Source organism: Calidris pugnax, unplaced genomic scaffold (genome assembly GCF_001431845.1).
Source record: "Calidris pugnax isolate Ruff unplaced genomic scaffold, ASM143184v1 scaffold225, whole genome shotgun sequence".
Taxonomy (NCBI): Eukaryota; Metazoa; Chordata; class Aves; order Charadriiformes; family Scolopacidae; genus Calidris; species Calidris pugnax.
The window spans coordinates 1708812-1780900 of NW_015091072.1; positions in this window are offsets into that span (position 1 = coordinate 1708812).

Sequence of the window (72089 nt, forward strand, 5' to 3'; positions counted from 1 at the left end):
AGCCCAGAAGGCCAAGTGCATCCTGGGCTGCATCAATAGAAGCATGGGCAGCAGGCTGAGGGTGGTGATTCTGCCCCTCTACTCTGCTCTCATGAGACCCCACTTGGAGTACTGTGTCCAGCTCTGGGGCCCCCAACATAAGAAGGACGTGGACCTGTTGGAGTGAGTCCAGAGGAGGGCCACAAAGACTATCAGAGGGCTGGAGAACCCTTCCTATAAAGACAGGCTGAGAGAGTTGGGGTTTTTCAGCCTGCAGAAAAGGCTCTAGGGAGACTTCCCTAGAGGGGAACTACAGATCCCAACAGGGGACTACAGGGATGATGGGGAGGGACTCTTTATCAGGGAGTGTAGTGATAGGATGAGGGGTAACAGTTTTAAACTGAAAGAGGGTAGATTTAGATTAGATATTAGGAAGAAATTCTTCACTCTGGTGGTGAGACACCAGCACAAGTTGCTCAGAGAAGCATCCCTGGAAGTGTTCAAGGCCAGGCTGGATGGGGCTTTGAGCAACCTGGTCTAGTGGAAGGTGCCCTTTCCCATGGCAGGGGGGTTGGAACTATATGATCTTCAAGGTCCCTTTCAATGCTAACCATTCTATCATTCTATGATTTTACATAAATCCACTTTGAACATACTAATTTTTGACTGCAGAAGCTCTGTCTCAGCCTCCACTATTTTTGCCTACCAGTTTTAGGCAGGCATCTGATTATTTCAATCACCCTACTTTCCCTTTATAAGCAGTGTTTACATTAAGCTTTTGCACAGATATGTACATATTTTACATTTTAAACACTGCTAGAGTTTACAGCCCTGTTCTCGAAGTCCAAAATTCTCCCTTTCATCTTTAAGGTTCTTTACTATTGTCCTTTGGCCAAGAAGGGCTTTTTGCATAATTTCCATCTTCCATGCAGAGCACAAAGCTTCAACAATTTGGAACATCTGTATTGGTGTTTAAGTGCCAGCTTAGAAAATAACCAAATTAGTAGAAATATGGGCAGACAGCAACCCACACAGTCTCCAACTGGCATCTTTAGCCATCCCCCTTTTCTCAGATGTGCAAGGACAAGGGAGACTCTACTGACAGCTCTGTGAAGGGAATGAAGATTTTTTTCAATTAAGTGATGTAACTGGTGTGTATTCTACCGTTAATACAGGACAGATAGACCTTGTTAGAGCTGCAGGCACTGCTTTTCTGCCATGTCTCTTATCTCCAACATACGAGCTTTGTCCTTAGGATACAAAAGAACAAATATCCATTGCAGCCAAGAGTTTGAAAAGAACTGGCTCAGGAGCTTTCCGAGTCACTGACACAGCTTTTAAATAAATCTTGGATTCTTGAGGATGTTCCACAGAACTGGAGAAAAAAAGCCAATCTTGTGCCAGTAATTATAAATGATCAACAGGAAGGCTCAGGAAGCTATAATCCCCTAGAAGCTTTTCTTAGAAGCCCAGGGTCTGGGGCAGGTGGAGAGGAAAGATTGGAAGAGATACATGTAGAGAGAGATAAGAGGATGTACATTTCCCAGTGGCACATCTAACATCTCCCTGTAGTATTTTCTCTTCTCTTCTCTTTGACTGAAAAGTGGAAAATATCCTTAGCTAATCATTTCTGGAAGAAATGGGAGACTCAGAGTTCAACATATGGAGAAACCCTTTGGTTCCAACAGTCTACTTTTCATGTGCATGTCTGAAGCTGCCAGACACATGCTTCCATCACATCTAAAATATTTCTTCTGACTGCTGGTCTTCCTTTTCTTTTTAGTCCCTTGAGACTGGGCTGTGGAGAGAATGCTTCATTACAGAGGGTGGATGTTTTGTTTGCCTCACACTTTTTATTTACCCCAATCTGTTGCATATAATAAGGTCTTTTATTCAATTTGCATTGGAGAGTATTTACCAGACATCAAATATCATAGTTAATTTGATGTGGGACTTTAATCTTGAATGACTTGCTTTGACCCTGTATTGACTAAACTGTAACAGACATTAATCTCAGGGCAGAAGTGGATATTTTTGGAAGCCACAAGAAAAATGTCAGTCTTCAAGTTACACGATGCATGGCATTTCTTAATTGTTTTTTATGTGCTTTTTCTAAAAAGATGCTATTTTTGTGCCTTCATAACCAAAGAACATCTGAACTTTGCCAGTTGAAACTTCTCAGGTGTTTACTTTCTTCTGTTCTCACATTGCAAGTAAACAAGTTAAAATAATGGAAGCATAATCCATTCAACACAAATCTGTGAACATTCATGTTTGAAAACCTCTGAGTTGAAAAGAGGATACTCTGGACTTGTAAGGGTATTAGGCACCTCCATGTTATTGATGACAATTTGTTCCAACTTTCAGACTTTGCACAGGGGAAATGAAAACATGGGGACATATGTTATGAAATCAGCATAGTTCAGGAGTTTTAGCTGATTTCAGGAGTTTTCAGGAGTTTTTAGCTCATTTCGTTGAGGCTGGCCCCACTGCTGTTCTAAGCAGACTGTGACACTTCTTGGCATGGAGTTTCAGACTGGTGAATGGAAAGCTGATAGCTAATAGGTCTCATGGATTTAATCATGAATCATATACTTGGTTTTGTTCAGTAATTTCTCTCTAGCATGACTGAATAGTGAGGAAATTTAAGCAGTAATAGTTCAAATTGTAATGGGTTTTGATTCCCCTTGTGTTTGCACGACAGTCTTCAATAAATATTTCAACTGTATCAAGCTTCACTCCAGTGATCCATGTGGTTCACTTTTTTATCTTTGGTAGTAAATATACAGGCTTATTAAGCAAAACTTGCTAAACAGATAAGCAACAGCCTAAGGGAAATTTTTTCCTATCTTTGTTTGGTTAGGAAATGAGCTTACATTTTAAAATAGCAATGTATGCACCCATTATCAGCTTCAATTTATTTGTATATTATTTTTGGCACATTGTACCTACGTCGCTTGGCATCATGGTTTTTAGGCACTGAGCAGTGCCCATGACAGAACTACCTGCACTGATATTCACATTTTTTGTTTACAGCTATAAGGATGTCAGCTGATTTCTTCTGTTATTCACAGCTTTTTTCCCTGTGTTGAATGCTTCTCCTTCACTGAGAACTCAATGGCTGTGGATGCAAGGAGTATTCAACACCCGTTCTTCAGAAGCTTCATTTTCCAACCTTTTCTTAGCAGAACTCCTGCCCATCCTTGGAAAGACCTGGGTTTCCATCCATGGTGGCCTCAGGGTGGTTGTTCTTGGGAGGAACAGCTGGATGTGATGCAGCAGATGATGCTGTAGGGAGACTGAGGCTGTAGCTTTCACTGGGGATGAGCTACCCCCAAGGCAGGCTAGAACAACCACTCATTCACAGGCAAAGCCTTTCGTCCCAGCAGAAGCTGAAAGTGCTGAAAATCCGCCAGGAATTACCCACGTGAAGATTATAAATAACTGAAAAAAGAGATGTGGAAATGGCGGGAGTGTAAAAATTTGGCGTCTCCCTTTGTGATTTGCAAAGCAACACCCGGAGCCCAGCTGATAACACAAAGAAGATCCTTAGCTTTGGCTTGCCAGAAACAGAGGCAGGAAGCAGCAACCTGAATTATGTGAAGTTCAGCAGGTGCTGGCATTGGTAAAAAGAAGAGAATTTTCAAATAAATTAGGTGAAGTGGGCAGGCTTCCTTAGAGAACAAGTAGAAAATTTCATTATTGTTAAATGAGGGAGCCAAGCACAGCTTTTCATTTTCAGCTCCCTGCAAGATTGATTTGACCTGTATTTAGTGAGGGACTTCAGTCTTTTGTAGCCACCTGGAGCAGGGGACAGGCAAAGGCCAAGGTATTTCTCTGTCCAGGTGGCCCTCATAAATATCTCGGTGGAATTTATTTTCTTTCATTTACTTTGGCATTGCTTGGGCACAGCTTGATTAAGGGGTGGTGTGTAGGAACTGACATGCCCAGAGATAGACAGCCACATCTGCTAACCATTTGGATTAATTATTACACCTGTACCATAAAACACATGTTAATAAAGGGCTGGTGAACAGGTTCAGGTTGCAGTTTTAAAAAGGCCCAAAGAAAGCAGAACGCTAGCCACATACAAGACTGAGCCAAGCCTTTTGCTGATAAGGTGCTGCAGGCTCCAACCATATACAAGGAAGAGGCAACGTCAGATACACACAAAAAATAAATCGCACACAGGAGGAAAGCGCCTATCCTGGCAAACTATGCCTTTGTAGTCTATTGGCTAGAAGGTGAACGACAGTACACGTTCTTTCTTTCCTTCTTTCTTTGCTGTTAGATGTAAAAGGAAAAAAATCATTAATCACTCTGCAGGATACAGCACTTAAATGGGTAAAGTTGCTGAAGGGGTCTGGTTAGCATCAGCCGATTTTTCATTTCCTTTCAGTGGGGACAGTGTGGTGCTCTGGAATCCCTGGAGCCCAGGAGCATGAATGCAGGTATTGAATTTTCAGGAGGAGACAATTAAGACCAAGCATGTGAGATACAATCGTATTTAAATTAATTCAGGTACCTCAGCTGAAGATCTAAACCCTCTGCCTTCCTCCTTCATTGGGAGGCATACTTGGGAGGGCTTTGCTGGGCTGGCATTAATCATTAATCATACAAAGCTTGTGTCAGTGTTGATGGAACACAATGGAGCTCTGTATTTATTATTTCTTTCGCTGAAAAGGTTTACCATTTTCTTTCTGCCTGTGGAAAATCATTTTGCTGAACAAGCTCTTCAAACTGCTTTTGCCAGGTTTTCACGGCCCTTTATTCTGAGATCCCCCGCAGTTGAAACGGAGTGAAATGGGCCCTGAGCCCTGTGCTAATTCTTTGTTATTTGTTAGATATCTCCTGACCAAAACCGGCTTCCGTTATGATCTGCAGATCGGCTGAAAAGGGAGAGAGAGCACAGGACCTTTGTGAGGACACCTGTAGTCCTCCTCATTTTGAGCTTCACCTGTGGTTGGGTAAACATTGAGGATTCCTTTGGAGTATTAATACTCATCACTGCAAATATCACCAAGGAAAAGGCACATCATGATGGTCTGATGCCCAGTGCCACTGGGCAGTAAAGCGTGGTTAAGGAAATCCTTCTGAAAGGAGGAAAACAGAGCAGGCACCTGTCTCTCAAACCTGCCGCCAACAACCCAACAGCTCAACATTTGGTCCTGACCTTTACAATTGCTCTGAGAAGCTGTGTGATCCAGATCAAAGCTGAGATCTGCACTGTGCCACCATACCCTGCAGAAGACACAGGATGCTTGGCAGATTGACCATGGGTTATGAATATTGCTGCCAGGTTTGAGGCTCTTCAGTCAACCAGTCTGTTTCAAGCTCAGGTCACCCCCAAGAGGATGAATTCACAAACAATATGGCTGTTGGGTTACTTGCAATCCTTTGCTTTTAGGTCTTGTTGTACAATGGAGATAGCAAAGGTTTCTGTGGCAGATATTCTAGTTGAGCACTTCCCAGGGTGAGTCTGATACCAAGAGACTGGCAAAGGACTGGCATGTCAGCCAGGCAGAAGAAACCTTTCTCCAGGGAAATTCAGCTTCACAAGGAAGCTGGTGGGGCTTTCATACAATCACAACCATAGGTCCGGATTCTGCTTGGGACTTTCATACCATCACAACCACAGATCCAGACCTGAAATGCCTGCAGTCAGAGGCAGTTTGTAAGATCCAATAAGCCTGGCTATGGGATGGACTGGCAAAGGCAATCTGGCCTGCTACAAAGTAAAGGATGCTCTTTCAAGGAGATTTTTCATGAATCAGGACAAAAAGATGAAGTTAGATATCTGGCTCACCTAATCACAAAGTTATTTTTATGGAAACATGAAAACCTGCAAGGGATGGGAATATACCAATATGAACTATACTGTGTTATAATTTTAAGACATAGCCCATGATAAGTCTGATAAGGTGATTTATTTTCATATGTGTGCTCTATTGTCTGAAGGTTACTTTCCCTTACAGCCTCAATTTAAGACTTTGTGCTCTTCACCTTATTTATTGCTCAGTCTGTTCTGTTCACAATACAAAAATACAAAGAATTTCCAGAAATGAGGTTATGGGTAATGTCATATATACTAAAACCCTTACAAAGGATAATATTGCTTTTGCTATATTATCTTTTTCCCTTGCTATGATCTTTCCTAATTAATATCAGTAAATACAGAGGTTTTAGCAGATGGAAAACCCCAAATGTTTCAATATATTTCTATTGTAGTCTAGAAAAAAACCAAACATGAAGATGAGTGATACTAAAGTAATGGTGCCTCTCTAATAGATCAAAGTTTCTGGGTCTGATTTTGGTTACTTCAATTGCTGGTTTGTTTGTGCTTTTGTTTTTTTTTGTTAATATCTCTTGCATGCAATGCAGGCTAAAGCTTCCTGAAGAGGACTAACTCAGGGTAACATGCACATACACAGGACAGAGTAATTCAGTTTACAAAACCAGACATGCATATAGACCCTTTGCAGGATTGGAGTTAAAATTAGTAGTTCATTTGCTTTATTTTCAAACCATACTTTTGCAGTCTTCTTTGTATTACCACTATATTATTCAAGAACATTTTTGTGGCTACTCTGATCATTAGGGTTCTGTCCAGGTAACAGATGCCAACTTTTAGCACTTGTAGCATCTGAATCGCAGCACAGAGAAACTACTGGTACATCAACCTCATTCATTCTTCTGCACTGGAATAATCCTTGGAATGTATTAATTGCAAGTTATTGTTTAGATTTACTATCCAGCTCCACCTTCTGGTAAACTTGTATTAAATCTAGCTTGTTACGTTTCTTCCTACTTGCAGACACTTAAAGCAAATTCTTTGCTTTGTAACTATACTACTGATCAACATTTAAGGGTAGATTTGCTGACCTGTGTTAATCCTGACAATCACTTGTCAGGGGAATTTGTACCCCATCATCTGTTTCAGGGATACAAAGAATAACAGCAGCACTTTCAGAATAAGCACTAAAGGAGATCATCTGCATTCTTAAGACCCTGAAATTTCTGATTCATAACATCTCTTAATTAATAGGTCCTGGGCTGCAAAATTATGAAATGGTTTTCTCAGACCCAAACTGCCACAGCCCTTTTAATTTTAGCTGTTTTTGAAAAAGAATGTGCACAGTATCCAATGAGGTATCCATTCCTTCTTGCACAGTTTCTCAAAATACATAAGCATGAATACATTTATACTCAAACCTGAGCATTTGGTTTACTTAAAAATTGTTCATTTATCCCTGCTTCTTTCCCCCCTTTTGAAGTATTTTATGCAATCAGAATATTTGCTGTGAAGTACAGCAAACATCCAGTACTACTGATTTATGAAGCACCCAGGAGAGATGCATTCCTATCGTGGACAGAGCATGGGGACACTATGAATTTCAAAATTAGCTACTTATTCAGGGTTTTATATACAGGGGTTTTTTATACATATGCCTTACCTGTGAACTTGAAGCTTTCTTTTGCACACTCATCTTTGTGTTAATGTGCTTCTGGTATGTATGGCTACATCTCTACTAATAAACTAAACAGAGTTGTAACACATGCTCAAGAACTAGTCAAGAATCATCTGTAATGTTCAATTCTAGCAAAATCCTTGACACAGTTTTCCCAAGCCAACTGGACCCCCATGGACAAAGCCAAGACATAGTCTAAGGGACGGTGCAGGCCAGAGAGTATGTCCTATAGTTATTTGGGCCAACGGTAAGTATGCCATTCTCCTTCACTGGTCATCTTATTTTTTAAGATTGACATAGTCTATAGCTCCCATTTTCTATTTCTGAGAACACAGAAATATGTTCTATTTCTGAGAACATATTTTTGAGAACACCAGTTTGGTGGACAAACTGGTCAACCATGGGCTGTGCAGGAGATGCACCAGGACATGCAGTCCTGGCATACATCTTACGTAAATATGGCCAAAAAGATGCAGTTTCTTTTCCACTTGCTCCCCATAAGCAGACGACCTTTGTGTCTGGCTGCTGCTTACAATGTGCTAAGAATGGGCTCTTTCTTCTGCCAGTGTGCAGATAGCACATTTTTCAATATGCAGAAAGCTGAGGACAGCTTACTTTTTTTTAATTTTATTTTCTCTTGAACCAAATACTTAGCTTCTTTCCATCTTTCTACTCAAGTAGCATTCAGCTGCACCATAGCTAATGGGAATTTGCCTAAGTAAGAATTCAGCATTTGTCTTCCTGCTGAAGGAAAACATCTTATTGTTTCTTGCTTATATTACCCTAGGGCATAAAATGCCTGTTTTTAAACCAAAGTCCCATAGGTCCCACGACAAAAGGAAAACATAGTTTCACCCCTCAAAGTGATCATAAGACAAAAGACAATGGTCAGCTACAAAAGATGAATGAGCACACAGACACAGAGAGACAACTGCTGGACAGTGTGATGGGCTGCAACCTAACCATTGTCACTGTAGGCATCACTGGAAAAAAAACAACAACAATTGGAAAGAGACCCAAGCTCAGAGAGGCATTTTATTTGCAGAGGAATTTGCATCTCAGCACTTGGTGGCAGTCCAGGCAGAACAAAAACCGGAATTGCTGTAACGTTGGGTAAGAGGGGCTGCGGAGCCCCCGCCGGGGACGCTCTCCTGGCAGGCTGGCCCCACACGGGACTTGCACAACCTTCCACTCACAGCAAACTGGCATATGCCAGCAACCACGAAAACACTTCCGTCACAGTTTTTCCAGCCAGCCAAGCCTGAAAGAGGCTGGCAGAGCAGCTTTTGACTATGATTACAGGGAGCTCCTCCAGGAATGAGGGGCAGAAAAGGAGAAAAAGCGGTCATTAGATCTGAAAACGTAACATGCGGGCACTATGGTATGGCACCGTAGGTTGGCTAAAGATCCAATGTCTTCCAAGAGAATGAGAGATGATAGATGGTATAAGAATTGACTGCAGAGAGCTAGGAAGGAAAGACTAGCTCTTTGCACTTAACGCAGGAGGTGCAGAAGCAGAGGAAGGTTGCAAACAGAAGATGACATGATCACAGTGGCAGGCTATGAACCCAAAACACAAATTAACAGAACTTGAACGAGAGTTTAGCTGTCTACATGGAACCCCCCCCACACTGTGAAATTTGTCTATAAGGTCTGGATGGAATTCATGTGTCACAGACTCTGCCCACATAGACTCTGAGTGACCAGCAGAATGGCGATGCTGTCCCCAAGAACTGAGAAATTAAGCTTTAGTCAACCTGAAATGAAACTGTTAATTAGCTATACATAAAGAAGTGCAGCTAACACAAGTGAGATTTTGACTTGGAAGAGAAAGGGATTCTTTTCTAGCTGTGACGTTAATCGCCTACTCGGAGTGGTCTGCGTGGAGACAGTCGATGGATCTGTGCCTGTGCCTGACGAGCAGTTTGAGGGATTTTACATTCAAAGAGGTGTCAGAAAGGATCAAGCTCATAAGGAAACTTGAGTCTGTCTAGACTCTGGCCAGAAGAAAGAAAAGTTACCTCCGAATTCAGCAATCTGCAGGATATCTTTGTCCTAGAGTGCTAAAAATAGCACAGAAGAATGGCTGGCCACTATCACCAGACTGAAAAGGCTAGGACACTTCCTCTTCTCTGAAAGCTCCTCTTTTCCTTGGGTGGAAAGAGACTCACCCAAACATTCCCTGAAAGACAAAGAAAAGGAGGCTGCTTGGCTAAAGTTTCTCCTGACCATTTTCTGTTGTCTGCACTCTCTTCCTCTGAGTTATCTGTCTCCTTTTTTTTAAATGTCAGTCATGGCAAGCAGTTCTAAGAAGCTCCATACCCTAACCTAGACAGGTGGGGATGTGTCAGAGGCACAAGTGCGTCAAAAAGTCAAGGTCGTGTCTCTTCAGGTTGCTGGCAGATGTCTACTTGAGAAATCTAGGAGGAGGCCACAGTTTTCTTTTTCCCTAATTCTGTTCTTTTCTCACCAACCAAATCAGATGTCATCTGCAAAACTTTTTCCTATTGGTCTCGTTTTAACCTATATGACTTTGGAGGTCAGTAGGAAAGCTGTTTTGCTGACCCACAATTTTATTCTTATAGGTAATTCAGTGACTCACTTAGGTTTTGGCCTATAATGACACTAGTTACCACTCTAAAAAGTACTTAATCTTCCTTTTTCTTGCCAGTTGAGTTCGAATATCTTACACGCTATGTGGAGACCCATTATATTTAATAATTTTTAACTCTTTTATTCAAGCTTAAATGGAAGTTTCCACGCCTCCAATGAGTAACGGGATACAAAAATTGTAACTGTGATTAAAAAAACACAACTTGTAGTCTGTCACAGTATTTTAAATTTCTTTGTGTTTAGATACTCAGTTCAAAATTGTACGTGCTAGACCTCTTAGTGGTTAGGGAAAACAGTGGGGAGTTACTAGTCTGGAGCCAGAGGGTGTCTGATTTTCGTTGGAAGCTGGAATATCCAAAGCAGGAGTTGGAGGAGCCAAAAGTCCTTCAGAATAATTTTTCTGTTTTGCAAAATAAACAAAGGAGAATTCAAATGAAAGCAATGCTGGGACAGATTCCCATAGGAACACACAGCATATTCTGGTGGAGTCCTGGGGCTCTTTTCTGCTTTAATTTATATCGGCAGCATAAATGCTCTTTATCATTTACTAGCTGCCAAGAACCAACAGAACCAACAGGAATAATACGATGCAGTAATCTACAATACAGCTATTTCTTGGTTACCTTGTAGTTGCCCCATCTCTGTGCTCTCGTTTAACTGTGCCCGTGCACATGATCTGGCTGATTTCCTCAGCAGGGATAATAAGATCCAGTACAACGTCCTGCCTCCTGCCACTCTTCTCTCCTTCAACAAACAGATTCTATAACAGCCAAGTTATGGTCCCTGTAGAGCAGACAGTTACACCAATGCCTCACACCACTGATCGTCGGTATGTGTTGTACAAGAACAAGCTGTACCAGTATGACATAGATGTTTTGGAATAACTGTATCCGCAGTCGGGGAGTGCTCTACCAACTTCACTGTGCTGAAATAATTAAATCAGTGCCAACTGCACATTCAAATGTGTTCTTAGAAATCCTAGCCACAAGCAGGGAGTTGCCTATTTCCTCAACCCCTGATCCAACTTTACAGGAAGGTATGAGCTCCAGTTCCACATCCACCTTGACATCCATCATAAATGGCCAGCTTAGATCTGCAGGAGAACTATTGGGAAATGCTGCTTCTCAGGATATTTTTCTGATTACAGAATGGGTCTGGGTCAGCAAAAAGTCCCACTCATGCTCCCCTGATTCTCCCTCACCCAGTCCCTCCAGTTGCATGCTCCAAACATGGCAAGCAACCAGGAACTAAGAGATGAACAGACTTTATCCATCTTGCATGACAGCAAGACTCTGTTCTGCACTGGATGATCTCCAGATAATCTCTTAGCAGCATGTAATGGTACTGTCCTTCCCACCTATTTAAGTATCTTGTGGCATACAGGGAAAGTACACTGTACAATGCAACAGTGTGTACTCTCGTGTGTGTCTTTAAAGGTAAAAATACATAAAGGAACATTTTTTTTAGAAAGGAGAACTGTTTTTTCCACTTATCTGCTACTGCAGCTCCTTTAATTATTCTTCAGGGTTTTTGACTGTTTAATACTTGAAGTAGAATGTTTGTTTAAACTTTTTCTGCCATAGGCTTTAGGTTAAACAATGCACCGGTGTCAGTAAGTCACTTCCCACAAATGAAAACTATTTGCAAGGTCACAGACACCAAGTTGTGTCAGTAAAACTATTTGCAAGGTCACAGACACCAAGTATCAGTGTAGACTCAAGGTATTTGGGCCACAAAGATGATTAAGGGCCTGGAGCATCTCTCCTATGAGGAGAGGCTGAGGGACTCGGGTCTTTTTAGTCTTGAGAAGAGAAGACTTAGGGGGGATCTAATCAATGCTTACAAATACTTAGAGGGAGGTCTTTTTTCAGTGGTGCCTGGTGACAGGACAAGAGGAAATGGGCACAAACTTGAGTATAAGAAGTTCCACCTAAATGTAAGAAGGAATTTCTTTACTGTGAGAGTGGTAGGGCACTGGAACAAGCTGCCCAGAGAGGTGGTGGAGTCTCCTTCTTTGGAGACATTCACAATCCACCTGGACAAGTTCCTGTGCAACCTGCTGTAGGTAGACCTGCTCTGGTGGGCGAGTTGGACTAGATGATCTCCAGAGGTCCCTTCCAACCCCATATGATTCTATGATTCTATGACTATCCTGTTCTCAGCTTATCATTTTACCCTGCACAAGCAGAGAATTCCAGAAAATGGTCCTGAAAAGGATCTCCAGATATCATCTTTGTTCCTCTGCCTCACAACACAGAAACTCCACCTAACATCCCCAGCAGCTGTTCTTCTCTCTGCACAGATACAGCAGTGAAAGGGAAGGCCACCTTCTTTTCTTCTGGAGCCAAGAGTGTTGGAGACAGACAACAGTAGAAGCTGATAGTATCAGTGAATGGAGAAATTGCTTACTCAAAACCAAGATTTTCCCTGCAAAACACAGGAGATCAGAGATTTAGGCAAAATCATGTTGTGACCAAGCTGGTCTGCCTAGCTGCTACTGAGAGGCATTCAGTTCTTGGGTCCTAGTTCCCTTTTCTGGCTGCACCAGTCCCAAAACCTTGTCACCTACTCATGTTCTGGTGCTTACCTGATCCTGTTGAAGGCTGATTCACACAACTAGCCCAGCAGTAAGGTCAGTATTAGGGTGTTTAAACTCCCTTTAGCAGTGTGGGATCAGAATAGCGCCAGGGAGATGTAAAAGAAAGAGCAGGAGCACAGGAGTGGGGAGGCGTTTGTTGTGGGGAGACCTTTGTCATGTGGAGAAAGAAGCAGGCCCCACAAACACCTTCTCCAGCAGCTATGTCTTTGGGCTTAGCTGCAACCTGGAATAGCGCTGCTGTGATGCTTTAGATGGGCATAAGCTGCTCCTGCTGCAAAAGCAGGAACCCCATCGCCAGCTGCCAAACCTTCCTGCGCCCTTCCTTGTGCTTCCCTCTGTATCCGTGCACCCACGTGGGCACCCAGGCAAAGAAACCAGAGCGAACAGTTGGCCGGGCAGAAGGAAAAGGACAAGGCAGGACCTGTGCTTAAGGGACTGGCTCGCTGCCTGCTTGTAAAGCCCGTGTGGAAACTGTGCCCCAGGCTGGGACACAGGCTCGCTTGAAGGACATCTGCAGCAGAGCTGTATGCACCTGTCACACCTCCCAGTAACACCACCATCATCCCTTCTGGGCGCTCCGATAATCAGATAGCTTCCTTTCCAACAAACTGTACTTGTACCTTATTTGTCCCACCATTAATAGGCCTCTTTAAGCATCTTTAATATGAGTTTTTAATGAAGAGTGGCATGAAAGTGCTCTGTTAGCCAGCACCAGGGAAAAAACATCCATCTATTTTATCTTCAGTGTGGCACTGACTCCTGTGCCTGATGACATAGCTAAACCACCAAGATATGCTGGCCAAGGAACACTTTGTGATTTTTTTAAAAAATCATTTAAAATGAGGCAAAGAATGGAGGGGAAAGAGTTAGAAGCTGATATGCTGTTGTGGATATATTGCCTGTCCCCATGTTGGGGATTTCATGGAAGGGATTTCTGGAGGTAAACTGGTCAGGGACCGGGAGCTGGTGGTACTTTGTCTCTGTTACTTCTATGTCAGTGGTATGGCACTGGCAGAGTTAGTGAGAAATAATGCCAGCCTCCTATTGTTCACCAGCCTCAGAGATCTTGTGCTGTGCAAAGATGCCAGCTGTGGATTCACTATGTTTTCTTACCGTAGAGCATTGCTTTTCCCCATGATAAGGTACTACAGCATTCTACGATCCCAGTCCAACAGCATTTGTCCAAATTGTGACCTTCTCACAACAGCAATTGCTGTTGCTATTATCATCACAACTGCTTCTGCCAGACTAGTTTTCCAACAGCGACAAGACCAGAGCTATTTCCTACAGCAACTCCAACTCACATTATCTGCTCTACCACCATCTCCTGCTTGTGCTCCAGGGAACTGCATCAGCAGGGAAGGTTTTATGGCTTGTACCTCATGTACCTCTTCAGTAACATCTTGATACCTGCGGTGGCTTCTCATCTATTGCCGTGTCATCTGACTGCACAGAGCCCGAAAGGAACTTCAGGCAGCATTAGGAGGGGGATGACTGAGCAGCTGCAGACCTTTTACCGGTGGCAAAATGAACTACCCGGCCGTTTCTATTCACAGCCTGCGATACTAAAGACCTTGGTGCAAACAAAAAGCGTAGTAGAGGAATGCTGTGTTCACAGAAAACCACGTTTTTTTCCTTTGCCTCTGCAAAGGCGCCATGGCCTGGAGGATGAAATGCTACTGCTGAGTGAAGACTGCCCATCTGAGCCACGGTCTGACCGAGCACTCTGCTTGGACTTGGATTTTCTTCGAACCACAACCCTGCATGAATCTCAAATTATCCGGAGAACGAAAAGGCACAAATGAGGTGTTTGTGGTGAGACAGTCTCCACTTAAATAAACCCGAAGCGACAAGGAGTTTTCTGCGGGACTGGCGAAGAGAAGACTTGTGGGGCAAGGATGGGGAAGCTGGGGTGACCCAGGAGGCAGGCTCGGCAGGATGCTCAGGGAAGCAGGAGGGACAGCTAGAGCTGCTGTCAGTGTCTTGGAGATGGGGAGATGAGCCATGGCCTGAAACTGGAGCAGAACTGGTCGCTATATCTCCTAGCCCCTGGTCAGACCTGGGGGAGAGTGTCCTTGGTGCTACCATATGGGATAATTCAGTGTCCCCCCCCTCGACCTGCAGGCAGGAGTACTGCCAGCTGAACGAAAACAAAACCTCTCCAACTAAGTACATAGAAACCGTACTCTCAGCTGGAAATGGCTTTCTGCAGTCCTGGGGCCTCACTCAAAAGCCAAGTCAGCATTTTATACCGGTCTGGGTACCAGAACTACGGTCAAATTGCACTGTCGCTTATTGAAGACATCTAGCAGAACTATTTGCTGTCGGGGAATTAATTCCGTGGAAGTGGAATTGTTTCACAAGTCTGTGAAGATTTCACGGAGGTTTTGCTTCAGAGGTAAAGCTGGAGGAGACGGTCTAACACTATCAAAAGGCCAGGGTTCCTCTAAATGAAGCCTTGGGCTGCGACCTTGAAATGACTTTCTGTAGTGTTTTTCTTTGTAGTGTGTATTTTTATTTAAAATTTTTCAAAGGGGGTGTCACAATGAAATGTTTCAATCTATCTGAAATTAACATTTTCCGGAATATTGTTTCACAAGGAGCATCTGTATTTCAGAGGCAGAGTCATCAATCCTCACTTATTAAATTCCTACATTAAAAAAAAACAACAACAACAAAAATTAAAAATATTCCATTTTCCCCATCTCTCAAAGTTATTATCGGCCTGAGCTAAAGATCTTCATTTTTCAATATGCTTCTTCGTGAGCATAGTGCTATGGCAAATATGCAATCCTCCTGAGGAACTGCCTCGGTGGAAGCAGTAATTCAGGAGTGCCACGTCTTCCTAGGGAACGGGTCTGAATCTCACCAAATGTTTGACCTCCCTCTGATAGCCTGCACGAACGCTAATGACGCTAATGCCTCTCACGCTCTGTGCCTAATGACAGCAGCTCCTGTTGCCAATTAGATGAGATTAGGGGAGAGCTGTCTTGTGCATACTGTACATGACAGCCTATTCCTAGAGCCATATATTGCCTCTAAATTGGCTAATGCCGAATTCAGGATGGAAATGGAAAGCTATTTGTGGGGAGGCTTGTCCTGAGTCCCCAGCAGGGTGTGAGAATTCGTACTTAGCACTGATGGTAGGGTTATGCTGCATTGCTGATGGATGTAAAAGAGGGCTGCCAAGAAGAGACTCCAGAACCATTTCCTAAATAGCAGCGATAAAACTTACTGTTAGAGCCTAAATCTGCACTGTTTTCCTCTATTCCAGGCAACTCCGAGCTGCCTAGGGGAGCAAGGACATAATTCGCCCTCAGAGTATCATTATGTGAATTTTTGTAACTAAGCTTTTTATACCCACCTCACAAGAAGGAAGACCGAAAGGGAAAACTTGGCAGGAGAGTGAGAAAGAAGAAAGTGGAGAAAGAAGAAAAACAGCCGAGCGGGCTCATGAGGACCAGAGACTGTGCAAGAGTACAGTCATATCAGACCACCTGGTATCGCTGCGTGGTCAGGGGTGCCTTAAGAACCCACAAAAAAACCTGCACCAGAGTAATCAAATTAAATTTTCATGCGTTTCCAGTCGCTTTCTGGAGTCTAGGTAGGGACTGTTTTTTAAAATGCACATTTTGGAACAAAAAACCCTCTTTTGATTTGTCTTAGCTATTTTAAACATGACACTAAATTCTTGCCGATCAAAAATTTCTACTGGAAATGTGCATCACACAAAAATAATGCTTTCTTAGAAGCAGAACTATCTTTAAAAATGTGATTTAAAAACAATTTTCTGATCTCTTTCAAGCAAAATGCTTCAAAATCCTGGAGTGTGAGTTATAATAGACTGGCTTATATTTAGAGCTTTGTTGATATTTACTTTGTTCAATTTTTAAATATTTATTTACTTTCAAATTGTTCACAGTACTGGAAAAATTACTGGTAAAAAGCTACAACTCTGCTCCTTTTTTTCAAAGCTGATGAAGTTTCATGTTCACAGTTTCAGTTTCAATTTTCATAAACTAGTTTTTCTAAGTTGACACAGTCCTAAAAAGCCATATGAAGCAAAATTAAAAATTAAAAAGTGAAATAAAAGTACTGACATTCTCATCGGTATTTTCTTTCCATGACTAAATGTAAAAAACAGTAAAAATAAAATTATATTTGGGAAAAATAGAATAAGGTTTACAAACATTAAAAAATGAAAAACATTCTAGTTTTATTCACTCAAAGAAGAAACAATTTTTTATTTGGGGTTTTTGTGTAAAATAGTTCTGATGTTTTTCTAACAGCTTTAATCCACACAATATGTTTGTGCAGTGAAAAAAAAAAAAAAAAGGGAACAGTCAAAGATACTCTGCTTCTCTCCAGCGTGAGTGTAAATTGTCCTTCCTGATCCATGTAGCAGATACTCATTTTTATTGTACAAACAGAAAACATATCTACCCTCCATCCCCACCACACACATATGCACTTCTTCAAATAGGGAGGATATTTAAAAAGAGGAATTTTCATAATAACGTTAGGAGTATATAAGAATTAATTCTTCTTCAGTTTTGTTTTCACTTATGCCGAGTGGCAAAGGCACATAACAGAGAGATCATATAAAAAAGGAAAGAATATATATCTGCTAGCGTATTCTCGTTTGTATTTTTCTATTTACACAGTCTCTTGCAGAGTTTTGTGTTTGGCAATCAGACCCAGTTTTAACTTTCACCCTCCAGAAACTATATTTGTCTACAGCCTGTCCCACTTGTTGATCACAAGGAAGAATTGCTTTTCAGGCAATTTTTAGATCCCCTCTGCCCTCCTATTACAATTTAGTTATAGCAGGACCTATCAGGAGGTTCTGACTGACATCCCCAGAACCGCACTCCTCTAGCAGGGGGGAATGTCAGGATCTGATATTCCCTCCCCTTTACCTTCAGCTAGAGAAAAAATAAATCTATTTTTAAGAAAGACTGCAAGATGTATTTGTCCCCTTTGACTTTGGGTTACTCCATTATATTAAGATAAGAATGCATTGAGATTACAATCTCAAGATTATAAAGAGGCTGATAAAATAAATAAACTAAAGAATAGCTAGTTCATCCTTTCGTCCCTTAACTCTTTGCCACCTTCACTACATTTCGCATTTAACCATTCTGAAACACAAAACCATTATTGAGAACTTTTTTTCATTTTCCTGATGCTGTTTTCCCTGTATCCAGATTCCACTCTTTTCCATTACTTTTTCCCCTCTATTAGGCTGAAAGTGTTGTACAGGACCTTCACCTAGAGACACCTTTTGCCATCTATAACCAGGGGTCTCTAGATGCTTCCTCATTAAGTTCTATTGGTGTGCTCGTTTAAGGAATAATGTCAGCCAGTTAATCTTGCTAGCTGTGTAGACCAGCAATTTATGTCATAACCACTGCTACAAACCCCATCTTACTAATAAATTTAGCAACTTGTTTCGATTTTACCCCAGAAGCTCTCAGGAATATTTATAGTGTAACACTCAGGTTTGTTTCCTGTGGTATACCGACTCCGGTCTAAGGAATAAGTGTGACCTGCAGTTGTAACATCTCTAATTTATCTCCTGTGCTGTGATTTACAGAGACCTGTGATACGAAGATTGCAGAAATCCGTATTTCTTCTGTAGGACTCCTTCGCCTCCCCACCCCGTTGCTGTGAGCTCCTTGGGAAAGTCACACAGCAGATCAGATGCTGGTTCATCTGCAGCCAGTAACAGAATATTTTGGGCAAGTGTATATCCCACCAGGTCAGCTGCTAATATTTCGCTCTTGCTTTTCAGCGAGGCAGGCAGGCATGAGATACTCTGACTAAGACCCAACTTGCACATTCCCACTAAAGCTTAATTTGGCTCCATTGCAACATCTGTGTTGTGCTGAGTCCAGTGTCTCTCCGTGCTTCCAGGGCCAAACTCATCTATCATCACAGGCAGCAGATTGGAAGATGGCAACGGCTGCTGCCTCTGGTCCCAACTTACTGACAAAAAGAAAATAAAAAAAAAGGACCAATTCATTTTTTAAATGCTGCTCAATAGCTGACGCTAACCCTCTGAGCAGAATAAGGCCAGAGTTACTCCCCGGACACTCCTCCCACGCAAGAGGTGCGTACCCTTGAAATTTAATAAAAAGAGCAAACGACACCCCATAATTTTCGTCCCAAGCACTGACTGAAAGATGACATTACACAATAAGAGTAAATCTCCTGCTCCACATATACCAGCCGAGCACCCAGAGACATTTCTGCCATAACTCCCAAACCAAAATAGCAATTGGTGAAATACAACCTGCATGCTGTTGTCAAAAACAAGCGCGAGTATTGTAGTTAATGCTTGGCAGCAAGCCGGGGAGCCAAAGTTCACCGGAGGGGCCCTGCTGGGGATTCCTGGAGGCACTGTATAAATCTCCGCTCCCCGCCACCGGCGGAGGCTCACGACACGCTGTGTATGGGAGCACCCGGAGAGGTATGCCCCAGGCTGCTGGCACCAAACACACGTCACAGCCCGAAATAAACAACAGCAATACACGCGCCCCGTGTGTGTACGCGTGCACGGAGGAGCCAGGGCAGTTCTTCGCTCGACACAAACAGACAATCTTGATCTGACAAGCATAGAATCATAGAATCAATCATAGAATCATAGGATGGTTTGGGTTGGAAGGGACCTTAAAGATCATCGTGTTCCAACCCCCCCGCCATGGGCAGGGACACCTCCCAATAGACCACGTTGCTCAAAGCCCCATCCAGCCTGGCCTTGAACACCTCCAGGGATGGGGCATCCACAACTTCCCTGGGCAACCTGTTCCAGTGCCTCACCATCCTCACCGGAAAGAATTTCTTTCTGGTATCCAATCTAAATCTCCCCTCTTTCAATTTAAAACCGTCACCCCTTGTCCTGTCACTGCACTTTCAGTGTCTGACTCAACAGCTCAAAGTTGATCCACTGCACATAGAATCATAGGATCATAGAATCATAGAATGGTTAGGGTTGGAAGGGACCTCAAAGATCATCTAGTTCCAACCCCTCTGCCATGGGCAGGGACACCTCCCACTAGAGCAGGTTGCTCAAGGCCACATCCAGCCTGGCCTTTTAGGGAACCATGTGCGGTTTTATTTTTTAGGTTCGGTGTGATGCAGGATTTACCTTATCTATTGCTTATCTGTCCCGAAGCTTAAGTACATCCACTATTAAAAACTGTGCCTTATATTGGGTTTGAGTTGTTCAGCTGTCAGATCTTGTTATACCTTTGTCTGCTAGACCGAACAGCTCTGTAATATCAGATATCTTCTCCTCGCCTAAGTAATTATAGAACATGATTGAATCGTTTCTTAAGCTCTTTTACAAGTGAAACAAATAGATCCCTTCTAATCTCTCATAGTACGCATGTTTTCCAGGCCACAAACTGTCCTGGCAGGAGTCAACAGAGTCAACTGAAGCCTGTGGAGGGACATCAGTCCTCACTTGCTTAGGATCTGATCCCCAAAATGCTAACATGAATATTTACAAACTAGAAAGTGTCTAGGTATGTAACTAGCCACATTCTAGTTTCATAACTTTTATTTGGTTCACAGAAAGTATTCACTGTGTGGACTGTAAGTGCTCCCATTAAATATAGCATATTCATACACCTACTCAAATACGCAGATGACTATAAATGCAAAACAAAGCATCTGGATACTTATCCAACTGAAAATTCTACCATCTCATCTTCCTATTTTAAAATTCTGGATACTTATCCAACAGAAAATTCTACCATCTCATCTTCCTATTTTATCCCAGCTTAATAGTTGAAACATTAACATTTCTCAGAGAATGAAAATTACATTTTTACCAAAAAAATGGCAGAATGTTGCATTTTCATATTCTGAAGAACAGATATGCAGACGTATCACACCAACATTTCCCAAATTAGAACACTTTCACGTGGATCAATGCTGTTGTGAATCAACATTGCCTCGTGGTGGTATATTGCCTCACGGGGACTGCAGGCTGGTACCCTAACGAACACCCCTTGTGCTCTGTGAAGGTCTGTGCCCCCTGATGATCCCACACTCCCTCTCCCCGGCTGGCTCATGCCTCTGGGAGCCAGGCAGAAAGTGGGCAACAAGAAACCTGTATGGCACTGTGGAAAACAAGGATTTCCAGGGAGCCTACCTCTGGGGAAATGTGAACAGACTAAGTTATAACACCAGCATTTTACCTAATGCTGTACCAAGCTGCTCTGAGAGACATTTTAGTTAAGTGGAGCACAGCAGAATTGTCTGAGCCAAGTAAATGAAGACTGAAGTATTTCATACTCAGTACGTTCTTCAAAAAAATACTACTGACTCCTTTTCATGCATATGTATACACACAGACATTTCCCAAGTGTCTACGTGCATATTGCACATACAAACAGAGCTGCCATATGGACTCCAACATATATACAAATCACAAGGAAACACACAAGTTCTGAACACACACAGTTAGCATACCTGACAGTTAGATGGCTCTTCTAAATAGGTGTAATGTCCAAAGTTCCTCCACCATCAGAGGAGATGAATCGTAGGACAGGATGAGCTGCTTGCTTCGAAAGTTTCTCTTTACTTACTCTGAAGTGCTTAAGTGTCTGATTTAGAGATTTAGACTAGAAGCTAAACTTTAATATGGCTAAAAATATACATTATGCATACCAACCAGTGGTAAAAGCACATAAACATTTAGATAGAGACGCATGCAAGCACAAAGCATTAGTATATAGTACTGCTGATACAAGCACATACCCAGATACCTACCCCGCAAACAGAAACAGAAACCCTTTTTACCCACTCCCAGAACGTAACGTGGGTCCTGCTATTTTCTTCATGCCTTTTCTTAAACCTCAGCTCTTACAGCCAAGCGATCACTGCAAAATCAGAAATCTACTTTTACAATGAAAATGTTGCTCTTCTGTCATCAAAGCGGTAAAGATCAGATTGAAAACATGACTCTGACAAGCTAAAAAAAAAAAGAAAGAGGACAAAAGAAATGAAAATCTATCATGTTCCCCAATCTTACGACTTACTCAGTTTTGCTCTGTTATTTTTAACACTTGGCAACACTGCAACGAGTCCATACACATTAAAAACACATTCACGAGGAAAACCTAAAAACAGAAATCCATGTAGATATTACTGGCATGAGCTCAACATCAGGGTGCATATCTTACCACCACGGTGCAAATGTGGATGTACAAACTATGCAGACGAGGGTACCTTCTGCAAAACACATATCTATGTGTAACACCTGCAAATACTCAACAGGCATCCTGCACAATACAGTCACACCACCACAATTATGCACACACAAACACTGCAAACCCACATACCTGCAATTTTGGAAGTACGAAATAGCCTGACTTTTGGAGGAGAAGTAACGAAAATATTTTCATTTGTAATTGATACTTTGAAACTAAATGAAAAATTTTGTTTTGGTTCAAATTAAAATGTCAATTTTTGGTTAGAAAAATAAATGAAATGCTTTTATGTCAAAACAGCAATTTAAAATGACAGATTTCCTTTGGTTTCAATTTAAATTGTTGTTTTGTTTTGAAAAAAAGAAAAAATATTTAACGCAGAAGGAAAACAAAAATGAGCATTGTGTTTCAACAGGCCAACCCAAGACAAAAATAAGGTTTGGAGAAAATGAAAACCGACCGGAGAAATTGTAATGAAAAATTTTCGTTCAAGTTTTCTCTTGGGAACCTTCACTTTCGAGACAGTGGTAATGCACACGTACAACGCCCTTCTTATTCTATGTACACTTATGATCTATAAGAGTATTTCTGAAGGGCATACTCCAAGCACTTTACAAACACACACTCATGGGCACTTGGTGTTTGTGCTTTCGACATGTGTGCAAGCATCAAACATGCATTGGCCGGCAGCAGACACACACATGTGGTCTCTGTTAAGAAATCCAAGAAATAAAGCCAATTTTAGATCAAGTGAGCTGTGGTCCCCTGGCTCAGGTTCTACTGCAGGTGATTCTATAAACAAAGTTTAGTGCCAATGTGAAAGAACAAATATGCTATAAATAGTTCATGACTTCCAAAACCCCTTGTCTCATTCCAGTCCTTGTTCTAAACCAAACCAGCAGATGGGCTGAGAGCACTTCAAACCCACTCCTTGAAATAAAATGCTGGAAATAAAGGAGAACAGCATGGAGGCAGTAAAACAAAATAGGAAAAGGAGGGGAGGGGGAAAGGCTGTAATTTATTGGGGAGAGCGCTGGGAACGTAAAAAAAGCAGGAGTGGAAGGAAGAAAGGGGACATCACCCTGCCTGATTGCAATTGTCATTAACTTGCAGCAAGGGTATTAAATTGCAACGTGGGTGCAAGTGCAGGCGGCCCACCTCCAAACCAAACCTCCTCGGCATCTGATTCTTCTCCGCACTGAGTGATTTAATGCCCTGGCCCATGCGGTTTATTTACTGCCTCTTGCTCCATTTAATTGAACCCAGGGGCCTTCACACCCGCACGGGTCAGTGACGAAGCATTTGTTACCTGTGCCAGGCAGCACACCAGAGGCAGGGGAGAGGGAGGGGATCAGCCATTAAAGCACAAAAAGCAACAGTTGGGAGTCTGCATGGGGGGTGGAGGGAGGACGGACGTGGTTCACTGTGGATTCTGATTAGTTTTACGAAGCAGGAGGTTGCTCTGACATCTGGAGGGAGTTTGCGAGGAACTGAGACAACCCGGGGCTGATGCAGCAGACTTCGCACGTAATGGGCATTTACACACAGGCAAAGGTGTTAGAAGGACTTGAGAAAATCCCCAAACTCTCCGGTGCAGATTAAGTGCCCTAAACACACTTAAGGAGGCAATTGGTTTAACTATAACCTTTTTTAGCTGCTGAATGTCAAATAACGACAATTTCCATCCGTTCAAGAATAAGAAAATGAGATTATTGAGGTATTTAACTACACTGGAAATCGGTGATTGTGGCAACTAAACACGGTGAGACAGCACTACCATGAGATTATCAAAATTAAAATCTACTGAGATTACACAAAACCGGAATGATACGTAACTCAATATTTCCATGTGCTGAAGTATAGTTCTGCTGGCTGAAAAATCAGTCCTCAGTGCTGCTGAAAAAGCCTCCACGGAAACGAAGCAGCAATGACGGAGTGACAGTTAGTGGATCTCCAGGAGAGGTCACTATAATATGACAGTTTATGAAAATTTAGGGTACACACGCACAGAGCAGACAGTGCCAGGGTGAGATAGCGGGGCAAGCTCCAGAGGCGGTCATTCTGCATTACACACTCTGTTACACCAGGGAAAGCACAGGGCTGCAGGACCAGCTCGGAGCACCATGCCACGCAGGCACAGCTTTAGGAAACTCTCTTTTTCAGGAAACGTGCTATGAAAAGAACAGTAGGGCCGGGAGCACATAGCTCAGGAATAGAAACAAGTTGGTCACAAACATCGTACAGCGCAGAAATACAACTACGGGTACCAGAGACCAGTTGAAGAGCTGCAGTGTAATGAAGTAGTTCAAGGAGAAGAAAAAAAAAAAAAGAAAAAAAAAAGGAGGGGGGAACACATAGGATAGATCTGAGCACTGCACTAAAGCAGAAATGTGGGGTTTTTTCCATACAATTCATACAAACTACATTGCTACTGTTAATCGCTACATAGACTTCTAGAAGCTAGATGGACTGACAGACATCACAACAGGAACTATCAGAGACCAAGTAAAGGGGCTTTTCAGCAGGCATGGCATATATGCCATACTCAAAAAGCCTAAGAGTTTGGTTTCCTTTCAGAAAGGTTGTGGCAATTATCCATGAAAAGGAAGACCTCATCTCCATCCCACGGCCAAAGAGGGATGCTGTTAAAATTGCTACAACTCTTTCAAAGTTGCAGAAATTACTCACTATGCTATTCCAGGACAGGCAAATGCCCTGGAAAGGCACTAATCAGAATCAGTGGTGCTTAGATCTTCAGCATAAGCAAAGTCAGGAACAGTGAAAAAGTAATAGAAAAAAATGGAAGGAAGAGAAAAGCAAAAAGTTGCCTTGACCCATGTCCCAGAGGTGTGGTATCTGAACAAGAAGTGGCCCAAATTAAACTGTCCTCAGGAGGAATTTCATCCTAGGGAAAAAATTCACAAGTGTTAAACAGATAAAACTTTGTTCATAACTGTAGGAGTGGATGGGTTTTTTCCCTGGAAGCACAGATAAATCTGTCCACCTCAAACACACAATCAAGACAAAAGAGCAGAAGAAAAAAGCCCTTTGCACTTGTCAGCAAGAAGCTAGAGGAAATTTAGCCTGGCAGGTTGGCTGGATGGAAACACATTGTCCAAACACCCACACCACCACAACAACTGAGGGCAAGGTGGTGCCCTTTGGTTACAGGAATGAATTAACATTTACACCTTGATCAAAGCACTCACAAACTATACACAAAATTCCACACATTTTAAAGGTGTGAAAAAACAATCCTTCTTAGCCAAAAGAAACTTTTTGCCTTTGCCCAGGCAATTTTACAGGGAGCTGCCTTTAAAAAAGTCCACATTTTGCCATATGTCAGCCAATATAGGTTTTATAGGAGTATTACACAATGTTAAATATGTAAACAGATTATCCTCCTCGTGTTTTATTTTATTCTAAGTAAATGTGCCAAAAAAAAATATGGGACAATAAATAATTCTGTAGTGGGACCATTTATATAAAAATTTGCACTCTATTCCAGATGACAATAGTGAATGTTATATGGGCATGACTGGATAAAATGTGAACACTCCAATATCTGGGCATGATATCACACAGAATCGAAACACATACCAAAAGTGTAGGCAACACCATTCAAATGCTTTGAGAGGAGGAAGAATGACATCGGAGTTGCTGGATAAGGGCAGGAAACTAACACACTCATCTGCCACTGTCCTCAAGTTTGCTGGGGATTGTAAGGACTCACAGTGCTTCTCAGGCATGCCTTGAAGAGGAAATCAATATAATCTTTCATAGAATCATAGAATCATAGAATGGTTTGGGTTGGAAAGGACCTCAAAGATCAGCAAATTCCAAGCTCCCTGCCATGGGCACAGCCACCTCCCACTAGACCAGGTTGCTCAAAATAATCTTTGCTATCAGGCTGGAAGTAAGATGAGGATGAAACTGAAAAACCCTGAGCCATGTCTCCTAAATTGTAAAGCTTTAAACCATTGTATCTGTAGGGTGGTTTAATGGTTGTATTACCAAACATTTGGAAAGATTCAAAAGGAATACAATCTGTAAAATAAGATCAGTACCTTGGTAAAGTTGATAGCTTACCAGCACAAAGTTCTTAATTTCATCATCAAGGTCTCAGCTTTTGACTGCAATAGCACAAAGGTGTTGTATTTGAAGAAAGTGAACCCCAAAGAATAAAGATAGCTAATAGGTAAGATATGATCAGTGAGAAATTTAAAAAAAAAAAACATTCTAAAAGCAGAGACAACCAGAACAGCCTTCATCATCATAGGTAGTATCAGGAGACTATGGGTTACATATACTATGCTACTTAGACATTTAACTGGCTTAAGAAATCTTTCCCTGTATTCCTCTGAAGAATAAGGAATGTAGTTATATAGTGTCTTCCCTACGAGACCTTTTCATTAAAGAAAGAGAGTACACGGTGACCAATACTGCTGAAAAAACTATAAAATTTAATGGTGTTTGGTTGTTGAAGAGGTGAGGAGGACATCTTTAATGATGAGCAAACTTGGGGCATTCATTGGTGGTTGGGGGGGGGGTTGTTGGTTGTTTTTTTTTTGTGGTTAGACTCTATGATCTCAAAGATGCCTTCCAACCATGAAGATTCTGTGATTCTGAGATTTATACTGCACAGTTGATTAGTAGGGTTGGGTGTTATTTGCAGCGCGCTCAATCATAGCCGCTTTTACCAAGTCAAATGACTTGTACTAAAAGTTCTTCTGAACTTTATCTCATGGAAGGAGAACTGAGTATAAAACATCAGGCTTCAATTTCTTCAGAGAGAAAATCTGATAGAGGGATCAGTGATTAGAGAGAGTTGCCAGGAAATATTTGATAAGCAGCAGACCTAAGGAACTGTTACGTGTCCATTTTCAAAATCCCTTTCTTTCCTGCTGTGCAAAAAACCAAGAGCATTATTTGTGAACCACAGAATCCGAAACATCTGGGGGGACAGTTAGACAAAAGGAAGGACAAAGAAGGAAGCATTTATGTGTTCCTGTTCCCTCACTGAAAAGAATATTTTTCTGCACTATATGCTCTGTAAGTGCTGGGTATGCAGCAGTATGGGGGAAAGAAAGGGGTTTGGTTCTACCTAAGTTTCTCTTGAGGAGAGCACTTTATCACTTCAGCAGAGCAAGCAGCATTGCAATCGCTCTGTATGTTTAGGAAGAAACATATTTCTGGCAACAGACCCAATAAATTAAGGGTGTCATAGAGAAATCTGTCCGCGTGGATTCACAGATTTACAGCAAAGACAAGAGAAATAAAAAAATGGGAGAAAGCAGGTGCCGAAGAATGCCCATTTTCACTTTGGCTGAAATGGGAAATATCCTTGTAATGGAAGCCCACACTGCAGATACCAATCAGAGCTCCCTTTATCATCAGGCTCCATAGACATTCAGGCTACGCTGAAGTTGTCAGCTTCAGTATCAGTGTCCACTTACTCAGGCTTCTGTGGGATGCACAAGGGTTTTGAATGTTTCACATGGTAAGACAGAACAGTCAAGGCTGCCAAGATAGTATGAGGAGCACCAGGTAAACGATTTTTTAAGTGCCGTGGTTTCCTTTTTTCAGACCTTCCCAGGCAGCTCCTTGTTGTGATAAAAATTAGGTGGTTTCCTTCCTCCTCCTTCATCCCAAGAGCATCCTCCTGGGAGAAGTTATGAGACTTTCCACTGCCCTTTCCACCTTGCTGCCTCCATCCATCGTTCCTGTTAATCAATGGGGCGGCAGCTCTAAGTAGCCAAGCAAGTAGTGAGGAGCAGAGGAAAGGAAATGGGACTGTAAGTGCTGGGGTTCAGCCCTTGAGGACTCCTGCAGAGAGAAAGCTCTTCCGAAAGAGCCTCCCCTGGTAGCTCTTCTTGCACCACTTTTGCTGTGGCTCTGTCCCATCAGAAGTCTGCATGTCACTCATTCTCCTCTAAGACAAGACCTGAAGCACAGCAGGAGCGACTGGGAGATGGCCACCAGCACAGCAGGAACAGCTGACAGATCAGTCAGGACAGAGCGATAGGAAGGAGTAAAACTTTGGGAGAGCAATAGGGAAGGATGCTCACCTTGCTCTAAATTGAGATAGGCGTATAAGCCACTTAAACATAACATTCCCTGCTGAGGGGGGGAACAAAGGGTCAAATGATGTCCTGTAACCTCAGATTACAAACTATGAACACAGTACAAAGAGAGATGGACAGCAGCTTTCATTATTTACACACAAGGGGAAGGGCAAAGAAAGGTTTGGAACTACTACCTGCATACTTTCAGAGTAGTAATCTCTCCCATGAAGATTACTCAGATTTGACAACTTGATACATCACAACATCCCCTTCTAAAGACTGCTATTGATTTAAATTTTTCTGTGCAGCTGGCAGATAGCACAGTGTGGCTCATTACTGACTGTCTGGACAGAATACTTTAGCTTCCATGTTTCTGGAAGGTAGGGTTCTTCTCTAGGTAGGGTTTCCTCAGGTTATCTACAAAATGGACCACTAGCTCATGTTTGGCACATTTGTCTTGAATCTTCTTCTGATGACAGTGTGACAGTAGGAGAACCAGGGAGAGAAAGGATGACCTGAACACTAGCTTTGGTTACTGGTTGCTGTGTCTCTGCAAACATCTGTCCTGCTCCACTGCAGCGGTGGAGACCTGGGATAGCTGTGTCACCAGCTGCTATTGCCAATTTATGTACCATGTCATTGAACCCTGCTTGGAAAGAGTCTAATTGACATGCTGCTTAAAACAGTGGTAGCAGCAAATTTCCCCCCATTTACACAAGGCTTTAGGTGCACCAGGAATGCCAGTCCAACTCAGGTGGGTTTTAACCCTCCTAGTGTCACAGCTCAGTGCTAGAGTGAGGAGCTGTAACCCCACTGTTCAGGGGCCTTTCCAGCTAGGGGTAATGGGTCAATTATTTGTCCTGCAGCCAGCAGACCACTGCAGAAGAGCTGACAGCAGACCTTCATGTCCCATGCCTTGGCTGTTAGGCGTGACATAAGAGAGCCACTAAGCAAAGACATAAATTGGGCATAAGGGATGAAAGGAGAAGTCACTTCTATTCAGAGTATACAAGGTTATTTCTATTTGATTTTGTCAGATTCCACCTCATTGAAGTGCTCCGATCATCACCTCAAAGAAAAGGTCTCTAGTTACCAATTTAACATATCTTTTCTATTAACAATTTTTAATTAGTATGTCTGGAACTTTCCAGCAAAGAATTTTAGCAAGCAAAAAAGCCAAGACTTGTGTGCATGATATTCCTAAGGTTTAAAAAAAACCAATAAACTCCAAAACTTCACTGACTAGGCATCTTCAATTGAATACTGTACTAGTTTATAAACATTGTAGACCAAAACTCTAGGTAAACTAGAATGTTTTGTTGTTGCATTTTTTTATACTTCATTTCAGCTGTGTTACAATGACATATTCTGTATTTTAAGAAATCCATGAACAGATTCAGGTGATTTCACCACAATAGCATATGACCGTGAGAACAAGATGGGGAAATACAGAGTACACGCTTTCTCAGCTTTTGTGAACCAAAATTATCCTGAGCAAGTGGTGTGGCAATTAAAGAAACCAAAAGCACACAGGTGACATCTCTTGTAGTTGCTTATATGATAAATGAATGAAAGAATCAGCCTTTGAGTCCAGCATTCCTGCTTCCCCATGGCTTTCCCTATGCTATCAGCCAAAAGGACGCAGCAGGAAAGAAGCCTATAGGATTAAGTGCTCATCAGTAAATATAGAAGTCAATTTGCACTGGTGTTGGTGGGGTTTGGGAACTAAACACTGATGGGCCAGACTGATATGGCATCAGGATGTGATGCACTGCCAGTATGATAAATTTCTATCAATCAAAGATGTTTCGGTTCATCAGCCAGAACAGAATTTCACTGCAGCACTGAAAGCCACATCAGTTATTTTCCTCACATCATATCTCAGATCAGGTGAATACTCAGCTGTGATGAAAATTTGCAAGAAATGTTTAAAAATGGGAACCTTCTCTCTTCCCTGCTCCACAAAATGGATGGTGCTTTCTTCAAAAATGTATCCAATGCTAAGGGTTAGGTCTGAAAAGTTATGTAAGAGAAACTGGAAAAACTTAAACCTGGGCAACCTTAAAGATGTTACTGTCAATTTCTTTCTTATGATAATTCATTGATGTTAACACCAGAAGAACTGTTACCACTGATTTGATTTATTGTGAGGCAGAACACATTTTCACTCAAAGATTTGTGTCCTTCTGATGCAATGTCCTCTATTGAAGTGAGTGAAAGATTCCCATTTCCATGACCTGGAGAAGGCTTTCATGAAGGAATTGCCCAGCAGCCTGGGACTGACGTGGAAAGTAACTTTAAAATAGACATACATTCTCAATTTGAAATCTGCAGCCTGTTACAAACTTAGCTTTTCCCTTGATGAACTGTTTGGTGATTAATTATACTCATGGTTGAGAAATTGTATGGTTTTTTTCAAAAATGCATTTTTCTAACCTCAGTTTTCAGATCTCACAGCTAATGATACCCTCATCAGCTAGATTAAAGTCTCAGAATGACATACATCTCCTTTTGTAGACATCAACTGATCATGATTAATTTACCCAATACCATTCCCTTTCATTGGCCAAACAAAATAGGTTCTTCTAGCCTCTCATTTTAAGGTATGTTTTCCAAACTTCTTCTTCCTTTCTATTCTTAATACCTTCTTCAATATTCCAACTTCATTCTCTGAATCAACACCAAAATCAGACATGTCACTTAAGTAGTAATCTTTGCAATATCCTACACAGAGGTTTTGCCACCTTAGTGAAAAATCATTTTAACCGCTTCTGGTTTTCTTCTCAGGCTCAGAGCCCCTGGTTTGAAATGATCAAAATCTCTGCATTAATTTTCAAATCCCAAACTTAGTCACTCAGAGGATTCAGGCTGCAATGTTTCTTGAAATGTTTTTAGCTACCACACTACAGGTAAACATCCTGATTTAAACTTGGTTTAACATTAAGCATTGGTCAGTAATTTTACAAAAGCAAGAAACAACGGCTGTTACAATTAAAGTGAATGGAGCTAATAATAACATGAAGATCACACAAATATATATTGAACACACGTATTCATACATTTCCGCTCATAGATTGTCGAACAAATGTTCCCATTTAAAAATGATTGATTCTGCTGTAAAGATCTGTGGGAGTATAGCTCAGAATAAGTACAGGGGATTGTTTTGTCAAAAGTGTGAATAAGCCATTTTGCAAATAAGAAACATATACAGACATGGTTGAATACAGTCACATGTGTGCAATACAAATTCATAGAAACAGGCAAACCCAAACGTGAGTTTTTGTGTGATTACGCATTGCATAGTCTCCGCTACTGTCAAACGATATTTGCGCTGACATAAAGAAACTCAAAAACATACAATAGTGTGAAACAAATAACCTTTTCAGAATAAAGAGGAATAATAAAACACTGAGCAGGAAAAATCTTTTCACTTCAGAATGCCTCATCTCTTTTTGCCTTGGGAATAGAAAATCCCTTTACAGTGAAACTCACAGCAGCTCTCTCCAGACAGGCTACAGGGTGCTTATTTGTAACATTCATGTTTATATAAGGCTGTCTGTTCAGTCAAAGATATTTAAAAAAAAAAAACAAAACAAAACAAAAAAACCAGCATATATAATTCTTTTTTTGCACTCACTGAAATCTGTAATTGTTCCCTAAAATGATGTGTTTCTGTAATTAAGAAGCTTGAGAGCAACCTTTACAGGCAAATCCCGGAAAGAATTGTTTCCTGAGCCATCCTGATTGTTAAAAAACAATAATTTGAAAGCAGTATAACCTGAGAGACATTCTTCCTTTCCACTGTGTCTGACCTACTGTCTCATTTAGCTCAAAAGAGATCATCCAGAAAAGTACACGTGCACAGACATGCGGGGCAGAATAATTCTGTATAAAGGAATCATTTCTAGTAAACCTGAAGAATGAGTATAGATGTCATGTCAGTTGCAAATGAACTTCTGGTGATTCATTAGATGGTACTAATTTGTTGAAGTCTTAAGTCAATGAAGAGGGTGAAGTCATGAGAGGATTGTGCTCCAATGATTAGATCACTGATTATCTCATTCTAATGTCCATGAACCAAAGCTATCAGGTTGTCCCAGCATTTGTGCAGGACTCTTTATGGAGAATTCAATAGTAAGTGCCAAGGATGCCACTGACTTTAATATCTGTTCTTTGCTAACTTTTACCTGTCACTCATAATTCCCTACATATTTTTTCCAAACAGTGACAGAAACATAAGGATGAGAGGAATTTAAATCCCCCTAAAGTGGGCTTTTGAACAAGCCAGGAAAAAGGGATTCGGCTTCTAATAGATAACAGTTACCCCAGATATGCTTCTATCTCAAAATACCATGTGTACAGAGAACAAACGTGCTGATGATGTGGTAAGCCATTTGGCCCAAAAGAGGAAATTACATTCAAGTACAAAATATTGAATCACTTGGATATGGTTTCCATACTGAAAAAAAAAGAAGTTCTTTTCCCTGCAATTGGCACTAAAGAAAAGTTTTTAAAAGCCCTGTCCTTGCCAACTTTTGCAAACCGCTGTAGCAGGTCATCCTCTGAGGGTGAGGAGGGCACTTTGGAGTGGAAAGGAGGAGAAGGCACGCACCAGTGCAGGGTTACCAATTGCAAAGGTGGCCTTCATCCAACTCCATTATGTCAGCCCAGGAGTCCTGATGTTAAGGATTAGTTCTGCTTTGTATGACCTCCTGAGTTTCTAATATCACATCTGACAAAAATCACAAGATGTTACTCAGTCTCTATACTCTAACTGGTATTGATCTACATGAAAGTTTCTGGTACATGTCAGTTAAGACAAAGTCCCACGCAGAAACCAGTTGTGAACATGAGATGTTACCACTTACAGTGAAATACCTACACATTTCAGGAACTGCATGGGTTAGGATTTCTTACAGTTATTGGAAAACCACTTACTACAGTGTATTTCAATCTACAGTTATTCTATGGGAAGAGGTATCACATGTCACTGTCTATGACAATAAGCTATCCATTGCAACACCTCTAAAGTAAGAGAGAGTGCAGGGTTTTATTACTTTTCAATGACCCACTGTATCGCCTTTAGCAAGTTCGCTTCTCTCTCTTGAAATAACATTCACAGATTTTGTATGAAGTATGCTATTTTATTTGTATGAAGCATGCTATTATGGAGAAAAATTCTCTCAGGCTTCTCATGTTGTCATATGATAGCACAGATGTCCCACCCAATCAACAGCCGTTACTTCATGCAAACCATCAGGACAACGCTAAGCCTCTTAGAAGCTTTCTTACATGTGCATGCTACCTACGTGTAAAAAAAAAATATTAAGGCTAGGAGGGGTTGATAAGTTATTTGCTTGATTTATGGACTAAAGGAGAAATGTCCAGAATTGCATATTGGCCACTGTTATGTTATTAAATATTTTTTCTGGGCCATTCTGAGCTAATCTGCTGTCACACTGCCAGGAAAACAACAGTGCTATGCTGCCGGATTGCTCGGGGTTAGGATAACTGATGACATCAGATGGATTTGCAGCAGACTCAAGTTTGAAACTTCGTGGTGCATAAGAGTGATTCTTAGAGAAATTATCAGTCCTCTCAGATCAATGCAAAAGGCACAAACTAAATAAACTCTAAGGTCATCTGGGCTGACAAGAAGGTAGGCTAAAAAATGGCAGAGAGGGTTGACACAGTAGCAGGAGGATGTCCTGTTAGCACCCACTACTGACACTGACATATTTCACTGCATGACACTTCTTGTGTGTGGGGGATTCCAGTGGATGTGGTTATCTTCACCACCACAGGAGAATGTTGTTAACTGGCTGATACCGGAGGCTGTGTGCCCATGAAATCCTGCTTTCCCAAGAAGCCACTTTTTCCACGATGTGCTCAAAGAACAACCAGCAGTCAGTCTTATGTTCAGTCACGTAGCAAGTGTTGGCAGAGAGCATTGCGATGAATTACATTGCACATGATTTGAAACAGCTAATTACTTAAAATTGTAAGTTGTAAATTGTAAAACTGTGATTGCTTTGACAGTGGGAGAATACTGGCTATTGCTGGAAAAAAATAATTTTCTCTGCTGGTTATGCTGCACAGAATAAGTAAGAGAGAAATTTCTACTAGCACAATGGAGGAAGCAGAAACCACTTATCAGAAACTCAGATAAGAACAACCTTGTCGATCCTTACCCCAAACTTGAGGCAAGCTCCTGGTTTTACTACCACAGTGCTTCATCAATCTTGTCTACCCACACCTGCTCTCCCCTTTTTGACAGCATTCAACTGCCTGACTGGGAGACTGTGAAATCTCTTGTCCACATTCCACCATCTATAAGAAGTGAGGTCCAACTTGCATTAACATCCTTAACAACTTAACCCTGAGCCAGTCCCTAAGCACCCTTTATTTTGTGCACTGAATGAAGCAGGTAATCTACAAAAAAGTAGAATGACAATTAAGTTAACAAAGCTAACATGCTTCCAAAAAAGGCTGGGCAATTTTAATCCTGGGATTTCTGAACTTTTGAATACATATCTCCTTAGGCTTTTTATTCTTTTACTATTTTTATGCAAAGAGGCATAACAAATATGAACTTCTGCAAAAGAGGTAGCCATATGGCCACTTCTCTTGCCACCATTAACTAGCCACAGAAGGCAAGAGAAGATGTACTCCCTGTCTGCTGCTCCACTGTGGCCAGGATGCTCAGTGGATAACCCACTAGAAAGACACATCTTTGGAACCTCTGTCCTTCTCCCCTCTGCCTGAATGAAGTCTGCACCTAGCTACCTGTGTGGAAATTCATTCTCCATTAATAAAAACTGTGTCTACAGCATCTCTTGCATCCATTTGCAGGATGATTTTTCAGGCAGTTCCATTCAAGTCTAAGTATTTCACTGTGCTTACAAGAGCAGCAAACATAGGCTTGACCTGCAAGCCACACGTGTGTAAATACCAGCTAGTGCTTGCACTCACAGCACAAGGCTGCAGCCTGTAAGTATCCATCACATCCTGACTCACACGCGGGGCTGTAAAATGGGACTTGAAAAAATAGCAGTTCTGTGCTTTTTGAAGGATGGGTTTTAGTTTAGAGAGACAGACAGAGCCCTGGGGGTGCGTTCTGGGCATTTCCTGCTTGAGTATGCAGCTGTAAAGATCAGTCACATTATAAGCCCAACCAACTTGACAGAATCCCTTAACTAAATCTGCAAATGAAGGCAACCCCTGATGGGAAGGAAGGGCCACTGTGGCTTAATTAACTGTTAATGAAGAGCCTGGGCCTTTCCAGTACTAGTTGCAGGACAACCAGCTGGGGATCACTCTTGCAAAAACAGAAAGCTTGCAGTCCCCTTCACAGAAATGATACTTCTTCGCCTTTTAGTGTTTCTGGTATGCCTAGCAAGCCTCCAAAATATGAGATATAAGGCACAATTTTAGCCGACCATTTCCGATTACTCTCTCGTCATACCCTGCCTCCCACTGTCCCCACTTCAATGTACTAGCCATCCTTACAGAGTATTCTCACCTAGAAATTATCATCTCCTGTAAAATACATTATTAAGTGCAGAAGTCACTTAAAGTCTATCTGCTGAATTTCTTTTAGCATTGCCTTGAGTGAGGGTATCAATTAATTCAGCCAAGTAATTCTGCATACCAAGCAATGGTTAGGTGTTTCCAGGTCCTCAGTTGCAAACCTTCTGCCTGACAATCTCAGGTACTGACCTGCTGAGAGACCAGTTTCTCTGTCTTTCCACAATAGTCAAGTTATTTGTGATCACCAGCATTCACTGATGAACCGTGGCAAATGAAAGAAGGAAGGAGAAAAAAATCAAGGGGGATATTAGCTTCCACGCTATTGACAAAGGTTTACTAGAGAGACCTGAAACATGAACATACCCATGAATGTTCAGTCATCAGCAATAATTTTCCGGTGAGCTACTTCTTCATTAATATTCTCCAAATCTTTCACACTGTCATAAAAATCATGGGAGTAGAAGTGGAAAAGTCCATTGTTTTTATAGTCTGTTGGGACCAAAGAAGGCAGACTCCTTTTGCAGATTCAGCAAATCTTTACTTCTTTTAAATGCAGCACTGTTTCGAATGACTCAAGAACTGGCTCTCACCATCTGTTGTAGACAGAGTTCCACAGCTAATAAATGTGACTAAAAAGATTTATTTTTTTTCTCAGTGGCCCACCTATGTTTTGGTTTCTTCGTATTTATCTCATTACTTAAAACTGTAATACTTTACCCTCTTTGGTGTTTTCACACTGGAAGTCCAAGTGGATGGCTCATGTAGATTTATAGAGTCTAGAAGGGAACTCTGATGAGTTAGTCCAACTCCTGTATAACAAACTAAAAAAATAATTTATCAAGCAATTGCTTCATCTCAGCTATTAATTTGTGGCAGAATCAAAGTGTACCTTTTAAAAAGACAATGAGTCCCCATTAAGAGACTTCAAGTGGCACAGAATTTATGCTGTCCCTAGATAAAGTGCTACATTGTTTCTTTACTCTTATGGTTAAAATTTTAATTTGGAATTTTAGTGACCTGAACTCTGAGCCACCAACTCTTGTTATGGCTTTTGCCATTAAAGAATTCTCTATTTTCAACTATACTTGAGTAATACCTTACTTTTCATAGAATCATAGAATAGTTTGGGTTTATAGGGACCTTTAAAGGACATATAGTCCAGCCCCTCCATGCAATGAGCAGGGTCATCTTCAACTAGATCACGTTGCTCAGAGCCCCGTACAACCTGACCTTGAATGTTTCCAGGGATGGAGCATCTACCACCTCTCTGGGCGGTCTGTTCCAGTGTTTCACTATCCACATCATAAAAAATTTCTTCCTTATATCTAGACAAAATCTACCTTCTTTTAGTTTAAAAGCCTTGTCCTTCTAGGAGGATCTGTTCCATGATCTTCCCAGGCACAGAGGTGAGGCTGACAGGTCAGTAGCTCCCAAGATCCTCCCTTCTTCCCTTTTTAAAAATGGGCACAATGTTTCTGGGGACTTCACCTGACTGCCATGACTTTTCAAATATCATGGAGAGTGGGCTTGGCAACTAAATCAGCCAATTCTCTCAGGACTTTGGGATGCATCTCATTAGGTCCCATAGATTTCTGTATGTTCAGGTTCCTCAGGTGGTCACAACCCTGATCTCTTATAGTGGGAGGGACTTTTCTTCCCCAGTCCCTGCCTTGCAGTCCAGCCAATCGATTTAGCTTATACTAGTTGAATTTAAAGCTGACTATGGTATTGCAGTCTTCATAGAAATTGAGGTCTTGAGATTACTCAGAGCTACACAGCCAATGTCGCTCATTATGACTGACAGAGATTCCACTCTCCCCATATCTTAAGAGACCTCAGTCTTCATGCTTCCTGTCTTTCCAGCCTCCCATCTTTCCAGAAAAATGGCCAATAAAAGGGAAAATGAATTTTGAATGAGTAATTATTACCACTTCTTCTGTTCTATTTTTGTGGTACTTTTCATCAAGAAGACCCAAATTGTCTGTGCTGAGAACAATTATATGCGGATTTAATTTTCATGGAGAGTGGGAGCTGGAAGGGAAAGCTCTGCTGAATATATTCACCAGTATGGGAAGGAAGAGGGCAGCCATTTTCTCCAGAGTGCTATTGTTATTGAGTGAATTTGTTATTATAGAAATATTTAAATAGGGCCTGTTTCACGCTAATGCCCCCTGAGTAAATAGGATCTTGGCTTTTAAGGATTCCTCCTAAAAGCCATGTTCACATGCAGAACAGAAGGGAATTCATCCTAAGCACCTAAAAAATATTGACAATAATAATAATCCTTCACTGTGGTTTACACATTTGGGCTTGTTGAGCATACATTTCTGTACCAGCATAAACTGGTTTGGTTAGAGGCTTGCCTTGATTTTTCAATTTGAATTATCGCCTCAGCTGTGGATACAGCCACACTTTATGCTTATGCTGGTATAGATTATCTTCCTCTAGTAAAGGACTAAGCTACACCAGTAGAAACAGGTGTGGATTCACTCACTGTAGTTGACTCTGTTCTCCCCAGAAGCACCACCTGCAGTCCATGCTCACCTGGATCACACTGCATTAATGGCCACACAACTGTGCAGCTGCCTTCCCCACCCCTCCTGCCTAACTATTGCAGCCTTTCATGAGCCTAACACCATGGATACAAGTGAGGGACTTGATAAAACTTAAATTAAACCAACAGAACAACTATGTCTAACTAAGAGGATTGCATAATCAGTCCACTCTTTACAAAGGGTATTTTGGATACAAGCAGAAATTGGGTACCCCAACATGAAACAATACAACAATTTCATACCATGATATTAAGTTCATTAGATAACTCCTTAGCGGAACAATATTCTTTGGTAGGCTCCTCTGCCCTGCTGCTCTCTCCGACCTTGCTCAGAGATTTTAGAGGTGGTTGCTTCCCCTGGCCTGTTCTTGCCTCCACCATTCCGCTGGGGCTCTACACACAAATGCACCTGCATTTGAAAGTACATTTTTAGTGCCTTGGTTAAGTAGATTCATACAGGTCTGGGAGAAACAATGCAACTTACCACCTATGACCAAACTGTCCAAGGAAGTCAGTCCCTCAGGCAGTATATGTTTTACATCTGACTTCAATAAATCAAATGTGGGATAATTATTCCTTATAATTTGGGGTCATTTAGCTATGGCCCACAGAATTAAAGACTTATGGATTTTAACTTCAAAATCCAAGCATTGTTCATTTTGGGAAATGGTCAATGTACCAAGATTGCTGGTAGCTCAACTCCTAGGCTGATTCAAACTCTATTTTAAGATCATGGGAAGTTACGGGAAGATAAACGCAAATTCACAGAACTGAGATCAACTGAGAAAGCAATAAGGTGATTTTGTCCAATCTTCTACAAAGAACTTTGGAAGGTTTTAGAGTATGACCTTACTGCTGTTCTGCAGAGTCCAATGACTTAGGTTTGACTGAGGCATATTAGCCAAGAAGAGGACTGTTACAGAAGATTACTTGCTTGGAAACAAAGGTAGCAAAAGGTTTTCTGATGCCACAGTAGCATGACATCCAAGTAAAACTGAGATGAGGCAGTAGCACAAGACACTTCTCCATCTCTAACAGAGTAAAAGGGAGAAAATGCTCCAGGATGAGTCAACAGGAACACTTTCTACTGCACAGTTGATTAGTAGGGTTGGGTGTTATTTGCAGCGCGCTCAATCATAGCCGCTTTTACCAAGTCAAATGACTTGTACTAAAAGTTCTTCTGAACTTTATCTCATGGAAGGAGAACTGAGTATAAAACATCAGGCTTCAATTTCTTCAGAGAGAAAATCTGATAGAGGGATCAGTGATTAGAGAGAGTTGCCAGGAAATATTTGATAAGCAGCAGACCTAAGGAACTGTTACGTGTCCATTTTCAAAATCCCTTTCTTTCCTGCTGTGCAAAAAACCAAGAGCATTATTTGTGAACCACAGAATCCGAAACATCTGGGGGGACAGTTAGACAAAAGGAAGGACAAAGAAGGAAGCATTTATGTGTTCCTGTTCCCTCACTGAAAAGAATATTTTTCTGCACTATATGCTCTGTAAGTGCTGGGTATGCAGCAGTATGGGGGAAAGAAAGGGGTTTGGTTCTACCTAAGTTTCTCTTGAGGAGAGCACTTTATCACTTCAGCAGAGCAAGCAGCATTGCAATCGCTCTGTATGTTTAGGAAGAAACATATTTCTGGCAACAGACCCAATAAATTAAGGGTGTCATAGAGAAATCTGTCCGCGTGGATTCACAGATTTACAGCAAAGACAAGAGAAATAAAAAAATGGGAGAAAGCAGGTGCCGAAGAATGCCCATTTTCACTTTGGCTGAAATGGGAAATATCCTTGTAATGGAAGCCCACACTGCAGATACCAATCAGAGCTCCCTTTATCATCAGGCTCCATAGACATTCAGGCTACGCTGAAGTTGTCAGCTTCAGTATCAGTGTCCACTTACTCAGGCTTCTGTGGGATGCACAAGGGTTTTGAATGTTTCACATGGTAAGACAGAACAGTCAAGGCTGCCAAGATAGTATGAGGAGCACCAGGTAAACGATTTTTTAAGTGCCGTGGTTTCCTTTTTTCAGACCTTCCCAGGCAGCTCCTTGTTGTGATAAAAATTAGGTGGTTTCCTTCCTCCTCCTTCATCCCAAGAGCATCCTCCTGGGAGAAGTTATGAGACTTTCCACTGCCCTTTCCACCTTGCTGCCTCCATCCATCGTTCCTGTTAATCAATGGGGCGGCAGCTCTAAGTAGCCAAGCAAGTAGTGAGGAGCAGAGGAAAGGAAATGGGACTGTAAGTGCTGGGGTTCAGCCCTTGAGGACTCCTGCAGAGAGAAAGCTCTTCCGAAAGAGCCTCCCCTGGTAGCTCTTCTTGCACCACTTTTGCTGTGGCTCTGTCCCATCAGAAGTCTGCATGTCACTCATTCTCCTCTAAGACAAGACCTGAAGCACAGCAGGAGCGACTGGGAGATGGCCACCAGCACAGCAGGAACAGCTGACAGATCAGTCAGGACAGAGCGATAGGAAGGAGTAAAACTTTGGGAGAGCAATAGGGAAGGATGCTCACCTTGCTCTAAATTGAGATAGGCGTATAAGCCACTTAAACATAACATTCCCTGCTGAGGGGGGGAACAAAGGGTCAAATGATGTCCTGTAACCTCAGATTACAAACTATGAACACAGTACAAAGAGAGATGGACAGCAGCTTTCATTATTTACACACAAGGGGAAGGGCAAAGAAAGGTTTGGAACTACTACCTGCATACTTTCAGAGTAGTAATCTCTCCCATGAAGATTACTCAGATTTGACAACTTGATACATCACAACATCCCCTTCTAAAGACTGCTATTGATTTAAATTTTTCTGTGCAGCTGGCAGATAGCACAGTGTGGCTCATTACTGACTGTCTGGACAGAATACTTTAGCTTCCATGTTTCTGGAAGGTAGGGTTCTTCTCTAGGTAGGGTTTCCTCAGGTTATCTACAAAATGGACCACTAGCTCATGTTTGGCACATTTGTCTTGAATCTTCTTCTGATGACAGTGTGACAGTAGGAGAACCAGGGAGAGAAAGGATGACCTGAACACTAGCTTTGGTTACTGGTTGCTGTGTCTCTGCAAACATCTGTCCTGCTCCACTGCAGCGGTGGAGACCTGGGATAGCTGTGTCACCAGCTGCTATTGCCAATTTATGTACCATGTCATTGAACCCTGCTTGGAAAGAGTCTAATTGACATGCTGCTTAAAACAGTGGTAGCAGCAAATTTCCCCCCATTTACACAAGGCTTTAGGTGCACCAGGAATGCCAGTCCAACTCAGGTGGGTTTTAACCCTCCTAGTGTCACAGCTCAGTGCTAGAGTGAGGAGCTGTAACCCCACTGTTCAGGGGCCTTTCCAGCTAGGGGTAATGGGTCAATTATTTGTCCTGCAGCCAGCAGACCACTGCAGAAGAGCTGACAGCAGACCTTCATGTCCCATGCCTTGGCTGTTAGGCGTGACATAAGAGAGCCACTAAGCAAAGACATAAATTGGGCATAAGGGATGAAAGGAGAAGTCACTTCTATTCAGAGTATACAAGGTTATTTCTATTTGATTTTGTCAGATTCCACCTCATTGAAGTGCTCCGATCATCACCTCAAAGAAAAGGTCTCTAGTTACCAATTTAACATATCTTTTCTATTAACAATTTTTAATTAGTATGTCTGGAACTTTCCAGCAAAGAATTTTAGCAAGCAAAAAAGCCAAGACTTGTGTGCATGATATTCCTAAGGTTTAAAAAAAACCAATAAACTCCAAAACTTCACTGACTAGGCATCTTCAATTGAATACTGTACTAGTTTATAAACATTGTAGACCAAAACTCTAGGTAAACTAGAATGTTTTGTTGTTGCATTTTTTTATACTTCATTTCAGCTGTGTTACAATGACATATTCTGTATTTTAAGAAATCCATGAACAGATTCAGGTGATTTCACCACAATAGCATATGACCGTGAGAACAAGATGGGGAAATACAGAGTACACGCTTTCTCAGCTTTTGTGAACCAAAATTATCCTGAGCAAGTGGTGTGGCAATTAAAGAAACCAAAAGCACACAGGTGACATCTCTTGTAGTTGCTTATATGATAAATGAATGAAAGAATCAGCCTTTGAGTCCAGCATTCCTGCTTCCCCATGGCTTTCCCTATGCTATCAGCCAAAAGGACGCAGCAGGAAAGAAGCCTATAGGATTAAGTGCTCATCAGTAAATATAGAAGTCAATTTGCACTGGTGTTGGTGGGGTTTGGGAACTAAACACTGATGGGCCAGACTGATATGGCATCAGGATGTGATGCACTGCCAGTATGATAAATTTCTATCAATCAAAGATGTTTCGGTTCATCAGCCAGAACAGAATTTCACTGCAGCACTGAAAGCCACATCAGTTATTTTCCTCACATCATATCTCAGATCAGGTGAATACTCAGCTGTGATGAAAATTTGCAAGAAATGTTTAAAAATGGGAACCTTCTCTCTTCCCTGCTCCACAAAATGGATGGTGCTTTCTTCAAAAATGTATCCAATGCTAAGGGTTAGGTCTGAAAAGTTATGTAAGAGAAACTGGAAAAACTTAAACCTGGGCAACCTTAAAGATGTTACTGTCAATTTCTTTCTTATGATAATTCATTGATGTTAACACCAGAAGAACTGTTACCACTGATTTGATTTATTGTGAGGCAGAACACATTTTCACTCAAAGATTTGTGTCCTTCTGATGCAATGTCCTCTATTGAAGTGAGTGAAAGATTCCCATTTCCATGACCTGGAGAAGGCTTTCATGAAGGAATTGCCCAGCAGCCTGGGACTGACGTGGAAAGTAACTTTAAAATAGACATACATTCTCAATTTGAAATCTGCAGCCTGTTACAAACTTAGCTTTTCCCTTGATGAACTGTTTGGTGATTAATTATACTCATGGTTGAGAAATTGTATGGTTTTTTTCAAAAATGCATTTTTCTAACCTCAGTTTTCAGATCTCACAGCTAATGATACCCTCATCAGCTAGATTAAAGTCTCAGAATGACATACATCTCCTTTTGTAGACATCAACTGATCATGATTAATTTACCCAATACCATTCCCTTTCATTGGCCAAACAAAATAGGTTCTTCTAGCCTCTCATTTTAAGGTATGTTTTCCAAACTTCTTCTTCCTTTCTATTCTTAATACCTTCTTCAATATTCCAACTTCATTCTCTGAATCAACACCAAAATCAGACATGTCACTTAAGTAGTAATCTTTGCAATATCCTACACAGAGGTTTTGCCACCTTAGTGAAAAATCATTTTAACCGCTTCTGGTTTTCTTCTCAGGCTCAGAGCCCCTGGTTTGAAATGATCAAAATCTCTGCATTAATTTTCAAATCCCAAACTTAGTCACTCAGAGGATTCAGGCTGCAATGTTTCTTGAAATGTTTTTAGCTACCACACTACAGGTAAACATCCTGATTTAAACTTGGTTTAACATTAAGCATTGGTCAGTAATTTTACAAAAGCAAGAAACAACGGCTGTTACAATTAAAGTGAATGGAGCTAATAATAACATGAAGATCACACAAATATATATTGAACACACGTATTCATACATTTCCGCTCATAGATTGTCGAACAAATGTTCCCATTTAAAAATGATTGATTCTGCTGTAAAGATCTGTGGGAGTATAGCTCAGAATAAGTACAGGGGATTGTTTTGTCAAAAGTGTGAATAAGCCATTTTGCAAATAAGAAACATATACAGACATGGTTGAATACAGTCACATGTGTGCAATACAAATTCATAGAAACAGGCAAACCCAAACGTGAGTTTTTGTGTGATTACGCATTGCATAGTCTCCGCTACTGTCAAACGATATTTGCGCTGACATAAAGAAACTCAAAAACATACAATAGTGTGAAACAAATAACCTTTTCAGAATAAAGAGGAATAATAAAACACTGAGCAGGAAAAATCTTTTCACTTCAGAATGCCTCATCTCTTTTTGCCTTGGGAATAGAAAATCCCTTTACAGTGAAACTCACAGCAGCTCTCTCCAGACAGGCTACAGGGTGCTTATTTGTAACATTCATGTTTATATAAGGCTGTCTGTTCAGTCAAAGATATTTAAAAAAAAAAAACAAAACAAAACAAAAAAACCAGCATATATAATTCTTTTTTTGCACTCACTGAAATCTGTAATTGTTCCCTAAAATGATGTGTTTCTGTAATTAAGAAGCTTGAGAGCAACCTTTACAGGCAAATCCCGGAAAGAATTGTTTCCTGAGCCATCCTGATTGTTAAAAAACAATAATTTGAAAGCAGTATAACCTGAGAGACATTCTTCCTTTCCACTGTGTCTGACCTACTGTCTCATTTAGCTCAAAAGAGATCATCCAGAAAAGTACACGTGCACAGACATGCGGGGCAGAATAATTCTGTATAAAGGAATCATTTCTAGTAAACCTGAAGAATGAGTATAGATGTCATGTCAGTTGCAAATGAACTTCTGGTGATTCATTAGATGGTACTAATTTGTTGAAGTCTTAAGTCAATGAAGAGGGTGAAGTCATGAGAGGATTGTGCTCCAATGATTAGATCACTGATTATCTCATTCTAATGTCCATGAACCAAAGCTATCAGGTTGTCCCAGCATTTGTGCAGGACTCTTTATGGAGAATTCAATAGTAAGTGCCAAGGATGCCACTGACTTTAATATCTGTTCTTTGCTAACTTTTACCTGTCACTCATAATTCCCTACATATTTTTTCCAAACAGTGACAGAAACATAAGGATGAGAGGAATTTAAATCCCCCTAAAGTGGGCTTTTGAACAAGCCAGGAAAAAGGGATTCGGCTTCTAATAGATAACAGTTACCCCAGATATGCTTCTATCTCAAAATACCATGTGTACAGAGAACAAACGTGCTGATGATGTGGTAAGCCATTTGGCCCAAAAGAGGAAATTACATTCAAGTACAAAATATTGAATCACTTGGATATGGTTTCCATACTGAAAAAAAAAGAAGTTCTTTTCCCTGCAATTGGCACTAAAGAAAAGTTTTTAAAAGCCCTGTCCTTGCCAACTTTTGCAAACCGCTGTAGCAGGTCATCCTCTGAGGGTGAGGAGGGCACTTTGGAGTGGAAAGGAGGAGAAGGCACGCACCAGTGCAGGGTTACCAATTGCAAAGGTGGCCTTCATCCAACTCCATTATGTCAGCCCAGGAGTCCTGATGTTAAGGATTAGTTCTGCTTTGTATGACCTCCTGAGTTTCTAATATCACATCTGACAAAAATCACAAGATGTTACTCAGTCTCTATACTCTAACTGGTATTGATCTACATGAAAGTTTCTGGTACATGTCAGTTAAGACAAAGTCCCACGCAGAAACCAGTTGTGAACATGAGATGTTACCACTTACAGTGAAATACCTACACATTTCAGGAACTGCATGGGTTAGGATTTCTTACAGTTATTGGAAAACCACTTACTACAGTGTATTTCAATCTACAGTTATTCTATGGGAAGAGGTATCACATGTCACTGTCTATGACAATAAGCTATCCATTGCAACACCTCTAAAGTAAGAGAGAGTGCAGGGTTTTATTACTTTTCAATGACCCACTGTATCGCCTTTAGCAAGTTCGCTTCTCTCTCTTGAAATAACATTCACAGATTTTGTATGAAGTATGCTATTTTATTTGTATGAAGCATGCTATTATGGAGAAAAATTCTCTCAGGCTTCTCATGTTGTCATATGATAGCACAGATGTCCCACCCAATCAACAGCCGTTACTTCATGCAAACCATCAGGACAACGCTAAGCCTCTTAGAAGCTTTCTTACATGTGCATGCTACCTACGTGTAAAAAAAAAATATTAAGGCTAGGAGGGGTTGATAAGTTATTTGCTTGATTTATGGACTAAAGGAGAAATGTCCAGAATTGCATATTGGCCACTGTTATGTTATTAAATATTTTTTCTGGGCCATTCTGAGCTAATCTGCTGTCACACTGCCAGGAAAACAACAGTGCTATGCTGCCGGATTGCTCGGGGTTAGGATAACTGATGACATCAGATGGATTTGCAGCAGACTCAAGTTTGAAACTTCGTGGTGCATAAGAGTGATTCTTAGAGAAATTATCAGTCCTCTCAGATCAATGCAAAAGGCACAAACTAAATAAACTCTAAGGTCATCTGGGCTGACAAGAAGGTAGGCTAAAAAATGGCAGAGAGGGTTGACACAGTAGCAGGAGGATGTCCTGTTAGCACCCACTACTGACACTGACATATTTCACTGCATGACACTTCTTGTGTGTGGGGGATTCCAGTGGATGTGGTTATCTTCACCACCACAGGAGAATGTTGTTAACTGGCTGATACCGGAGGCTGTGTGCCCATGAAATCCTGCTTTCCCAAGAAGCCACTTTTTCCACGATGTGCTCAAAGAACAACCAGCAGTCAGTCTTATGTTCAGTCACGTAGCAAGTGTTGGCAGAGAGCATTGCGATGAATTACATTGCACATGATTTGAAACAGCTAATTACTTAAAATTGTAAGTTGTAAATTGTAAAACTGTGATTGCTTTGACAGTGGGAGAATACTGGCTATTGCTGGAAAAAAATAATTTTCTCTGCTGGTTATGCTGCACAGAATAAGTAAGAGAGAAATTTCTACTAGCACAATGGAGGAAGCAGAAACCACTTATCAGAAACTCAGATAAGAACAACCTTGTCGATCCTTACCCCAAACTTGAGGCAAGCTCCTGGTTTTACTACCACAGTGCTTCATCAATCTTGTCTACCCACACCTGCTCTCCCCTTTTTGACAGCATTCAACTGCCTGACTGGGAGACTGTGAAATCTCTTGTCCACATTCCACCATCTATAAGAAGTGAGGTCCAACTTGCATTAACATCCTTAACAACTTAACCCTGAGCCAGTCCCTAAGCACCCTTTATTTTGTGCACTGAATGAAGCAGGTAATCTACAAAAAAGTAGAATGACAATTAAGTTAACAAAGCTAACATGCTTCCAAAAAAGGCTGGGCAATTTTAATCCTGGGATTTCTGAACTTTTGAATACATATCTCCTTAGGCTTTTTATTCTTTTACTATTTTTATGCAATTGGGCATAAAGAGGCATAACAAATATGAACTTCTGCAAAAGAGGTAGCCATATGGCCACTTCTCTTGCCACCATTAACTAGCCACAGAAGGCAAGAGAAGATGTACTCCCTGTCTGCTGCTCCACTGTGGCCAGGATGCTCAGTGGATAACCCACTAGAAAGACACATCTTTGGAACCTCTGTCCTTCTCCCCTCTGCCTGAATGAAGTCTGCACCTAGCTACCTGTGTGGAAATTCATTCTCCATTAATAAAAACTGTGTCTACAGCATCTCTTGCATCCATTTGCAGGATGATTTTTCAGGCAGTTCCATTCAAGTCTAAGTATTTCACTGTGCTTACAAGAGCAGCAAACATAGGCTTGACCTGCAAGCCACACGTGTGTAAATACCAGCTAGTGCTTGCACTCACAGCACAAGGCTGCAGCCTGTAAGTATCCATCACATCCTGACTCACACGCGGGGCTGTAAAATGGGACTTGAAAAAATAGCAGTTCTGTGCTTTTTGAAGGATGGGTTTTAGTTTAGAGAGACAGACAGAGCCCTGGGGGTGCGTTCTGGGCATTTCCTGCTTGAGTATGCAGCTGTAAAGATCAGTCACATTATAAGCCCAACCAACTTGACAGAATCCCTTAACTAAATCTGCAAATGAAGGCAACCCCTGATGGGAAGGAAGGGCCACTGTGGCTTAATTAACTGTTAATGAAGAGCCTGGGCCTTTCCAGTACTAGTTGCAGGACAACCAGCTGGGGATCACTCTTGCAAAAACAGAAAGCTTGCAGTCCCCTTCACAGAAATGATACTTCTTCGCCTTTTAGTGTTTCTGGTATGCCTAGCAAGCCTCCAAAATATGAGATATAAGGCACAATTTTAGCCGACCATTTCCGATTACTCTCTCGTCATACCCTGCCTCCCACTGTCCCCACTTCAATGTACTAGCCATCCTTACAGAGTATTCTCACCTAGAAATTATCATCTCCTGTAAAATACATTATTAAGTGCAGAAGTCACTTAAAGTCTATCTGCTGAATTTCTTTTAGCATTGCCTTGAGTGAGGGTATCAATTAATTCAGCCAAGTAATTCTGCATACCAAGCAATGGTTAGGTGTTTCCAGGTCCTCAGTTGCAAACCTTCTGCCTGACAATCTCAGGTACTGACCTGCTGAGAGACCAGTTTCTCTGTCTTTCCACAATAGTCAAGTTATTTGTGATCACCAGCATTCACTGATGAACCGTGGCAAATGAAAGAAGGAAGGAGAAAAAAATCAAGGGGGATATTAGCTTCCACGCTATTGACAAAGGTTTACTAGAGAGACCTGAAACATGAACATACCCATGAATGTTCAGTCATCAGCAATAATTTTCCGGTGAGCTACTTCTTCATTAATATTCTCCAAATCTTTCACACTGTCATAAAAATCATGGGAGTAGAAGTGGAAAAGTCCATTGTTTTTATAGTCTGTTGGGACCAAAGAAGGCAGACTCCTTTTGCAGATTCAGCAAATCTTTACTTCTTTTAAATGCAGCACTGTTTCGAATGACTCAAGAACTGGCTCTCACCATCTGTTGTAGACAGAGTTCCACAGCTAATAAATGTGACTAAAAAGATTTATTTTTTTTCTCAGTGGCCCACCTATGTTTTGGTTTCTTCGTATTTATCTCATTACTTAAAACTGTAATACTTTACCCTCTTTGGTGTTTTCACACTGGAAGTCCAAGTGGATGGCTCATGTAGATTTATAGAGTCTAGAAGGGAACTCTGATGAGTTAGTCCAACTCCTGTATAACAAACTAAAAAAATAATTTATCAAGCAATTGCTTCATCTCAGCTATTAATTTGTGGCAGAATCAAAGTGTACCTTTTAAAAAGACAATGAGTCCCCATTAAGAGACTTCAAGTGGCACAGAATTTATGCTGTCCCTAGATAAAGTGCTACATTGTTTCTTTACTCTTATGGTTAAAATTTTAATTTGGAATTTTAGTGACCTGAACTCTGAGCCACCAACTCTTGTTATGGCTTTTGCCATTAAAGAATTCTCTATTTTCAACTATACTTGAGTAATACCTTACTTTTCATAGAATCATAGAATAGTTTGGGTTTATAGGGACCTTTAAAGGACATATAGTCCAGCCCCTCCATGCAATGAGCAGGGTCATCTTCAACTAGATCACGTTGCTCAGAGCCCCGTACAACCTGACCTTGAATGTTTCCAGGGATGGAGCATCTACCACCTCTCTGGGCGGTCTGTTCCAGTGTTTCACTATCCACATCATAAAAAATTTCTTCCTTATATCTAGACAAAATCTACCTTCTTTTAGTTTAAAAGCCTTGTCCTTCTAGGAGGATCTGTTCCATGATCTTCCCAGGCACAGAGGTGAGGCTGACAGGTCAGTAGCTCCCAAGATCCTCCCTTCTTCCCTTTTTAAAAATGGGCACAATGTTTCTGGGGACTTCACCTGACTGCCATGACTTTTCAAATATCATGGAGAGTGGGCTTGGCAACTAAATCAGCCAATTCTCTCAGGACTTTGGGATGCATCTCATTAGGTCCCATAGATTTCTGTATGTTCAGGTTCCTCAGGTGGTCACAACCCTGATCTCTTATAGTGGGAGGGACTTTTCTTCCCCAGTCCCTGCCTTGCAGTCCAGCCAATCGATTTAGCTTATACTAGTTGAATTTAAAGCTGACTATGGTATTGCAGTCTTCATAGAAATTGAGGTCTTGAGATTACTCAGAGCTACACAGCCAATGTCGCTCATTATGACTGACAGAGATTCCACTCTCCCCATATCTTAAGAGACCTCAGTCTTCATGCTTCCTGTCTTTCCAGCCTCCCATCTTTCCAGAAAAATGGCCAATAAAAGGGAAAATGAATTTTGAATGAGTAATTATTACCACTTCTTCTGTTCTATTTTTGTGGTACTTTTCATCAAGAAGACCCAAATTGTCTGTGCTGAGAACAATTATATGCGGATTTAATTTTCATGGAGAGTGGGAGCTGGAAGGGAAAGCTCTGCTGAATATATTCACCAGTATGGGAAGGAAGAGGGCAGCCATTTTCTCCAGAGTGCTATTGTTATTGAGTGAATTTGTTATTATAGAAATATTTAAATAGGGCCTGTTTCACGCTAATGCCCCCTGAGTAAATAGGATCTTGGCTTTTAAGGATTCCTCCTAAAAGCCATGTTCACATGCAGAACAGAAGGGAATTCATCCTAAGCACCTAAAAAATATTGACAATAATAATAATCCTTCACTGTGGTTTACACATTTGGGCTTGTTGAGCATACATTTCTGTACCAGCATAAACTGGTTTGGTTAGAGGCTTGCCTTGATTTTTCAATTTGAATTATCGCCTCAGCTGTGGATACAGCCACACGTTATGCTTATGCTGGTATAGATTATCTTCCTCTAGTAAAGGACTAAGCTACACCAGTAGAAACAGGTGTGGATTCACTCACTGTAGTTGACTCTGTTCTCCCCAGAAGCACCACCTGCAGTCCATGCTCACCTGGATCACACTGCATTAATGGCCACACAACTGTGCAGCTGCCTTCCCCACCCCTCCTGCCTAACTATTGCAGCCTTTCATGAGCCTAACACCATGGATACAAGTGAGGGACTTGATAAAACTTAAATTAAACCAACAGAACAACTATGTCTAACTAAGAGGATTGCATAATCAGTCCACTCTTTACAAAGGGTATTTTGGATACAAGCAGAAATTGGGTACCCCAACATGAAACAATACAACAATTTCATACCATGATATTAAGTTCATTAGATAACTCCTTAGCGGAACAATATTCTTTGGTAGGCTCCTCTGCCCTGCTGCTCTCTCCGACCTTGCTCAGAGATTTTAGAGGTGGTTGCTTCCCCTGGCCTGTTCTTGCCTCCACCATTCCGCTGGGGCTCTACACACAAATGCACCTGCATTTGAAAGTACATTTTTAGTGCCTTGGTTAAGTAGATTCATACAGGTCTGGGAGAAACAATGCAACTTACCACCTATGACCAAACTGTCCAAGGAAGTCAGTCCCTCAGGCAGTATATGTTTTACATCTGACTTCAATAAATCAAATGTGGGATAATTATTCCTTATAATTTGGGGTCATTTAGCTATGGCCCACAGAATTAAAGACTTATGGATTTTAACTTCAAAATCCAAGCATTGTTCATTTTGGGAAATGGTCAATGTACCAAGATTGCTGGTAGCTCAACTCCTAGGCTGATTCAAACTCTATTTTAAGATCATGGGAAGTTACGGGAAGATAAACGCAAATTCACAGAACTGAGATCAACTGAGAAAGCAATAAGGTGATTTTGTCCAATCTTCTACAAAGAACTTTGGAAGGTTTTAGAGTATGACCTTACTGCTGTTCTGCAGAGTCCAATGACTTAGGTTTGACTGAGGCATATTAGCCAAGAAGAGGACTGTTACAGAAGATTACTTGCTTGGAAACAAAGGTAGCAAAAGGTTTTCTGATGCCACAGTAGCATGACATCCAAGTAAAACTGAGATGAGGCAGTAGCACAAGACACTTCTCCATCTCTAACAGAGTAAAAGGGAGAAAATGCTCCAGGATGAGTCAACAGGAACACTTTCTGTAGTGCAGCATTTTCAGCATCATTTTCATCGGGAGTTGTGCACAGCCCACTACCACTACTGACTGCAACACCTACCATCTTTCTTGGACCTGAGGCAAAATCCAAACCTGGAGTCATCTCAGTTCTGCAGATATAGGAACTAGTGAGTTAGCACACTGCGAAGGCACATCTCAGATAACAGAAATGACATATCAAACCTACAGAAAATCTCATCTGGTAGCTGGGCTGAATAAAACATAAAGCCCAGACTCTTTGCCACAAGGTAATCTCTACTCCATGCTGTTTCAGGATTTCTGCAAGTCTTAAAGAGCTATTTAATTGAAATAAAAATAACTTTTCATAAATAAATAGTTTACTGACCAAACTTGCCAAGGCTGCATCTCCCCAAACCCCAAGGGAAGAATTGGCTGTACTGAATCAGATACACTGAGAAAGGTCCCTCTCTTCATGCCTTCAACACCTACAAATCTTCCAGGGCCTGCCGGGCTACCCACAAACTGACAGCTTTCTGCAATTAAAATAAACTGGACTAGAGTCAATTTTACAAAAAGCAAAGTGCAGGGTTTCTTTCCAGCTTATAGGGGAGAAGGCTAGGGGAGAGTTTTGGGGAAAGATAGAGCAGTAGGTACCGAGTAGAAGCAGTGTAGTAGAGGAGAGATAAGATGTAGTTGCAAAAAGGTGCCCTGTGTTGCCCCCGATCCCTAGAATTAGTTGCGCTTTGGCCATGTGAGAAAAATACAAGTCTTTCCACCTAGCAAGAAAAAGATTTTTTTTTCAGTCTTTTTTTGGGCGTTAAACACCTTGTTAATTTTTCAGCGATTAACAGCCGTTTAGCACATGGAGAGTGCGGTGGGCAACTTATGTAGAGGAATAAATTAAGGCTAAGAATGCACGCTAAGATGAAAATCAAAGCTGTCTGTTTTATTGGAAAGGCATCTGCAAATGAGAAGGGAGGAAATTGGTATCTCATTAAAAATGGGAAAAAGAGCAACAGTGAGAGAGAAAGGAAACTGAAATCTCGTTAAAATAACTGGAGAGTCTGTCCTAATTATATGTTTCCAATTGCTAACAAGAGGATATTTGTTAGAGACTCAAAGTGCTTTTCCTCCAACCAAAACAAACAATATTAATGACATTATTCTGTCTCCTTGGTGCAGTAGCAGTGACGGAATCTTTTTCAAAATAAACACTTTGGGGCTGGAGATCAGCAAAGTTAACGCAAGCAAAAAAGGTCAATTGCTTTTTCTCTTAATGACTAGTTGGAGTGTTGTGGCCTGACCCCTACCCCGCTGCACGTAAAGTGGCAGGTGGGGCTTAAAAAGGGGCAGCTCAGCTTAGTAATGAAGTAGTCCACAGGGCAGCAGAGGCACCCTTGCCCTGAACTACAAAGCCAGCAGCTCCCTTTAGCCCCACCGGGTGCCTGCGAGTTGTAGGACTTGTCATTCACCTCTGAACTCAAAGATAAGCCATGGTGTCTTGCAAACAGAGAAGTGTACTGAATGCCCAAAACTTTCCACATTTACTCCCAGTTCTTCCACCAGCTAATTGAATGAGTTTGCAAATACAGCCTCGCCTCAGCTTCTTCTGTAAAGAGTGAAGATAAAAATACTTTCCCCTATTATTTCAAGATCCCAGTAGAAATGACACAGAAATACAAAGCTCTACCACACTGCAGAAGGAAGCCTAGAACCTACTTTGACTACTGAACAAACCACAACTCAGCTTGGCTGCAATACTCCAGAATTTGTCCTTCAAATGCCCACAGTCAGGTTTGGGACACCCATTGCATCTTGTAACAGGGCTCACAGCTGCAAGGGCTTGACCCCATAGCCTTCAGCCCTATCCCTACCTCCGACGTAAGAGGGACAGTGACATTAGCTGCAGCCACCAGTTAGATGACTTTAACTGGGACTCAGTCAAGTCCCCACTAAATGCTTACATAGCAAAAACCAGGAGTTTGCTCCAAGCAAAGACACATTTTACACAGCCTGGAAGAAGGAGGCTAAAACACACTAGAAATAGTGAGCTGGTTGTCATGACCTGTCTTTGCCCAGGACCACTCTAACAGAATCTCAAACAGAGTGCCCCCACAGCACAAGTTCCTTTTTCTCCTTCCCAACCCAAGAATTATCCAACATGTCTTTTTCCCCCAGCTTTATATACTGAGCATGACATGGCATGGAATATTCCTTTGGTCAGTTGGGGTCAGCTGTCCTGGCTGTGTGTCCTCCCAACTTTTCTTGTACTCCCAGCCTACTTGCTGGTGGGGCAGTGCGAGGAGCAGAAAAGGCCTTGAGAGCTTAGCAACAATGAAAACCACTAGTGCATTATCAACATCACTCTCATCCCAAACCCAAAACAGCACCATACCAGCTGCTAGTAAGAAAGCCAACACCATCCCAGCTGAAACCATGACAACATGTCAGATTTTACTAGAAGGAGCCAACAGCAAGCAAAATTCAGTTTTGATTTCTTCATTATAAAACTAAATTCACAAGTACCTTCCCTACTGCTTATTGTTTTCACAGACTCTAGCCAAGCTGCCGTTAAGCTGCATGTAAGTTTAACAGGGAAGGCTGGCTCTAATTTATGTCACTATGAATCATCCAGTAGACTTCTGCTATTGTATAAATACTTACAATGATAAGGACAGAAAAGGCCTTGAGTTACTTCACTATGTTCAGAGAAACTCTATTCATCTACTGTGGAAACCATGAGGAGGTGAAGCAATGCACCAGTCAAAGGGGATGAGGCTGCTCATGCAAATGCAGTGTGGGCCTGAATCACACAACCTTCCTTCCAAGTTCCTTTCTTCCCTTCTCCCCCTTTTTTTTTTTTCTTTTTTTTACAGGCGATTTCTCTGATAATCCTGCATGCTGGTATTACCAGCAGCACACAAGTGTGTCTAAAACCTTGACGACAGTAATTAATGTATTCCATCAGCACCCATGTCTCACAGCCAGCTGTTTTGTTGTGAAATCTGCCAAGCCCTGGAGGCAGAAAACTGTGCCCCCTCCTTTCACTCCATACAATGTCTGGTGTAACTTTCACTTAACGATTAGTGGCTTTATTCAATCCATCAGCATAGGGCAGGGGTTACACTACTCTCAGGGGCATCCAGCAAAACCTGATCTGATAGAAAGCACTCTGCTGAAGGAGAAGTGCCTATCCGAAGAGTTGCTGCAGGTGGAGAAATGAGAGAGGAAAGAGGGGAGGCCTTTTAGGGAGAGAAATACCACTTCTGTTCTGCTTAGTTATCAGAGCACACAAAAGGATGCCTGGGGAAGAAAGATCTTGGCTGTCAGAGTAAGCAGATAAGATAGGAGCTATGCTTGATTATTGCAGTGACCACCAGACTGTGCATCTGGGCTTTCTGACTCATTCTATTCCAAGCAGAGTCTGAGAAACCTGTTTTGTACTGTCAAGCCCCTGTTATCTTCCTTGCATGGAAAGCTCCATTGTTAGTTGCACTTAAAGTAGGAAGTGGAACATTTTTATATACCGTATACATTTGCCAACCTGCAAACAGAAAATGAAGTTCTGACCACCTATAGAGAAAACCACTTGTTTATCCAAGATTTAGAGGAGCTAGAAATGGAAAAACCACTTAAAAAAAATCCTCTTTAAAAAAACCTTCACACTGACTAATGAATTTATGAGTCATAAAGTTACTCTTGTCCTTCTCTGATTAAATGCAAGAATATACATACAAATTAATTCTCCATTAATATTGTCTCAGTAAAGGCATAGAAAACTCAGACAAGAGATGGGACTTGAACTTTACCCTCAAAACAAGTAGGTTTATAACCTTTCTCAAATCAGTAGTATAAAGGCAGTAGTATCAAAGCATTCTCCATCAGGAACATTAAATTTTAAATGTGGCAGACATGAATGTTTCATACACTCCTGTTTTCTCTGGACCATTCCCCAGCCAAACCTAAATGGAGACTCTCAATCAGTCTTTCTTGGCTGCCTTAGAAGTCCTTCAAATCCACCACCTATTCCCTTCCCCAGCTGTGCGGCAGTCTACAGTTGTCATTCCTGGTTCCTGCACGCCAGGTCCCTTGTTTGCAGTAGCTTCTCTAACTTAACTCTAATTAAACTTGCATCTTTTACCTTCTCTTTGCACTGTAAGTCTATGTTCTTTATCTTCACCTTCACAACTCTGCTCTTAATTCTCTCTCATCCATGAATCAGGAAGGCTTCTGTGTTACCAACGTTGATTTACTGGCTGGATGAAGAAGCTATGCATCCATCCTGCCTGTTGCTCTACATACACCTGCATCATCTGAACCACTTGTTGGTACTCAGCCTCCCAGCTCAGGTCAGTGCTACGCTGACAAATGCCGCTGACAGCGAATGCTTTCTACTCTTGTGAAGCTAGATATTTTCCTGCACTGTTGTTTTCTTCTCAGAAATATTCTTGACTGTTCCTATCGTCTTCTTATCTCCCAGGGTTTTTTTTTTTTATTTCCATGAGTCCTCTCTTTTAGCCAGACCTTGGGGCTTCTTATTCTCTTTTATTTAATGCATAGCAAAGTTAAATTACTTTCATAAAGCCATGGAGGAAAAAACCAATAATTTTCTAATTTCTAACAGAAAACTGAGTATGATGCTTTACTGTAAAACCACCAGTGGTGCTACCACGTGTGTGTAACATTTTTCATAGACCTTCATAGAATTCCAAATTTTGCCAGACCTGAGTCCCCAGTCCTGGATGACTTCGACCAAAGAGTGTGCAACCTCATTTGATCCACCACTCTTTTGCAGAAAAAGCAGAAATTGGCCCTTACTGATCATTACTGTAGGTGACAAATACTTTCAGTAGATAGGTGCGGTATTTAAATATAGGTAAAGACTCCCTCCTGTGGAGCTTGTGAACTCTGCAAACCCCTAACAGGTTATGAAACTGCTCTGCGGGGGAAGTTGTTAATACTAAACGGTGTTCAAGACAGGCATTAGCTTTCGGAACAAATCCCTAAAAAGATTTAGGCAGTCAGTCTGAGTCGGTAGCACCTATGTCTAAATTTGTTAGCCCGAAGAAACAGATTCAGCTGCTGCCTGCATCAGTGGGCAGCTACAGCGAGGTGGCTGTGCATCACTAAACCATTTTCAGAACAAGTAATGATGGTTGTGATGGCACCTGTCAGCACATGCCTGATCTCATGCTCTTTGCACTTGTGGTATCATGGGAGGTGCAGGGCTGGGAGCGGCGGGGGACATTTGTGAGCTTGTAGGGGAACTTCTGCACCACATCCACGCTTCTGATGACTGCTCAGGCCTTCATGAAGACTTTCTTCCAGACAACAGGCATGAAGAGCAAAGAGGGCACCTGTGAAAGACTGGGGGTCTGGCAAATGAAGTCTGAGCTCTAGAGACAGCTCAGGTTTTAACTCTTAAAAGTTTCTCAGGTATCTTCAGGTGTGTGCAGACCCTGCTCCAGCACAACCAGCCCAGCTCAGTGCCCACCTCACACTGAAGCCTCCCCTCCAGCTCCAGAAACCAGGTGCTGCTCCATACCTCTCCCCCAGCGCTGATGCCAACCAGCATCCCCTCAGGTGGCTCCCCATGGCAGAGGCCACCACATGAAGGCCATCATGTGAAGGCCACTATGGCTGCTCTCCCTCTGCCTCACCCCAGGCTGGGGCCAGAGGAGCCACAGCCACCTGACCATCCCAACCCAGCAGGCCTTAGGAGCCTGTGTGGCAGCCCCAGACCTGGGCCTTGCCTCTGCCCACTGGGGCTGCCGCAGCTCCTCCTGCCTCAGCCACGCTGCCACCTCCTGCCCTGCTGCCATGTTGGCCTGGCAGCCTGAGGTCTATTGAGGGCCGCAGTGGGGGCAGCTGGAGGAGAGGAGGATGCTACCTCCTTGCTGCCCCTGCTCAGCCGCCTTCCCTCCTCCAGGGAAGGCCACGGTCTTCAGCTCCCCTCCACAGGCTCCCTGTCCCACCTTCACTGCCCTCCCTCTGCCACTGCAAAGGGACTTCTGCCTCCATGGCATGAAGCCCTGAGGGGTCCCCGGTGGCACCGGGCAGCCTGGAGGGGCTGTGGGTGAATCAGCTCACATCCCCGCAGGGCAATGGACAAAGCTGCCTGCGAGCAGAGGCACAAACACGTCACCCGTCGCTGAGCGGACTCTGACACTGGTTTCTCCCCTGTCACAGCCTTGGTCAGTATTTGAGAAGAAACACGGGGTGGCTGATGGGGAGAAACCCTTGAGGTTGCCAGGGCTCAAAGCAAGGTGGGATGTGATGGTGGGAAGTCCCCAGTGGTGCTCAGTGCAGCGGGGGGGACGTGTTTGAGGGGAGTTCAAGACCAGTAGCAAGTGCATTTCAGCAGCCCAAAGGAGCCAGCTTCTTTAACTCCTTCCTGATCCGAGCCTGGCCATTTAGGCTTCCCAGAGGCAAAGGAGGCCTTTGTGCATTTTATTTCTCCCAGGAGATTTGCAGTCAGCTCTGCCATACACCTGCCACCCTGCCAAAAATAATGAAAACAAGGTCCTTCTGTTTAGTCTGTAGCCAAGAAAATCTCTGTATATTTTGAACAACCCTGGCCCTGATGTTCAGGGCTTTTTGAACACACCTCCTTTTTTTTTTCTTTTTTTTTTTTTTTTTTTCTTTTTTTTTTCCCTTTCACTTCTGCTGCATTTAATGGCTTGTAGATGGTGTGTTCTCCTGTATTTATGCACAGCCTCATTTCTACAGGTCCAAGGTCAAACTCCAAAGCATGGCTTGAAGAACTGCAATACTACATTCAGGGGCACCTGAGTCTGGAAGCAAAATGTGCTGGATACACTGACAGACCTGCAGCAATGTTGGTGCCTCATGTAGAAGACCTGACTAGCTCTGTGACCAGAGAGGGATGCTTTTACTGCTTTCTTCAGGTACCTTTTTTACATAGACAGTTACATGCTGCTGGGGAAGGGAAATGCACCCAGTAGGTAGAAGGCTGCTTTAAAACATGATAGTTGCTTTTGCTGCAGAGAATTATTTTAGTATTATTTAGGATTAATTGCACATTTCAGAATTCCTCTTTTTTTTTTTTATTTTTTTTTTTTTTTTATTTATTTCTTTTTTTAGTATTCCTTGAGCAAAAAGCATTTAAACACATGATACAATGGGAAACTTTTTTCGCTTGAATAACTATGGAGCATACAACGGGATTGTGGTCAAACTTTCTAAACAATTTTACCTCCGGAGCTGAGACCATGCACTGAAATGGGAGATTATAATAAAAGTCCAAACATAACCTTAATGATAGGTTTTGCTGTTTTGAAAGCTGTAATATAGGATAAGTACTTGTACCAACCCAACATATGGGGGACTTCTTTTGTTTCTCACACACACAAAAGCTTCCTTTGAGCTAGGAAAACATCTTTGGGTTACTTAATTGAATCACCAAAAGAAAAGAAAAAAAGGAATAAAATTACAAGAAAAAAGGTTTATCAACTCCATCTAGTTCAGCAAGCTCCCAAAATAGTAAAAGAACTCTGCCAAACCTCTAATGCCACAAGGGTCATTTATTCCCTGACCTGATCTTGTGTTTTTCATTCCACACTGGGATAGAAAATTTCACTAGCCGCTTCTGAAGCTGCACATCTTGTCATATATTGTCTACTCTTTCTGTACTGGAACACCTATGGTCATAGACTAATAAAAGCAATGAAGAAGACCCAAAGGAGGGAAAGACAGAGAAAAGGAAGGCTATGTGGACAAGCCAGAAGATAGGAGAAGATGAAGTGATACACAAATTGAGAAGGAAAATACAGGGGATGGAGAAGAGTGGAGGAAGGCGCTGAGAGGAATAGGGGTGGCCTTCAGAAAGGAGAGGAGATTATGGAGAGGTATTTTACTTTCCCATCCATCTGCAAGAAGCAAAGAAAGCCATAGAATTGCACTCCTCATTTCATTGTGTACTCAGTGGAATTCTCCCATCTGGTTTGACATACCAGCTGAATCTACAATCCACCCTGTAGGCTCTACAAATATGTCAATCAAAATGACCTGCTGTGAAAGCTGTGAGAAGGCACTCTTTTGTGTTATCCTCACATGCATTTTAGACCCACACAGAATCCCTGCTGTATCTTATTTTCAATCACAGGACGTTGGAAAGCTCCTGCAGATGTTATTTTTGCCATGCAAGTAAAGGAATATTGTGATGTGACTAAACCATGAAAGATGAGGAAAAGCCATGAAATGGGGTCTGGTGTGTGAGCTAGCAGAAGAGGATCAGTCACACATGGGAGGCTCTGACACAGGACAAGCTCAGCACACTTTTACATGACTCATTCTGGAACCATGGAGACAACCAGCTTTGCAAATATTGCTAGAGAGCTGATGATGAAATTGCTACAGTCAACCCAGATGTTCCTATAAAGAAGCCCTTCAAGAAAATCCTGAAGCATCAGTGATGGCCAAAGAAAACTTCCCCGTTATACCACAGAGCAATTTAAACAAGTTTCACCATCCAGCTGTAGGAGCGTTCTCGGGGTTCTGGTCTTTCTTTCTTTTGTGCACCTCAGATGTTCCTGGACCCACAAAGTCAATTTGGTGATTCAATAACCAGTCTAAATCCCTCACCTCACAGGAAGTTTGAGGAATAGCCTCACTGTATTGCAATGTTAAGTTTAGATTCAGTTAAATTCTGAGGGAGCTGCCGGACATATGCAGCCTGCTTGGTCTGCCGTTGCCAAGCTGTGCTTTACCTGGATACTCACAATCATATAGGCCAGTCCTAGAGCTATCTCTTACTTGTTTAAGTAGTACTCACAATAAGTAAATGAAAATTGTTCAGGTTTGCACATGTCTATTCAAATGATGTATACCTGGATTACCTGTTAGTACTACAGGTTACATGAAACTTTAAGCTATATGAAAGTAATTTGAGGAATTTGTCCTGTAAAATGTCAATTATTTTTTTTCTCACCTTATGACCAAGCTTCCAAAGGAGAGACAGAGCTCTTCTGCCTGAATAAGAGCTCCATGTTTTCTTCAGATCACTCCACGAGACTACCTTTTCAGCTTCTACCATATGATTCCTTCATATTTTTGTTCCCATCAAATATAGTGTCTTCTCTTTTTCTTTTTTATTTTATTTTATTTAAGCAATTAATACTGTTAATTCTAATGCCATGCTGTAAATTGATCTCAAGTGAGAAATTCTGGCTTTTCTGTGAAGGGGACCAAGTCAGTATTTCCTTTTTTTGTGTGTGTGTGAGAGCATGCTGAGGGGGAGGATTGTAGTAGGACATTGATCATCTCAAGGAGCAGTGGCAGGGTGGAGACTAACAGGACAATCCCAATACATCAGAAATACATAATAAAGAGGTCTTTGTCCCTCTTTCATAGGTAAAGTCAGGAGCATAGTTTTCTTGGAAGTCCTTCATACTGGCTCAGAGAAAAGCACAGATGCCCAGTAGCCTTACTAGTTCTGAACCTCCTAGTTCTGAACATCAGGTGCTGATGCCTTTTCATTAGTATCATATTCCTAGTACGAGATCTACAAGAACAAGGTGGCACATAGTTCCATTTAGGGCTCTTCTGTGAAGAAAGCACATTATTTCAGAACAATCAGAACCTTCCCAGCGGATGCCTTAGGAAATGTTGCTACTATTTCCTTCTGACAGGTAGTCACAACTTAAATAAATGTGTCTGGGTGGAAAACTGATACAGCAGTGAACACTTGTGTATGATCCCCGATAGAGTCTTTGAATGCTTCGCTGATTAATTCATTTCAGCTTTAACCGAGTTGCTTTACTGGCCCTGCTGAAGTTAGTTAAGTTTTCAACTGGCCTGCAATTGGATCTTAATCATCCATCTCAAAGGTATGGGGAGACAACTTGAGCCAACCTGATGACTCACTGTCATGCTAAGCAGGTCACACTTGTCCCAAAGGGTTGCGTAAGGGGGGGGGGGAGGGGGTTCACCAGGATGAAGCTAAACTGATCTGTGCTGATCTCCATCAAGCCTCTGTCCAGCAGTAAATCAGACCCTGTGACACAAGTAATCAAAATAGAAATCTGATGTGCAAGTGTCTTTGTGAGCTGAAGGCTGTTCCTTTCTTTAGACAGCGGACTGGTAAAATGATGCCTCACATAAATTGAGGTCGAAACAGTTTTAGTAAGGCCTACTGTATCAAGCAGATTTTCTGTTCATAGTGAGAACATTGAAAGTAGTACCACAGGGGTTTGTTTCGCTGTCAAGTTCTGATACAAGGAATGCCAGCTCTCACACACATTCTGTGAAAACCAAGAGCCTGTGTTTGAGAAGAAATACAGAAGAAATGAGAAAACACAGAAGTTCGGTTTGTGCTTTCTGTATTTACATTGTGTTCTTGAGCATTGGATAAACAGGTTTTCAAAGTCTGAATAAATAAGCAGCCTCTTGATGTCTCCTCCTGAAGGATGTTTCCTCCTTCTCCAGGAGCCTTCCTTGCTACCCTGCTTCACAAAATTCCCCTCTCCATTCCCTATCAGATAACCAAGGTGAAGTTTTAAATAGGGGAAGCCTGGGGCCAGCTACATAGCCTCATATGGGAGAACTGAACTCCCTTTCCTCTTTTCCTGTCATATGATCAGATGCACAGCCACCACATGCCAAAAATGCCAGCATCCCACATCATGTGAGGGGCACACATGAGGTCACATAATGGGGAATAACATTCAGCCATGTGACCAGCTCTCTCCTTATCACCTGATGGAAGGAAAGGCTGTGAGGACTTTAGAAAAGAGGATAGCAAAGAAGAAACTGACAGAAAAATTAATCCAGCCTGCAACACACTCCCACTACAGGCACCTCCAAAAACATTTTCAAGTGACACTTCCTCCTACTGACAGGCAGCTGGAAGAATGTCCTAGCAGAGAATGCCTTGGCTATGTCTTTGTCATCATGTGGCTGAGCTTTAGCAATGTCATAAACTTTGGAAAGAAACCTTTAGCCCATAAGAAATTCCAGCTACATTCAGAGGGGAGCAGGCTATCGTTTCATCTATACGGACTTGTGAGACATGATGTCTGATTCCTCTGTGCTCTGCATGTGTACTGTAAATGTGTGCAAAATCACAATCAGGATATAGGAAATTAGGACTGATCTCTTCTTTACCATCTGCTGCTCTACACACCTGTCATGCTTTATATATAGTCTTCTCTAACATAAACACATAAGTAGTAGGTTCTTCTAATTTTTGAAATAAACAAAAATTACAATAAACATGTTTTTCCTTAAGAAGCAACATCTTCCTTTCCAGCAGCAGCTTCTTCTACTCCTGTTCTGGAATACTTTGTTCCACTCCACTGTTCTGGAATACTTTCTTCACTCATGCATTCTCTGAGCCACCTCTGGTACTGTCTATGGCATGTGTCCTTGGATTTCCATCTCTTCTGTGAAAGAAAAAATGATCTCTTCCCTTACGTTTTTGGGGGTAGTTACAGGTCTGGTCTGAACAAGGTGAAAGGAGCTGCATAAACAGTAAGTGGTATGGCTGATACAAATAAGGTGAAATGCACATCAGTAAATCCACTCCTGAAATGCCTCATCTGGCCTCAAACTTAACAGAACAAGAGCATAGATAGGAAAGTTTATATATTTGACAATTTATTCAGAATGAATCTTACATAGCAGGATATGAGGACCAAGAATGAAGTCTAAGCACATATAACTTCAAGTAAGGAGTCTTTGTATCACATAAGACCCTTCCCCTCCCTCCAGCCTCTTGTCTCCATTATCATTTTATCTGGAAGGGGACTATTTTGTGTTCTTTGTATGGCAGTTGGCACAGCTTGATCTTTATCCCATCACAGAGGCCTCTGAGATAATAAGTACAATGACAATAGTGATACATATTGAATGAAATCTATTGTGCCAGTCCTATTGTTTTGCACGTCCCAGGACAAGCAATAGGAGACGTTTGGGAGCAAATGGTGATGCAAGGATGATAATTCCTTTGGGGCCTTGTTATCTATAACTTTTGTCACCTCAGTCCAGTAATTTTTTGAACTGCATTTCCCTGTCAGACTATTGCTTCTTTGAATTTACAAGTGTCTGTCCTGTCAATCAAGTTCCCTGCATTACCTTCCTCTTCATGTCCCACCATTCCCCTTCTGACCAAAAATCGATCATCATGGGTTCAGGTTGGCAGCTGCAATCCAGCCGCTGAGCTGCACTCAGAGCCAAGAGAGAGGGACATCAGCCAAGCAACTCCCCAGTCAACAGGTACTTGCATGGGGAGAATTCAGCGTAACATTGGCTGGTGTTTCACAGAACAAACCGCATCAAGTTGTCAACAAACCAACCACATCAATTTGATGGCATGCATCAAGGCTTTTGCTTGGTCAAGATGTTAAATAAATAATAATTATTGACTATTTCTGAATCCCTTTTTTTTTTAAGAAGTTTTCGTTAAATTTTTGTGGTTTGATTTGGGAATTAAAATGAATGTTGAAATACTAGGACCTCCCAGAATGTCATGTAATGTAGATAACTCCAGTGTGTCATACAGAGTCCAATTACAATTCCTTTTGATGGGAACCGGTTGCTAGGAATCAACTGAAGACCTCTGCTGAATTTCTCTGAAGTGGAAGAACAGGCATTATGTCCTTTCCTACTACCCACCACTACCTGGCTTTGAAGCATTTGGGGCCAACCTGAAACACGAGTCTGTGAACTGTAGCATCCAAGCACAGAGATTTTGCCTATTCTTCCATTTCTGCTTAAAAAGGTGGTGTCTCCAGAAAAGGACCGAGGCAGAAATGGCAGAGAAAAGTGGTATCTGTGGCCATCTCAGCAGACATTAAGTGTACTTCGTCAAATGAAGCCTTTGTGCTTGCTGTACTGCTGGACTTGCATTCCAGGAGAGACATCTGATCCGCTCAGGTGAAGGCTATTGCCAAGATATTTCTGTGGTTGGCCTTTGGCTTTGCAACACAGATGTCTTAGCCCTCTGCTCACCTGGCAGCGTGTGCCTGTTTGTTCCCTGACAACTAAAGGAACCCCGTAATAGGACTTTGTGTGATATAAGTGCGATTGAACATTAATAAAAGAGGAATTTGGGTTTGTGTTTGTGTGGACATTCCAGTACTTAGCTTTTAATTTCTGCACAAATGTTTGGACTGAGCTGAGGTAGGGTGCTTCCAATATAAAAATAAAATCTACCTGAAAAACTCTAATTAATTCACTGACAGTAAGCATGCTGTAAGCTAAAGCTAACATTGAAGTCTTAATGTTAACGATAATAATAATTATCTGCATATACAATTAACTGAACAGTCAGAGTTTATATCAGTACTGAATCACTTTTCTGTGTGGCACCTTGTGAACCACATTTGTTTTTCCTAGCCAGTCATTCTTCTCAACAAATTTTACTGTGATTTTTTACAAAGAAAGTGGAAAAATCTTTATTTGAAGAATACTTACCTCTCAGCTGATCAATCAAAACTACCAAAAGCAAAAATCAGATGATATGTACCAAGAAGCTGTATAATTTAACATTTGATTCCATTATATTTTAAAATTATTTTCTTTTTAAAAAGTACTCACAAAAATAACTTTTGGGGAAAAAAACCTAAAATGGGCTACTTCAAACTCATAAGCCGGTTGCAATTAGCATTTTCCAATTTGAGATCAGACTTAAGAGACCTATTCAACTTAAGTGTACTGAGTTATCTTAAAGGACAGTATGACAGAACAGCAAAATAATATTTCTTTCCTGCTGGGGCACTTAATCACAAACTGATTGAGTCCAAAGCATTCTCAATGAGCTGATCTTAGAGCTGGGAATGAAACTTCAGGCTTCTGGCTTGAAATCTGCCATTTGAACACTATTAAAATAATGAATACAAATAACGGAGCAATAAATAGTACTGTTCCTGTGCCAGGCATCCCCAGATGATATTTGCACTTAGCGAAAAAAGGAGACATTTAATTATAGGAAGATTTTCTGCATTACGAATTTCAGCCCTTGATAGCATCAGCGTCTGAAGACAGCAGCTGTGCAAGCAGCAGAAAAATTCACTCTCTGCCTTAACGTCTGATCAGAGTACATTCTAGAAACGTTGTCTTCTGTGAACTGGGTAAGAGGCTGAGATTCTTGAAGAACCAATTATGGGTCCAGCAGTTGACAGCCCATGTTCCAGAGCATGTCTCTTGTGAACAAAGCAAGGTCCATGCAGTCACTGACACATGGAGACCCCTGTTGTGGGTGTTTCCCTCCAAGCTGGGAAGCTAACCAACCTTGCCCAGGTGTTTCTGTTTCACGTGGAAATGCCACCAGCACCTGAAGTGAACAAGTGCCTAAAAAAAAAGGCCATGAATATTCTGAAGAACTCCATGAATGAAAGAGGCCAGCACATGACTGTAGACCTTACTTAATAGCATGAGTATTTAAACTTCTGTTTTTTCTGCAGTAAAATTATTACTATCTGAACTCTCCATCTCGGTTCCAAATATCTGGATTTTATCAAATTCACCTATTTTTGAGAAATTACAAAATAACAAAATCCATTTAGAAGGAGACAAGGAATAAAATCCTTCAAGAAAGTAACAGTTCCCTTTAAAAACCTGGAATGAGGCTCCGATCTGCAGTGCCAGATTGCAACAATGGCAAAGGAAAAAGTCATCAAGGAAAATGCTGACTTCATATCACACCTGATGGTAACAAACCCAGCTGCAATTTCAAGCAGGGGACCCATACTTCTCCCTCATCGCTTTAAAGTGTGTTCTGTTTTAAAGTTCCTGCTAAATTTGACAGTTTAAAGGGGCATTTAATGGAATTGCTCCTTGTACCTTGTGTTATGCTTTAGCTCTAGAAGGAAAACTTGCCAGTTTTGCTGAAGTCATGCCAGGAGCGTGGCAATGTGCGCTATGTGTGATCATCCATTTGGGACAGAAGCGAGATGGTCACTTGCACAGACCTTTTATAGCCATCTGTAGATCGAATGACCTGCTGTGGTTCTAATCAGGGCTCAGCTCTGCGGGAACTGCCAAAAGGAAAAGGCCAAAGGAGAGAGAGAATTCAAAGCTCACATCATAACAGCAATCAAGCGGGGCCATAGTTACAGGCAAACCACAGAAATGAGCAGGGTAAAAGAATTATCCAACTATCACAGGCACATTAAGGCTGGTCGCATTCCAAAGCACTCATTACAGCACTCCAGTGTGGCTCCCTGTACAGCTGGTCAAATAATGCTCATCAAATAAACGATTTGACAAATTTTGCAGAGTTTCAAAAATAAATTATCAAAAAAAGCGTGCTTTTTTAATTATTCCCACAGCTGTAGTCTTGCAAGTCTAGAAATATGTTCGAACTCACCTCTTTCCCGCAGCTTGCTCACTCTCTACATTTTCTTAATTCATGCTCCCCAGTTGCACTTTCTGAGCAACCCTGTTAAAATAAGTCTCTGGGTGCACATTGCAGCTTTCCTAAGCAACTCAAAATAGCAACGCAGCGTACCTTGTCCAGTTCTCCTGCGAACCCCCAAGTTTCAATAATAAATCAGCATGTCAGTACACATGACAAAGCCCAGAAACTTGAGGGTTTCTCCCAGGCAAGTTAGGCATCCAGTTGTACTTCATCAACGCTCCGCTGAAGTTAATGGCACCGTGTTGATTTACACTGTGTGAGGATCTGCTCCATCATCACAATGACTCAGGTCAATGCACATTTGAGAAAGGGTCCTGCTTAGTTGCCTGCCTGAGTTTGCTTCTCTGTTGTCTAGTACACTGGGGTTTGTAAATAAGTACAATCCCGCAAATACATGATTTCCACTGATAACCTTGTTTAGTAAAAAATACAGAGCATATATCTATTGAATTCAATCTTTTTTTTCCTTTTATGAGTGGAACTATCGACACGGCTATCAGTGTATATTGAGTGCTTCTCCCAAATAAGATAACAGGTCAGCAAATTTATCCTAGTTCTTCTGAGTGACTTTAACAACAACCATATTTGGGCAGCCAAGACTGTGCAGTCATCCCTGAATGCTAGACCTGACTGATACAGTTCTCCACAGCTCTTGCCTGAAGGCCCTTCAGGTGAGAAAGATGTAGGCCAAAGTCACTCTTTTTTTTTTTTTTTTTTCACTATTCACTATTATTAGGAACAGAGACGCAATGGTAGGAATACAGTTGACTCCTTATAAACAAACAGAATTTCATTTCCTAGCCCTGCTGGAGCAACTCCTTCAGTAGCATTAAACAGACATTTAATTAACAAAAAGAAGTCAATGTAGAAACAATTCAAAACTATGCAGATACAGTTATTAAATTGTTTGATTTTGATTGCAGATTCAAAGCTCTTTTGCAAGAGGTCCGGGATACCTCGGAGCAAGGAGCAGGAGCAAGATCAGCTCCTGCTCTTGCTTCTAACCAAAGCTTCCTTCTTTTGAACAGTGAAATTGTCGGTCGATAGAGGGAGGCTTCTGACCATGAGAAGCAGGAGCCTAGCCAGGACCAGGGCCAGGCTGCAGCATTTTGCTGTCTGGTGAAACAAATGTGAATGTTTGGTCTTGCCAGTTTCAGAATTGAATGCAAAACCCAACTGTTTGGAAAGGCATAGCTTTTTTTTTTTTTTTTTTTTTTCAAGAATACTCTTTTTGATGCATTCATTTAGAAAATCAAGCCAAACAGCATTTTCTCATAGCAAGGGAAGGGGATAAATGTTTTTTTATCACTTAGTCACTACAGTCATGATAACGAGGGATGTACAAACATCAGGGTTATTAGCAACATTATATCGGAACATCATATTTAAGTTCACAAGGAACTTACCACTGCACTATAGTCCACTAAAAAAAGTGCATCCTGCATATGCGAAACACACACAAACACAAGCCTCTCAAAATTTCTCACCTCTTTTTCAACATTTCTTTTCAAACTTGATGAACTGAATATGACTAGGAGAGGACAATGGAGAGATGGGCACTATTTCTTTAAATCCAGAGGAGGGGAAGGTCATATGCAATAGTAAGCCTGGAGAGATAGATCGATTTTCCTTAATCTAATAAAGTTGAGGGGGAGGGGGAGGAGGGTGCCTGTACTGATCCATATCATTCTGGTAGTTCAAGCCCCTCACAAATCCTCTATCAAAATGGGTGTTAAGCAATGTTGCCGTCTCAGTGGGAAATTAAGTTGAGGATTGTTCTTATGATTAGGACAGGAAGAGAGGTGTATGCTGATGGAGGCTGACGGAGGCTGTGTTGGTGATTTTAGGCACATGGCCAATATATATTTGTTAGGATCTGGACAAAGATCTGGTGCCGGTCCACACCATAAAAACTTTTGAGCAGTCAAAGTAGTTCAGTAAAGTTGGTGGAAAATTAAGTGTAAGGAAAAAAGAGTTCAGAAACAGAAAACAGTAGAAATGAAAATATGTGTCTAAAATGGAATGAAAATGTTAAAAGCAGAAGTAAGAAAGGAGCATTTTGATCTGATTCTGTATGCAATGCAGGAGTTCTTAAACCACAAAATCTTATGCATTTTACCTTTGTTTCTTTTTCATCAGTTGTGTATTTTTTCACCTTTTTATATCTTGCTACATGGGAGTGAATTCTAACAGCACTTTCATTATCCAAGGAGGAGCTTTCAATTCTATCAGAATATTCAGTCTTTAAAATATGGGAGAGGGAGGGGAAAGGCAAATAGACCAGGTGAGAGATGCCAGAAGGCACCAGACTGGTTTTTTTCCAGATGCAGAACTACCCTCTATTTTGATTTTTATAGGCCAGTCTTGAAATACAAAGGGCATGCTTGCACCCTACAGGACTGCAGTTGGGACTGTTTGATCCAAAGGCTGCAGCTCTTTTGGGGGGCTCTCTCATCTTGCTGTTCATGTACAGGAATCAGTTGGACATGGGGTAAGTAGGTCTGGGCACAAGTGTAGGTGTCATGCAGTCTCAGGAGTCCTAGAAGCCAAGGAATGAGGAAGCTGTGCCTGATCTGTGGCCTCCATGCAGCAGTGTTTCTGGTGGTTCTCGGCTAAGTGGTAAGGCACTGTGGGTACAACAGCTGCTGCCGTGGCTTCATGGGTGAGGAGGGCTGTGAAAAGCTTTCCTTCCCTGAACCACCTACACAAATCCTAAGGGAGAACGGGGTTGGAGAGATGCTTACTTGGGGCAATGAAGGAGTTAACAGGAAAATCAAAGGTAAATGAAACAGAGTAGGTGCCAGCACAGATGCTAGAGAGGTAGGGAAGAAGACTCCATCGAGATCCTAAAAGGGCTGAGAGGCAAGTGAGGAAGAAATGGAAAATAAGAGAAAGAAATTTAGAGAGAGAACTATAAGAAGGCAGTGCTTCACAGAAAATGTGCTGTAAAAGCAGCTGAGTGGGTGAATAAGGGCGTTGGGCCAGCGCTGAAGAGGATGAAAGCAAAAAGAAATCTACAGTCAGATCAAAACATCGCTGATGCAAACAGTGAAGTCATTGAACATAAGGACTGGGAAACACAGGGTGAGGGGGAAAGAGGTTGACAGATAAAAACTTCAGAGAAAGAAATTAGAAAAACTGGAAAAGGAACAAGGAGGAGGTTCATCATCAACAATCATCCAGGATCCTCAGTGCAGTAGTTGAGTCAGTCTTGTCATCAGGAGAAGACTTGGTCTTAGTGACAGGGAGCAGGACCAAAGAGAGATCCCAAGGTCTAAATGAGCATTTTAACTATAAAACAAGGATTTGAGAGGAAGCAAAGGAAGGAAGAGGTAAGAAGCATAAAGCTGGACAGACTACGTTGAGGAGAAGGAGAGGGTGTAAGGAGAGCCTGGTATTTAGAAGCTGCATATTTCTTCCTTGGAATGATGAGGCAATTTATTTTGGAGAGATTTCTACTTGGTGGAGGGCAAAGGGGCTGTAGATGGTCTGTCTCACGCAAGTTACATTTGAGCCATCAGTGTCAGATGGCACAGGAAGGGTTAACTTCAAGTCCCACCAAGCGGCTGTACAGCTGGTGAAATGCATCTGTCAACAGAACTATTACTGTCATCCCCAGATCAGCACAATGTCCTTGACCCTGGAGGTCAACTGCGAGGCATTAGCTGTTACACAGACAGAGCTGTCATGCTCCTGTGGGAACAGAAAGGTTACAAGACCAATTGGATCAGCCCAAGAAGTAAAACCATCCCTCCTTATCCAATAGTGTCTTAGAGTCTCAGGTAAAGTGCAGTGTGATGGAGTTACTCCAGCACCTTTTGCCCTTGCAAACCTAGATTTAAACACTCCCTTTCAAACAGGCAAGGAAAGGGACTCCAGTTATTGTCCTTCATAGTCCCCATTTACACGCATCACAAAACCATTGTGGTTTTTGCTGCATGCAAAGCCTGTGCTAGACATTGAATGGCTGAAAGGAGGTGGGAAGTAGATTTGGAGTGGGGGACCCCAGGGCTGGCACAGCTGGGGGGAAATAAGCAGTGTGGGACAAAGTTGTAGGACTGCAGGAGTGGAGAGCTGCAGGACAGGATGAAGATGTTTATGCTTTCAACCATAAGAAGATGAACACAGGGACTAAAAACTCCTTTTTGAAGTAACTGGTGGCATTGCCATTGACTTCAGCAATGGTTTTTTTTATCATTTTGTTTACAAAGCAGTCACAGTAACAACTTCTCGTTCACAACAGAGGCAGAGGGCTCTTAATGTCACATTTCTCTGAAGGGATGTGAAGTCTTAAAGCTAAGATTTCATTAGCGAACAATTTCATTAAACCTTCTCTGATGATATATATAGACATATAATCCAGTGCTGTTCATTTGGCAGGCCTGGCAATTACATCCCAGCTTAGCTGAAATATTATCTAAATTGCATTTCAAAATGGATGATTGACAGTGGGATGGCAGCATTTCCCTCAGTACTGGAATATGGCAGCATGAAAGGGAGATGAGAGCTACGGAGAGACAGAGGAAGCGGAGAATAAAGGCAGAAAAGAGGAAAGGAAAGGGAAAAATAGTCGGGTTTTCTTTTTTTTTTTTTTTGTAAACTGATTGTAAACTGTTAACCTTGCAGCTTATCGTTCAGTTTGTAGAAGTGCCTCCCCTGTTGCTCCTCTAACTTACCTTCCTCCCCAAAGTTGAGGGTGGTTTTTTTTTTTTTATTTTGAGGCAACCTGCATTAGCAAGACATTTTTGCCTTACTTAGATCGGGAACAACCTCCCAGTGCGCTCTGTGCAGGGAGAGGACTCGACCCTTTTTGTTCATCTCTGGGGTTGTGCAAATCCTGCAGCGCTGGTGAAATTAGCTCAGTACTGGCAGCAGGTGGAAGCTCCCAGCCCTGCAGCAGCTGTGCACAGCCTTGATCTTCAGGTTTTCACACACAGTCCTCAACCTCCCCTGCCCAAGCCTCCTTTCCCTGGTGTGTTTTTTTTTTTTTTTTTTTTTTTTTTTTTTTT